The sequence below is a fragment of the Hyperolius riggenbachi genome, chromosome 10 (assembly GCF_040937935.1).
Source record: "Hyperolius riggenbachi isolate aHypRig1 chromosome 10, aHypRig1.pri, whole genome shotgun sequence".
In the NCBI taxonomy this organism is placed as follows: domain Eukaryota; kingdom Metazoa; phylum Chordata; class Amphibia; order Anura; family Hyperoliidae; genus Hyperolius; species Hyperolius riggenbachi.
In genome coordinates, this window is record NC_090655.1 from 204,241,805 (window position 1) to 204,313,893 (window position 72,089).

A 72,089-nucleotide genomic window follows, 5' to 3' on the forward strand; every position below is an offset into this window, starting at 1 on the left:
AGGTCGGGACTCGGGACAGGAGGTCGGGAAAGAAGGTCTTCTGGCTGTAGGTGAGTAAATGGGTTTTTCTTTTCTTTTTCAGGTGATGCTGATTGTGCATATTGGGGTCATATCTGCTACGGATTGTGCATATTGGGGTCATATCTGCTACGGATTGTGCATATTGGGGTCATATCTGCTACGGATTGTGCATATTGGGGTCATATCTGCTACGGATTGTGCATATTGGGACCATATCTGCCACCGATTGTGCATATTGGGGTCATTTCTGCTACGGATTGTGCATATTGGGGTCATTTCTGCTACGGATTGTGCATATTGGGGTCATATCTGCTACGGATTGTGCATATTGGGGTCATATCTGCTACGGATTGTGCATATTGGGGTCATATCTGCTACGGATTGTGCATATTGGGGTCATTTCTGCTACGGATTGTGCATATTGGGGTCATTTCTGCTACGGATTGTGCATATTGGGGTCATTTCTGCTACCGATTGTGCATATTGGGGTAATTTCTGCTACCGATTGTGCATATTGGGGTAATTTCTGCTACCGATTGTGCATATTGGGGTAATTTCTGCTACCGATTGTGCATATTGGGGTCATTTCTGCTACCGATTGTGCATATTGGGGTCATTTCTGCTACCGATTGTGCATATTGGGGTCATTTCTGCTACCGATTGTGCATATTGGGGTCATTTCTGCTACCGATTGTGCATATTGGGGTCATATCTGCTACGGATTGTGCATATTGGAGTCATATCTGCTACCGATTGTGCATATTGGGGTCATATCTGCTACCGATTGTGCATATTGGGGTCATATCTGCTACCGATTGTGCATATTGGGGTCATATCTGCTACCGATTGTGCATATTGGGGTCATATCTGCTACCGATTGTGCATATTGGGGTCATATCTGCTACCTATTGTGCATATTGGGGCCATATCTGATAACGATTGTGCATATTGGGGCCATATCTGATAACGATTGTGCATATTGGGGCCATATCTGATAACGATTGTGCATATTGGGGCCATATCTGCCACCGATTGTGCATATTGGGGCCATATCTGCCACCGATTGTGCATATTGGGGCCATATCTGCCACCGATTGTGCATATTGGGGCCATATCTGCCACCGATTGTGCATATTGGGGCCATATCTGCCACCGATTGTGCATATTGGGGCCATATCTGCCACCGATTGTGCATATTGGGGCCATATCTGCCACCGATTGTGCATATTGGGGCCATATCTGCCACCGATTGTGCATATTGGGGCCATATCTGCCACCGATTGTGCATATTGGGGCCATATCTGCCACCGATTGTGCATATTGGGGCCATATCTGCCACCGATTGTGCATATTGGGGCCATATCTGCCACCGATTGTGCATATTGGGGCCATATCTGCCACCGATTGTGCATATTGGGGCCATATCTGCCACCGATTGTGCATATTGGGGTCATTGGACGTGTTTTTTGTTAAAATCTGCTCATATTACGTGTATTTTCTTGAGAAAACCTGCACAATTATGTGAATTTTCTGGGAAAAGGGTCACCAAAACTTGGGCCCTCTGTCTTTGCGTTGCACTTTAAGGGCCCGTTCACACTGCACGCGTTTCCAGCCGCGTTTTGGAAACGCGTGCAGGTGGCCGATACGCACGACATCAGACATTGCATAGAGTGCAATGTATGATGTTCACACTGAATGCGTTCCGGACCTGTGCGGTCCGGGAACGCATGCTGCACGCAGATTTTGCTAAAACGCGTGGCTGTCCCATTCACTTTTCAGTGATGGGATCAGCCACGCAACGCACACAATCGCGGATGGCCATGCGTTCGTACGCATTGCGTTCTGCACGCATGGCCATCCGCATTTGTGATCTGAACGGGCCCTTAAAGGGAACCCGAGGTGAGAATAATATTGAGGCTGCCATATTTATCTCCCTTTAAGCAATACCAGTTGCCTGGCTGCCGTGCTGGTCCTCTGCCTCTTATTCTTTCAACCATAGACCCTGAACAAGCATGCAGCAGGTCAGGGGTTTCTGACAATATTGTCAGAACTGACAAGATTAGCTGCATGGCTTGTTTCAGGTGTAATTCAGTTCACTACTACAGCCAAATAGATCAGCAGGGCTGCCAGGCAACTAGTATTGTTTAAAAGGAAATAAATATGGCAGCCACCATATCACTCTCACCCTGGGTTCACTTTAAATTACAGTTAGCCCCGCCCTCATCCGGTCATGACCACGCCCATTTTTTCGCCGCGGCGCGCTTCGCGCGCCGCAGGTTGTAACCGCACCCATTTTTGCCGTCAGCTCCCCCGGAAATTGGTCCAGCACCTGCATAGCACCCCCTAAAAAAATTTCCTGGAGCCGCCACTGATGTGTGGGTATACTGAGGAACTCTTATTGCTATTGTAGGCGCTGCTATTGGCCTGATGAAGCGGGCTGAGACCCGTGAAAAGCGTTGCCGGTGCTAATTAATAAAAAATCTTTTGTATTAATTACAGAGATTTCGTCATTGAGGTAAGCAACCTCATATTAGCTATCGTTTTTAAGCTGATTTTAGATGCTTTAATTACACTAGGGCGCCTCTTTCCTTCGTTGTGCTAAATACAAATATGAACACCATGAATAAGTAAAATATAATCAGATTTAATATCAGTACAATTTTGAATCACACCACCAGCTGTGCAGCTTTTGGTGGAGCCATATTGTGCCACGTGGATCCCAGCCGTGTCAGTGTGGCAGATTTTCTCATTACTTCTTCTCATGTACATTCATTTGGGTTGTGACTTGATGGCAATAACAGGGAAGGCTGTGGAGGATATACTGATGAAATTCTCTCACTCTCAAGCACGATTACCTATAAAAGGAAACACAAGACAAGAATGTATTACCGTAGTGCAATATTTAAAAAAAAAAAGCTGTTTCCATTTAATCAATTGAGGGAAAAAAATATTTATTTTATTTTAGGCACACTGGCCCTTATTCAATTCACTTTTTCTCTTAAGTTTTCTCCTAGGAGATCATTTTTCATTTTCTGTTCAAAATAACATTTCAGCATTCTGCAATTAAAAAAGTACCAAAAAGTAGGTAAGAAAAGGTACTGTAAAAATTAGTATTGGACATTTTCAGCTGGTGGCTTAAAAGGCCTTTTATTGATTAGGTGTGAAAATAACAATAACAAGAACGGCGGCGGGGGGAGGGGGAGGGGGGGTTGGAGGGGGATGGTGTTAATGGCTTAGGCGTGCACCACCTCTGCCATGCTAAGTATGCATGCCCTGCTTCCAAACACTGCTACATTTAGTATACTAGGGAGGAACTTTAGCTTCCACTATAGTTTGTATGCAAAGTATAATTTACTGGACTCTTGCACCACAATCAGGTAAAAATGTAAGTTACACATTTTTGCCTAGCTGTTCCCAGGGTTATAGATATGTTGTTTGAACTTAGGTTAGGCCTCTTGCCCAAAGGTTAACCTCATCGTGGTGCAAGAGTCCAGTAAATTATACTTTGCATGCATGCTATAAGCTAAAGTTCGTCCATGGTATAATAAATGTAGCATGTGTTTGGACGCAGGGCATGCATTTTCAGCCTAGTAGAGCTGGTGCATGCCTGAGCAATTAAACCAGTCAATTTCAGCATGTTTTTAGGGATGCACAACCCACCCTCCCTTCTTTCTTGTTATTGCTATAGTATGTAAATAGCAGGTTAGCTGCTCGCAGCCTGTATTCCTAAATTTCCTGTTTGCATGGTAAGTAATGGTTCATTAGTAGTTATGGATATGATTTGCATCTGATTTGAATGTGACGTGTACAGATAGCTTATTAGAGGTGCTGCACATGTGAGCTGTTGGTCATTTCAGATACAGCCTGTTGTGGTATGCACTGGTCCTCTCCTCCCTGTGAAAATATTACTTTGGAAAAAAACTTAGGCTATGTTCATGGTGGGTGTTTGCGTTCCCTGTAAAAGCAGGAATGCAATGGAAGGGAACGTATAAGTAGTACCACGTGTTGCTTCGCATGCAGTGAAGCATGCAGTCAATTAAAAATATGCGTCACTGTCACCGTTAACAAGCAAGTTTTGCGGTAATGCACTGCCGTTAGATACTAGATACCATTAGATTGCACCAGCTGCAGTGTGAACATTGCATAGGTGGTGCATTGTGGAGCTACGTCTTGCATTACAATGCGTCCATTACATCGCACTGCAATGTCCCAGTGTGAAAGTAGTCTTAGGAGAAAAAGTGAATTTAATAAAGGCCACTGTGTCTTTGTATCTGATTATTTTTCTAAATAATCACTTTCTTTATTTAAGCAATTATCACATACCAGGTGTTCTATTTGTTATAGTAGCATCACACTCCATACCTGAGTCAGAAGCATTAGGGATGGGGAGCTTCATGTTAATGCTACTGAATACACAGTTACCAACATTCTGCAGTCACAAGTGGTACAGGGAGAGAAGAGATTAACCTGACAGATGCACGTTAAATTACACCAAAAGTATACCTTGTCTGGCAGATAAAGCAATTGGCTGTTACTTTCTGGATGACCCTTGTATAATCTCTATATAAACAAATTATAAAATAATGTGTTTGCACAGCTGCACTGGATGTGACGTGCAAATTTTCATCAGTAATTTTCACATCGAAAATGCTATTTTCGATTTTGAAAATATATTTACAAAAATACGTTGAATCTTCGCAATGTGAATTTTCACCAAATCTGCAAATTGTCATTCATGAATTAAAAGCAATTTACACCTTCCAAAGCAAAAAATCACAAAATCGTTAAAAATTACACATTTTAAGGTAAAAAAAAAATCACCCAAAAATGTGAAAGAGGCACACATTTTAAAGCAAAAAAATCACACAAAAAAAGCATTAAAAAACCCCCACAAAATGGATTTAGAAGGCATTTTTGCTCGAAAGTCGAATTTTACATTATATTCGTTAAGAGTAAAGTGAAAAAAATGTAGACATTTTTGCTCGTCACTAGATGTCAAGCAACAGCATTGCTATGAGGGGGGGGGGGGGGGCAGTGATGTCCTGGGACACCCGTGCACTCTTTAAGTTTTTGACAATTTTATAAGTGAATCTTGAGAAATTAGAATATTGTGCAAAAGTTTCGCTAACTCAACATAACAACTTATGTATGAAGTCATTACAATCAAGGCAAGATGTTTCAAGCCTTTGTTATAATTTTGATGATTATGGATTACAACCTATGAAAACCCCAAAATCGTAATCTCAGACCATTAGAATATTGTGAAAATGTTAAATATTCTAGGCTCAACGTGTCAGCCTCTAATCAGTTTATTAATCTAAAACAACTAAGGGTTCCTATATCATATATTAATTTTACCTTTTAAAGATGAATTACCCGTATTTTTCGGACTATAAGACGCTCCGGACTATAAGACGCACCCAGGTTTATGGGGTAAAAACCAGGGAAAAAAAACAAAAACTAATCCTAGGTGAGTCCATGGTCCAGGAGTGTCTTATGGACCTTTCCTCCCCCCCAAAGATGTCTCTGTCTAAATTACACTTACAAGCTACACCCCTGCTGCCCCCATAGCTACACTGCACTACACAACAGCCCCCATCCTCCCCATCTACATTAATCAATCACTACAATTACATTTCAGGTTCTCACCAGCCCCATGGTGGCAGTAGCTGGGTCCGGTCTGGGTGTCCAGGATGCAAATCATTCAATTGTGGTGAGCAGAGGGGAGGCAGCAGTGTGATCCATAGTAGCAGCTGTAATTACCTGCAGTACTTCACCTTTGATCTTAATCTTTAATTATGCCCCGCAGCAGCCTGATCCCTGAAGTAGCCGCTGTTATTACCCGCAGTGCTTTACCATAATCTTAATCTTTAATTGTGCCCCGCTGCGCTTTACCATTGATCTTTAATTGTGCCCCGCTGCGCTTTACCTTTGATCATTAATTGTGCCCCGCTGCGCTACCTTTGATATTTAATTGTGCCCCGCAGTGCTTTACCTTTGATCTTTCATTGTGCCCCGCAGCAGCGCGATCCGTCGTCCCCGCAGCAGTGAGATCCACAGCGCTTCCAAGCGGCATTGGAGCAGCCGCTGTAATGATTTGCAGGGACTGTCACGTTGTACGGCTGCCTCTATCTTCATGCCCAGCATCAGCGCAATCCCAGCTGACAGGCACATCTTCGGCCGCTTTAGTGGCAGAGTCCTCAGAGGCTTCCGTACTGCCCTGTGTACTGGCGCCCTCTCATGACCACGTGCGCCGCAGGTCATGAGAGGGCGCCCCAGTACGGAAGCCTCTGAGGACTCTGCCACTAAAGCGGCTGAAGATGTGCCTGTCAGCTGGGATTGTGCTGATGCTGGGCATGAAGATAGATCCCTCTGTGCATATGTATATCTATAAAAAAAACAACCTTTTAGCCCATTGCAATGTTAGTGGGTGTGGTTATATATAATGGGAGTTGGTGGTGTCAGTTTTTTTCATGTCTGCCAGTAGTAAAGATGATTACATGTAGCTGTTCAAACCATACGAACAAATTACATGGCAAATATCAACCATTTCTTGATCTCTTTTCTATTTGTTAACTTCTCACTTTGCAATGAATTGATTTATCCCCCCCCACCTCCCTCGCTAAAGATCATCCATTAGTTGGCTGATGGTGTAATGGTTAAGGGCTCTGCCTCTGACACAGGAGACCAGGGTTCGAATCTCGGCTCTGCCTGTTCAGTAAGCCAGCACTAATTCAGTAGGAGACCTTTGGCAAGTCTCCCTTACACTGCTACTGCCAATAGAGCGCGCCCTAGTGGCTGCTGCTCTGCTCTGGCGCTTTGAGTCCGCAAGGAGAAAAGCGCAATATAAATGTTATTTGTCTTGTCTTTGTCTATCTTTAATCAGCAATCATTCTGATGGCTGGGAGCCACAGGAGCTGTTTCAGCCATGCTTTAGATAGACACTGGCGATTCCAAAAGCGCTGGATTACTGAAAGCCAATGGAGGTGATTACACAGAGGGATTGTGATTTTCCAAAATCGCAGTTGTGGGTCCTGTCACAATTTTAGAGCTATTTTGCATCGATTCAAAGTATAGGATCAATGCAAGTTTGCTTTTCAATCACTGCACAAAGCGTTGTTGCAGTGATTTTACTACTCAGAACCTCAAAAAAAAGAAGAAGAAGAAATCGCAATTGCTGCACAAATCGCTAGCATTAAATTCAAGATCACTTTACAATCACTTCAGAAAATGCTGCTAAATCAATAAAAATGGGCTGTGCGATTGTGTTTTGTGATTCCTTGTGGGCCCCGGCCCTGAATGCACACTTACAATAATCTAATTTAACATTTTGTAAAACACTTTATTTTGCAATGGAAATGTACATACCTGTGGCACACTTAATCCAGCTTCCTGAAAGCGCAACATCCAAAGCAGAGAGAAATAAGGGAGAGAAATAGAATAAACCCGTTTGTACTCACAAGGCCCCAATAATAAGGCATTGCATTAAACTGTAAATAAAACAAAACAAAAACAAATAAGTACATACATACTATAAACAAGCAATCAATTTGCAAGAAATCGCTTAAATGCAGCTATAGACCACGGAAAACTGCACATTATGACACTGGTTAAACATTGCCTAGGAATAGACATTTTTAATTCAACTGTTTATTTTATCTATGCATCTAAATATTTATATATTGTCATTCAAAAGTTATCAGCAGAAAATATGATAAACACCCTCTGTAGCCAATTAGAGGAATCTGCTATTTGTAGGAGAAGCAGATAATTTTGCATTGCAGATGCAAGAAAAAAAAAAAGGACTAGCTTTGGACACAAAATAATGCCTGAGAGAAACAGCTTATCAGTCAAGTGTACCCAAGGTGACATGAGACACGATGAGATAAATATGTAGGGTACAAAACATATTCATAACAAAGCTATTATATTTTGCTGCCTGAAAGAGTTAATTTCTAGGCATGGAAGTGACAGCTCCTGGCTTGTCTGTAATACACTAAACATCACTGGTAAACAAATTACAGCCATAAAAGTTTTCCTGGAAGAATACAACATCTGGGGGCAGGGAGAGATAAAATACATTAAAGAGACTCTGTATTGAAAGAAAAAAGCCCCCGGGGTACTCACCTCTGGAGGAGGAAGCATCTGGATCCTATCGAGGCTTCCCCCATCCTCCTCCATCCCACGGCGGTCTCGCTGCAGCCCACGGAATGCACAGCCGACAGTTTGTCAGGCTGTGCAAATTTACTTTTCCCTGTTGCAGCGGGGGCGCTGTTACAGCTCTCTGCTCGTAAATAGGCGAGCCGAGTGCTGCTACTGCGCCTGCGCTGGAGCTGGGAAGGTAAATATTTACATCCCTGCCATTCGGTGAGCTAGATCGATGCTGCAATGGGACGGAGGAGGACGGGGGAAACCTCGATAGGATACGGAGGCTTCCCCCTCCCGAGGTGAGCACCCCCCAGGGGCATTTTTTTTAAATACAGATCTTCTTTAACTTTTTTTTCCTTTTTCTAACTCTGGGATGCTTAATAGGCTGCCATTGATTAGAGACAGTAAAATATTCAACCTACTTTGCAAATATTTAAATGTAAAAGAAAACTATGGGATACTTAACCACTTAAGGACCAGGGTAGTTTCTTCTGATCGGTGCTGCGTGGACTCTCCAGCCCGCAGCACCAATCAGGAAATAGCCAGGGCGATCAGACTTCCCCCCTTTTTTCCCCACTAGGGGGATGTCCTGCTGGGGGGGTCTGATCGCCGCCGGCTACCCGCACTTTCCGGGGGGGGGCTCTTCAAAGCCCCCCTCCGGAGCGCTTTCCGCCCTCCCCAGCTTTCCCTCCCTCTCCCTTACCCTGTGAGTGGCGCAGGACGGAGTTCCATCCTGCGCCTGATAGGATAGGCTTCTGCCTATCAGATGCCGGCGATCCCCGGCCAATCAGAGGCCGGGCATCGCCGATCTACGTCACGGCGCTGCTGCGCAGCAGCGCCGTGTGATGTAAACAGCGGGGATTTCTTCCCCGGATGTTTACATTATGCGTGCGAGCCGCGATCGGCGGCTCGCACACTGTTCACGGAGACAGTCTCCGTGAACTGGCATGGAATGCTATACCACTAACGACCCGCCGACGCCTATCGGCATTAGGCGGTCGTTAAGTGGTTAAAAAAGTCATTTTTAGAAGTAGGAGGAGCAATATAATTGTCTATCTCATCAGTTTATTTTCACCTCAGGTTCAGTGTAACACAAATTAAGTTGTGGAAAAAAAAAAGGTCCATTTATATCGCTTCAGAATTATACAGTGTCTTCAAGAGCAAAAAGAGTAGTAGAGGTGTCTCAGCACACGAGAGAAAAAAAGGCATATATATACAGTATAATATATACTATAATACTATATAAATATAGTAAATATTGTAAATTGCTGTTTTAAAGCACTCTTATTGGCCTGAGGAAAGGGGCTTAGACCCGTGAAATGTGTTGCCTGTGCTAAATAAATATTTGTCTATACAAAGATCTCGTCATTGAGGTAAGCCACGTCATTTTTTTCAAGTTTATCTTGTTTTTATACAAACACTGCGCAAAACTGTGTGCTCAGCACACCTGAACTATACAAAAGAAACTGATGAAAAACCTGTTTGCTGCAAAAATCATGTTCATTTACTAAAGGGGCACTACAGCGAAAAACTGTAGAATTTAAAATATGTGCAAACATGTACAGATAAGAAGTACATTTTTTCCAGAGTAAAATGAGCCATAAATTACTTTTCTCCTATGTTGCTGTCACTTACAGTAGGTAGTAGAAATCTGACAGAAGTGACAGGTTTTGGACTAGTCCATCTCTTTATAGGGGATTCTTAGGGATATATTTGTTTTCAAAAGCACTTAGTGAATGGCAGTTGCTCTGTCCAACTGCCAAAAAAAACTGTGTAGGAAGCAGGGAAGCTGGCCAGCATCATTGTTTAAATACTTTTTAGGGAATATCTTTATAAAGAATACAAGCCTTGCTGAGAATCCCCTATGAAGAGATGGGCTAGTCAAAAACCTGTCACTTCTCTCAGATTTCTACTGCCTACTGTAAGTGACAGCAACATAGGAGAAAAGTAATTTACTGCTCATTTTACTCTGAAAAAATGTACTTCTTATTTGTATATGTTTGCACATACCGTATTTTCCGCCGTATAAGACGCGCTTTTTCTCCCCCCAAAATGGGGAGAAAAAGTCCCTGCGTCTTATACGACAAATGCAGGGAATCCCCGACTTATGAACGCCCGCCGATACGAACCGCGATCCGCTGCCACGTCTAGGATTCCCTGCACTAGCTCCCTGTGTGGTCTGCCCCCCCTTCCCTGTGCTGGCCCGCCATTAGGGGGGGATATCCGTGACTCCCGTCACGGGCCCGGGGCCTGCAGGGGGGCCCCATCCCCGCCACGGCCCTGGCGGGTGCTGCGGGTGCCGCCTGGCCGCCGCTCAACCCCTCTGGCCGCTGCTCCCTCCCTCTATTCCTCTAGCCGCTGCCTCCGTCGCGTCAGACCCCGATCAGGCGGCGACAATAGTGCGGGCGCTAGGACCCAGCGCCCGCACTGATATGCGGAAGTGACATCACTTCCGCATATAGAGCGGGTGCGTCCGGCGCCCTCTCTTACTGGTCGGGTCGCCGCTGATCTTGAGGTCTGACGCTGGGCTGCTGGCAAGGTAGGGGAAGCAGCGGCGGCGGCTGGGGGGGGGGGGGGCTCCCTGTCACTCACTAGCTAAAGGGCCTCCCTGTCACTCACTCACTAGCTAAAGGGGCTCCCTGTCACTCACTCACTCCCTAAAGGGCCTCCCTGTCACTCACTCACTACCTAAAGGGCCTCCCTGGCACTCACTCACTCCCTAAAGAGGCTCCCTGTCACTCACCCACTCCCTAAAGGGGCTCCCTGGCACTCACTCACTGCCTAAAGGGCCTCCCTGTCACTCACTCACTACCTAAAGGGCCTCACTGTCACTCACTCACTCCCTAAAGGGGCTCCCTGGCACTCACTCACTAGCTAAAGGGGCTCCCTGTCACTCACTCCCTAAAGGGCCTCCCTGTCACTCACTCACTACCTAAAGGGCCTCACTGTCACTCACTCACTCCCTAAAGGGGCTCCCTGTCACTCACTCCCTAAAGGGGCTCCCTGTCACTCACTCACTAGCTAAAGGGGCTCACTGTCACACACTCACTACCTAAAGGGGCTCCCTGGCACTCACTCACTACCTAAAGGGGCTCCCTGGCACTCACTCACTACCTAAAGGGTCTCCCTGTCACTCACTCACTACCTAAAGGGGCTCCCTGTCACTCACTCACTACCTAAAGGGACTCCCTGTCACTCACTCACTACCTAAAAGGGCTCCCTGCCACTCACTGCCTAAAGGGCTCCATGTCACTCACTACCTAACCTTGGGGTCCCTGTCAGAATCCAGGTGAGAGGTGTCTACCATAATAAGGGGGCATTCTGCCTATTTATGTGAAATGTTGTCTATTTATGTGCCTCATGACTGCTGAATTTGTCTTGTTGGGGGCCTAATGATTGAATTTTTACTTGTTGGGGGCCTTATGATTTGTTGGGAGCCTCAAGATTGCTGAATTTGTCTTGTTGGGGCCCTCATGATTTGTTGGGGGCCTCATGATTTGTTGGGGACCTCATGATTGCTGAATTTGTCTTGTTGGGGGTCTCACGATTGCTGAATTTGTCTTGTTGGGGGCCTCATGATTGCTGAATTTGTCTTGTTGGGGGCCTCATGGTTTGTTGGGGGCCTCATGATTGCTGAATTTGTCTTGTTGGGGGTCACATGATTGCTAACTGCGAGACTATGGGAAAAGCTGAATCATTACCATATGAGACAATAGCATTAAACCTACTTTTTTAGCTTTTTTAAACAGAAAATAAAACTGGGAGGTTCTAAAAAAATGATGGAGCACTTCCTCCTTCCGGCTTGAAGGAGAAAGTGCTCGATATCGAGGCTTACAACGTGTTCATTCAGACACTTGCACCTCGTTGAAACGCTGGGCGGAGAGCGGCGTTCTGGGTAATTAACCCCGCCGCATCTAGCCGCTCAGCTGTGGCAATTAGAGCTAACTTGAATCACGAGTATCCACCGCGGTTATTCGTGATTAATTTGTGGACAGCAAGCCTCCAACTAGCTCTGCCAACATGTAATGGCAACGCACATTTCTCAGTTTGGGGGGGCCCGGACTGATGATTTGTGAGGGGCCCCAAAATTTCTGATGGCGGCCCTGTCCCTGTGTGGCGGGCGGCATGTATGTATCAGAGTTGCGGCCAAAATCACTGCCTGGCTCCCCGCGAGCTTGCCCAATCTCCCCTCCCTGCATATGTGCGCTCACCCCCCGCTGATGTCCACGCTCACCCCCGCTGATGTGTCCGCTCCCCCCGCTGATGTCCGCGCTCACTGCCGCTGATGTGTCTGCTCCCCCCCCCAGGTGTCAGGCTTAGCATAGCGGCAGTCTTACTTACTCCAGCCGCTCTTCGGGAATGCAGACCTGGTCTCCTCTCTCATCGCTCCTCTAGTGATGGCATCTGTAATATGCGTCATTGATGAAGCCATCACTAGAGGAGACCAGGTCTGCATTCCCGGAGAGCGGCTGGAGTAAGTAAGACTGCCGCTATGCTAAGTCTGACCCCCGGAGAGGGGGGGAGTGGACACATCAGCAGGGTGAGCGCGGACATCAGTGGGGGTGAGCACGGAAATCAGAGGGGGGGGGGGGAGCGGACACATCAGCGGGGGGAGCACACATATGCGGGGAGGGGAGATTGGGCAAGCCGACCGCGCGGGGAGCCAGGCAGTGATCTCGGCCGCAACTCTGATACATACATGCCGCCCTCCACACTATTTACACAGGGAAGGGGGAGCGGACCACACAGGGAGCTGTGGTTATCTAAAGGCACATGGGGGACACCTAGGGTCAACACTGGGAACACCTAAGGGCACATGGGGGACACTGGGGGCCACACTGGGAACACCTAAGGGCACATGGAGGACACTGGGGGGCCACACTGGGAACACCTAAGGGCTCATGGGTGACACCTGGGGGCCCACTGGGAACACCCAAGGGCACATGGAGGACACCTGAGGGGATATGTAGGACACTGAGGGCACGTGTGGGACACCTGGGGGCAACACTGGGAACACCTAAGGGCACATGGAGGAAACTGTGGGCACATGTAAGACAGCTGGGGGTCACACTGGGAACACCTAAGGGCTCATGGGGGCCACAGTGGGAACACCCAAGGGCACACGGGGACACCTGAGGACTACACTGAGGACACCTAAGGGCACATGGGAGACACTGAGAACACATGTGGGACACCTAAGGGGTGGACACTGAGGGCACATGGGGGACACTGAGGGCACATGGGGACTCCTGAGGGCATTAATTAGGGTAGAACACCTACAAGCTGCTCCTGGAATATAGCAGGTTTAGTATATATTCTTTTTTTCCCTGATTTTTGCCCTCAAAACCTGGGTGCATCTTATATTCCGGAGCGTCTTATACGGCGAAAAATATGGGTATTTTAAATTTTACAGTTTTTTGCTGTAGTGCCCCTTTAAACAACTTGCTAAAAATTCCAATGTAGCTTTAAATAGTGCAGCGCACGTCCCACTCTGTGCTATCTCCCTTAAACCCTCAAACACGGTACCACATCACACCCTATTGACATAAACCTCTAGCAAGGAAAATAGACCACCTCAGATCCATCTCCCCACTAATCACCTGAAGTGCACTTATTATGCAGGCCTGCAATGTAAATTGTATAAGTTGGAATTTTTAGCAAGTTGTTTAACCACTTCCGGATTCTCGGTGCGTATATGTACGCCCCTGAATCCTGAAGTGTATGCCATGGAAACCGTTCCATGTCAGTTCACGGAGGGCGTCTCCGTGAACACCCTGCGAGCCGATCGGCGGCTCGCAGGGTAAATGTAAACACACGGGGAAGACCAGCAGCGCCGTAGAGGAGATCGGTGATCCCCGGCCTCTGATTGGCCGGGGATCGCTGGCATCTGATAGGCTAAAGCCTATCCCATCAGGCGCAGGACGAATTCAGGCGCAGGACGGAAATCCGTCCTGCGCCGCTCACGGGGGGAGGGAGAGGGAGGGATGGGGAAGGAGGCCAGGAAGCGCTGCGGAGGGGGGCTTTGAAGAGCCCCCCCCCACAAGCGCAAGCAGCCGGCGGCGATCAGACCCCCCCAGCAGGACATCCCCCTAGTGGGGGAAAAAAGGGGGGAAGTCTGATCGGCCTGGCTGCAACCTGATCTGTGCTGTGGGCTGGAGAGCCCACGCAGCACAGATCAGCACAAAATAGCATGGTATAGAAGTGGTTAATAAATGTACATGATTTTTGAAACAAACAGGTTTTTCATCGGTTTCTTTTATCTTGTTTTTCATGCAATTTTATTCACACTGGGGCGCCTCTTTACCCAAATTGTGTCAAGAAGAGCAAAAAAGCAGTTTTCTGTTCACAAGTAAATGAAGACACAGCTTTTAAATACTAATTGTGGAAATAATTATAAGGGCTATTTTTTTTTCTTTTACATCCTTGAGAAGTTTTGTCTGTAAAGGGAATGTGCAGTGACAAAAAATAATGAGACTGCTATCTTCTTGGTTGCTATACTAAATGGGAGCAGCCCAGCAGGTTTGTGCGTGTGAGAAAATACTTAAAGTGAACCCAAGGTGAGAGTAACATGGAGGTTGCCATATTTATTTCCTTTTAAGCAATACCAGTTGCCTGGCTGTCCTGCTGCTCCTCTGCCTCTAATACTTTTAGCAATAGACCCTGAACAAGCATGCAGCATATCAGGTGTTAATGACATAATAAATAATTACATGCCATTTTTCCACAAACAGCACTCTCCACCCCCCTGAATGTGTACCAAGATCCTGGTGAGCGAATTAATCGCTTTACATTTTTCCATCTGAACAGGTAAAAACTCTCACACCTTGGTCATGCTCCCTCCGGAAAAGTGGCTACAGACGATCCTCTGTACCAAAGAAGTACATGTTAAAGTGAAACTAAACTTACTCTCTGATCTAAAAAATAGCCACGGCACAATAACCTTTAGGGGAAAAAAAAATCTTCAGTGCAATGTATAGAGATCCTAAAAAAACCTGAAGTTTTAACTTAGCCACACATTCCTGGGAGCAAAGAAAGAGTTAAGTCTCAGTGTTTACTTATTAGTAGACAGCCTGGACAGAGCTTGTAGTTCTGATTCACAGCTGCTGATCTTATTGGACACTGTAAACTGGCTAACAAACACAGAACACACACCAGTGATTTTTTTTCAGCAACTTTATGTGGAATAAAGACATTTCATTGTGTGCTGTACAAGAGTTTGGGTCTGCTTTAAGAGTCAGGGCTTGATTAAAACTCAGGAATCAAAGTCTTTGGAGAACCCCATCAGTGACAGGCACTGTGCTGCACTCCTGATGTTGCAAAATTGCAAACTATGAAGTTTGAGTTTACAGTGATCCAGTCTAGGATGAATTTAAAAAACTATCACAACTTACACAATCTTTGCTTGGTCCCCAATGGCCGGATCCGAACCAGCAGTCATGTGCATTGTTGAAATCCTTTACATTGATTACTAAATCAATAGCAGAAACAATCAAGGTCCCAACAGTCAGGATAATGGCACAGATAACCTGTAGAAATAAATAACAAATTGGAAGAATGAAAATATTCTGGTGATAGTATTGCCAGGAAAAAAAAAAGCTTACAGTGTCAATAGCAAAACAAGAAGATTGTGTGCCGCAACCATTTGGTTGTGCAAGTTTTCCTTAAAGGGACACTATCGATTAACATGTTTTTTTCAATTGAGATAGGAAATGTTTGGGAAGAGCTGCTAAGTACTTGTGACTACATTTCACTGCTTATCTTTTTGTTTACTGTTATCTAATTCCTTTCACATTTTTCTGACGGCAGTCTGCTAAAATTCTGACGGCAGACTCAGCCATGAGGGCAGGGGGGAAATTCCCTCACAGTGTATCTGTTAACTGTGTGTGTAGGGAGCTCAGTCAGAGACAGGCAGAGCTTTCCCTCACAGAGAGCAGAGGAAATGTGTCTTATGTGCAACATAAACATTTGTAATACTGTAGTGTGTGAAACCTGATACTTGTTTTCATATAATCTGCTTCAATATCACACTGTTCTTAGCATGTCAGATTGCAGAGATTCATACAGATTCATGCCTCTGCAAATGAGGCATTCCAAACGTAGCTAAAATCTACACACAATGAGTTACAGCTTTTGCCTCTGATATTTAAAGAGACTCTGTAACAAAATTTTCAGCCTTAGTTCTTCTATCCTATAAGTTTATTTGCCTGTTCTAATGTGCTCTGGCTTACTGCAGCCTTTCCCAATTGCACAGTGGCTGTGTTATCTCTGTTATATGATCTAATCTGTTTTCTTCTGTTGGCTCTGTCGGGTTAAGGCTGGAATGTGTGGAATGTGCAGGGCTGCTTGTGATTGGATAGAAGCGATACACACCCTCTGTAGGCCCCATGCAGGCTCTTTATGACTCACACACTTTGCTTATGTGAGCCTATAACAAGCTGGTTAGTTTGTTTTGCAATTACAAGCCAGGATTGCAGCAGAGAGTGGCAGAAACAGCACAGTCCCAAACTGTTAGCTGAGGAGCTAAGTCACGATTCCTGCAGGCAATAGTACAGGTGCATGCAAACACGTCTTTAACCTGCTCTGTATATCTATACACATAGGCCCATATGCAACTTTTTACCTGAGTTTTCTCCTTTGTGTTATTTTCAGGTCTTGTCAATAAAATGCCCTTTGAACCATCAGCAATCAAAAAAATACATAGACTAATTATGACAGTACTTTACACTAGTGTTGGGCGAACAGTGTTCGCCACTGTTCGGGTTCTGCAGAACATCACCCTGTTCGGGTGATGTTCGAGTTCGGCCGAACACCTGACGGTGCTCGGCCAAACCGTTCGGCCATATGGCCGAACTAAGAGCGCATGGCCGAACGTTCCCCGAACGTTCGGCTAGCGCTGTGATTGGCCGAACGGGTCACGTGGTTCGGACCCGAACGCGCTCTGATTGGCCGAACTGTCACGTGGTTCGGGTAAATAAATACCCGAACCACGTCATATCTCCGCCATTTGTCTGTGGGTTTAGCTTTGGGTAGGCAGGCAGGGTAGTTCGCGCTCCAGCCACGCTAGCCAGGGTCCCCCCCAGTCATTGTGTGTCGCTGCTGGGAATAGTAGTACACCGCTCGCTCAGCATTCTGTTTACTGCCACTCTGTGTACCTCGCTCAGCCACACTATATAGCATTCTGTTTACTGCCACTCTGTGTCTGCTGGGAATAGTAGTACACCGCTTGCACAGCCACACTATATAGCATTCTGTTTACTGCCACTCTGTGTACCTCGCTCAGCCACACTATATAGCATTCTGTTTACTGCCACTCTGTGTCTGCTGGGAATAGTGGTACACCGCTCGCTCAGCCACACTATATAGCATTCTGTTCACTGTTCTGTGTCTGCTTGGAATAGTGGTACACCGCTCGTTCAGCCACACTATATAGCATTCTGTGTACTGTTCTGTGTCTGCTGGGAACAGTAGTACACCGCTCGTTCAGCCACACTATATAGCATTCTGTGTACTGTTCTGTGTCTGCTGGGAACAGTAGTACACCGCTCGCTCAGCCACACTATATAGCATTCTGTTCACTGTTCTGTGTCTGCTGGGAATAGTGGTACACCGCTCGCTCAGCCACACTATATAGCATTCTGTTCACTGTTCTGTGTCTGCTGGGAATAGTGGTACACCGCTCGCTCAGCCACACTATATAGCATTCTGTTTACTGTTCTGTGTCTGCTGGGAATAGTGGTACACCGCTCGCTCATCCACACTATATAGCATTCTGTTCACTGTTCTGTGTCTGCTGGGAATAGTGGTACACCGCTCGCTCAGCCACACTATATAGCATTCTGTTCACTGTTCTGTGTCTGCTGGGAATAGTGGTACACCGCTCGCTCAGCCACACTATATAGCATTCTGTTTACTGCCACTCTGTGTACCTCGCTCAGCCACACTATATAGCATTCTGTTTACTGCCACTCTGTGTCTGCTGGGAATAGTGGTACACCGCTCGCTCAGCCACACTATATAGCATTCTGTTCACTGTTCTGTGTCTGCTTGGAATAGTGGTACACCGCTCGCTCAGCCACACTATATAGCATTCTGTTTACTGTTCTGTGTCTGCTGGGAATAGTGGTACACCGCTCGCTCAGCCACACTATATAGCATTCTGTTCACTGTTCTGTGTCTGCTGGGAATAGTGGTACACCGCTCGCTCAGCCACACTATATAGCATTCTGTTTACTGTTCTGTGTCTGCTGGGAACAGTAGTACACCGCTCGCTCAGCCAGAGTATATAGCATTGTGTTTACTGCCACTCTGTGTACACCGCTCAGCCAGACTATATACCATTGTTTACTGACACTCTGTGTACACCACTCAGCCACACTATATACCATTGTTTACTGACACTCTGTGTACACCGCTCAGCCAGACTATATACCATTGTTTACTGCCACTCTGATTCTGCTGGGAACAGTAGTACACCGCTCGCTCAGCCAGACTATATACCATTGTTTACTGACACTCTGTGTACACCGCTCAGCCAGACTATATACCATTGTTTACTGACACTCTGTGTACACCACTCAGCCACACTATATACCATTGTTTACTGACACTCTGTGTACACCGCTCAGCCAGACTATATACCATTGTTTACTGCCACTCTGATTCTGCTGGGAACAGTAGTACACCGCTCGCTCAGCCAGACTATATACCATTGTTTACTGACACTATATAGCAGACTATATAGCATTGTGTGTACACCGCTCAGCCAGACTATATACCATTGTTTACTGACACTCTGTGTACACCGCTCAGCCAGACTATATACCATTGTTTACTGCCACTCTGATTCTGCTGGGAACAGTAGTACACCGCTCGCTCAGCCAGACTATATACCATTGTTTACTGACACTCTGTGTACACCGCTCAGCCAGACTATATACCATTGTTTACTGACACTATATAGCAGACTATATAGCATTGTGTGTACACCGCTCAGCCAGACTATATACCATTGTTTACTGACACTCTGTGTACACCGCTCAGCCAGACTATATACCATTGTTTACTGCCACTCTGATTCTGCTGGGAACAGTAGTACACCGCTCGCTCAGCCAGACTATATACCATTGTTTACTGACACTCTATGTACACCGCTCAGCCAGACTATATACCATTGTTTACTGCCACTCTGATTCTGCTGGGAACAGTAGTACACCGCTCGCTCAGCCAGACTATATACCATTGTTTACTGACACTCTATGTACACCGCTCAGCCAGACTATATACCATTGTTTACTGCCACTCTGATTCTGCTGGGAACAGTAGTACACCGCTCGCTCAGCCAGACTATATAGCATTGTGTTTACTGCCACTCTGTGTACACCGCTCAGCCACACTATATAGCATTGCGTACTCTGCCAGTCAGTGTGTATATTGCTGGGATCAGTAATACTCCACTCACCGTCAACCACTATATGAGCTCAACATGAGTTCCCCAGAGACCTCCGCTGTGAGCAGCACTCCCAACAACAGCAACAGCCAACGCCCCACGCAAGCTATAACATCCACCCCAGCAGCCAGTGGTCAGCAGCAGCCCTCCCCGGAGGAGAACGTTGTGTCCATCAGTCCGTCGCCAGAGCGATTAATGAGGGCTGCCATTGAGGAGATGATGGGGCCTGATGTGGAGGAGGAGGTCTGGCTCAGGCCAGCATCCCAAGTTAATGTTGAGGACGATGAGGGGTCTGTGTCTGGGGATGTTGGGGTGGCAGAGGTGGTGGGTGGGTCAGACTCAGGAGAAGAGTTGTATGATGAGGATGATGATCGGGACCATCTGTATGTGCCTCAGAGTCCGACCCCGGAAAACATGTTGTATCGTGTGTTTAGGTACTAAAATCTGCGTTCCCTCCCAGTAGTGTTGGGCGAACAGTGTTTGCCACTGTTCGGGTTCTGCAGAACATCACCCTGTTCGGGGTGACTATATAGCAGACTATATAGCATTGTGTTTAATGCCACTCTGTGTACACGGCTCAGCCACACTATATAGCATTGTGTTTACTTCCACTCTGTGTCTGCTGGGAACAGTAGTACACCGCTCACCCGCCACTGTATAGCATTGTGCTCTGTGTCACTGCTGACAATAGTGGTACACCGCTCACCCACCACTGTATAGCATTTCTGTACTGCCACTGTACTGCTGCCAGTCAGCGTGTACTTTAAGGATAAGTGAAATGAGGAAGAAATCCGGTGAAAGAGGGAGGGGCAAGGGAAGAGGTGTTTCCCCTGACGGTTCACGTACAGGCCACAGGGGAGCACCCAAGAAAACCCACTCAATACTGCCCATGTTGTCCAGGACAACAACCCTCACAGATCCAAAAGAACAGGACCAGATAATTACTTGGATGACCTCTCAAGCGTCCAGCAGTGGGTTAAGCAGCACCAGCACATCACGCACGAGGTCCGAGTCCTCAGCCAGTTAAAGTCTGGGCTTTCTTTGAAGACTGCACTGAGGATGTTACCATGGCGATTTGCAAGGTGTGCAAGACCCGCCTGAGCAGGGGGAAAAGTATTAACAACCTCTCCACCACCAGCATGAGCCGCCACATTCTATCCAAACATCCCACTCTGTGGGCAAACGCGGCAGGACAGGGTACCACCAGCAACACTGCCTCCCTTGGGTTCACCAGACTCACCACCAGACCCGCCTCAGCAGCAGCAGTAGCCCAGCCATTGCGTGGTTCACAACATTCACAAACATCAGACGATGCTGACACTGTCACTTTCCGGACTAGTGCTCTTGAGGTCTCCCAGTGTTCATCAAACACAACAACCAACAGCCCTTCGGTGTGCAGCGCTACGGTTGAGTTGTCTGTTTCTGAGATGTTTGAGCACAAGAGGAAATTGCCAGCAAATGACCCCCGGGCCGTGGCAGTAACAGCCAGCCAGCATAGCCAAGCTTCTGGCCTGCGAAATGCTGCCATATCGAGTGGTGGAGACAAACAGCTTCAAGGGCATGATGTCAGTGGCCATCCCACGTTACGTGGTTCCCAGCCGCTACCACTTTGCGCGCTCTGCAGTGCCTGAGTTGCATGAGCACGTGGTCAGCTAAATAACCCGAAGCTTGAAGAATGCCGTTGCCTGCAAGGTTCACCTCACCACTGACACCTGGACGAGTGCGTTCGGCCAGGGTCGATACATCTCCCTTACCGCGCACTGGGTGAACCTTGTGGAGCCTGGCAGCGATTCCTCACCTGCTACGGCGCGGGTGTTGCCCACGCCGCAAACAGCTGGATAACAACAGCAGCACCTACCTCTCTGACTCCTTCTCCTCCAACGCATCTCAAAGCTGTACCTCATCCGGAAATGCTAACCCAGCACCAGCAGCAGTAGGATCGTGGAAGCAGTGCAGCACAGCTGTTGGCATGCGTCAGCAAGCGTTGCTGAAGCTGATCTGCCTTGGGGATAAGCAGCACACAGGGGAGGAAATTTGGAGGGGAATAAAGGAACAGACGGATTTGTGGCTGGCACCGCTGGACCTGAAACCGGGCATGAAGCTAGACACCTGGCACGAACTGGCAATGTACGCAATAGAGGTGCTGGCTTGCCCGGCAGCCAGCGTTATGTCGGAACGCTGTTTCAGTGCTGCCGGAGGCATCATCACAGATCGGCGTATCCGCCTCTCCACAGAAAATGCAGACCGTCTGACTCAAATTAAAATGAATCAATCCTGGATTGGAAACGACTACGCAACACTCCTGGACCCCAACCAAGTAACATGACCGATGAACATCTGGGATGGTTTAGCGTTTCCGGTCCCTGTTTATTGAACCTCTCATCTGTATTACATTTATGACTGCATGGCGGCAAAAAGCATTGCTGCTATATCCGCACGCTTTTTGTCCTCATGCAAGGCCTGGGTTGTTGTGTCTCACAAAGCGTGGCCTTCTCCTCCTGCGCCTCCTCCTGTTCCATCACGTGTGCTGCTGCTGCTGCTGGGTTACCGTTGCCGCGTGGTCCCTGTTTATTGAACCTCTTATCTTTATTACATTTATGACTACATGGCGGTACAAAGCATGCTATCCGCACGCTTTTTGTCCTCATGCAAGGCCTGGGTTGTTGTGTCTCACAAAGCGTGGCCTTCTCCTCCTGCGCCTCCTCCTGTTCCATCACGTGTGCTGCTGCTGCTGCTGCTGCTGGGTTAGCGTTGCCGCGTGGTCCCTGTTTACTGAACCTCTTATCTTTATTACATTTATGACTACATGGCGGTACAAAGCATGCTATCCGCACGCTTTTTGTCCTCATGCAAGGCCTGGGTTGTTGTGTCTCACAAAGCGTGGCCTTCTCCTCCTGCGCCTCCTCCTGTTCCATCACGTGTGCTGCTGCTGCTGCTGCTGCTGCTGGGTTACCGTTGCCGCGTGGTCCCTGTTTATTGAACCTCTTATCTTTATTACATTTATGACTACATGGCGGTACAAAGCATGCTATCCGCACGCTTTTTGTCCTCATGCAAGGCCTGGGTTGTTGTGTCTCACAAAGCGTGGCCTTCTCCTCCTGCGCCTCCTCCTGTTCCATCACGTGTGCTGCTGCTGCTGCTGGGTTACCGTTGCCGCGTGGTCACTGTTTATTGAACCTCTTATCTTTATTACATTTATGACTACATGGCGGTACAAAGCATGCTATCCGCACGCTTTTTGTCCTCATGCAAGGCCTGGGTTGTTGTGTCTCACAAAGCGTGGCCTTCTCCTCCTGCGCCTCCTCCTGTTCCATCACGTGTGCTGCTGCTGCTGCTGCTGCTGGGTTAGCGTTGCCGCGTGGTCCCTGTTTATTGAACCTCTTATCTTTATTACATTTATGACTACATGGCGGTACAAAGCATGCTATCCGCACGCTTTTTGTCCTCATGCAAGGCCTGGGTTGTTGTGTCTCACAAAGCGTGGCCTTCTCCTCCTGCGCCTCCTCCTGTTCCATCACGTGTGCTGCTGCTGGGTTAGCGTTGCCGCGTGGTCCCTGTTTATTGAACCACTTATCTTTATTACATTTATGACTGCATGGTGGTACAAAGCATGCTATCCGCACGCTTCTTGTCCTCATGCAAGGCCTGGGTTGTTGTGTCTCAAAGCGTGGCCTTCTCCTCCTGCGCCACCCTCCTCCTGTTCCATCACGTGTGCTGCTGCTGGGTTAGCATTACCGGTCCCTTTTCCTGGAACCTCTTATATGTATTACATTTATGACTGCATGCCGACAAAAAGCATGTTACCTGTGCAAAGAAAACAGACATTTCCCGCATTTAAAAGACAGTTTTCCCTTTGAAACTTTAAAATCGATTTTCTCAAAAACTATAAGCTCTTTTTGCTAAATTTTTTTTTCCTCTTGTACCCACTCCCAAGGTGCACATACCCTGTAAATTTGGGGTATGTAGCATATAAGGAGGCTTTACAAAGCACAAAAGTTCGGGTCCCCATTGACTTCCATTATGTTCGGAGTTCGGGTCGAACACCCGAACATCGCGGCCATGTTCGGCCTGTTCGGCCCGAACCCGAACATCTAGATGTTCGCCCAACACTACTTTACACCTACTTTTTGATACTTTTTCATTTGCAAAGTGTTGAAAAGTTATTTTAAAGAGAAGCTGACAAATTATCTCCTAGGAGAAAACTCTGGAGAAAAAGTGAATTGCATATGGGCCCTATTGTCTGCTTTCTCATAAAAGTAGAAAATTATGTGGTTGTAAATATCTTGCTTGGGAATCATTTTATATTCCTAAAGATTTAGGGCGCTTGTACAAATATCTGTGCACAACTCTAGATTATCTGAGGAGGGGGGTAGTACTAGTTGGACTAGTTGCTTGTACTGAGTTGGACCCCCTTTTGCCTTCAGAACTGCCTTTATTTTTTGTGGCATACCTTAAAAAAGATGTTGGAAATTCCTCAGAGATTCTGGTACATATTGACATGATAGCATCACATATGGTAGTTCCTCCAGATTCGTCAGCTACACATCTATGATGCAAATCACCACATCCCAAAGGTGCTCTATTGGATTGTGATCTGGTGACTGTGGAGACAATTGGAGTACAGAGAACTCTTTGTCATGTTCAAGAAACTACTTTAAGACAATGTGAGCTGTGTGACATGGTTTATTGTCTTGGTGGAAGTAGCCATCAGAAGATGGGTACACTCTGGTCATAAAAGGATGGTCATAGTCAGCAACAATACTCATGCCAGTTGCCAGTGTACATATTGCTCAGTAAGTACTAAGGGGCCCAAAATTCCAATAAAACATCCTCCACACCTTTACTATACCACCACCAGACTGACATGATGACACAAGGCAGGGTGGATCCATTTCGTGTTCTGTCTGTATGACAAATTTTAACCATCTGAATGTCACACCTGAAATTGAGACTCTTCCGACCACATTTTTCCAATTTTGTATTGTACAATTTTGGTGAACCTGTGCAAATTGTAGCCTCCGTTTCCTGTTCTTATCTGACAGGAGTGGCACTCAGTGTGGTCTTGTGCTGCTGTAGCCCATCTTCAATGATGTAATCAGAAATGGTATTCTGCATACATTGGTTGTAATGAGGGGTTATTTGGTTTACTGCTGCTTTGTGATCTTCTTGAACAAGTATGCTCATCTTCCTATAACGTCTGACATCATTCATCCATTTTTTCACACAACTGCTTCTCACTGGATTTTTTCTCTTTTTATGGACCATTTTCTGTGAACCCTAGAGAAGGTTGTGCTTGAAACTCCTAGTAGATCAGAGAGTTTCTAAAATACTCAGCGCATCCCTTCTTGTACCAACAAGCATACTGCAATTAAAGTCACTTAAATCTCCTTTTTTAATCATTCTGATAATCTGTGTGAACTTCCCCAACTTCCCCAACTTGTCTTCACCACGTGTAGATGCCCAGATGCACTGGGCACTGACATGTGATATGGCAGAAGCAGTGCATTTACAAACAATGGGGCAGGACTACCTAATAAAGTGGCCAGTCAGTGTATAGTTTCCTTCATGTAAATAATATTTTCCTGGGCTTTCTTTTTTTCTTTTTTTTTAAATGCTTATGTAACATTTTTCCTCATGTAAATCACTGATCAGATATGTACAAGTCTACAATATTTTTATCTGTTGTATATTTTGATTTTATATAGTTTGTGTCCCCTTCCTCGCCTTATCCCATTCCTGACCCCATTCCGTCTTCTTGACTCAGCAGGGGTCCTATTCTGAAATATGAGAATCCCTGATGGAATGGTTCACAGACAAGGGATATAAAAAAAAAAAAAAAAATTTGTAGGGTAGCACATCAGTTATAATACATCTTAAAGGGATCCTGATCTCTCCGTAAAAACACAATTTGGTCTTACCTGGGGCTTCCTCCAGCCCCCCCTTAGCTTTTGAGGTCCCTGGCATCCTCCTGGTTCCTTTCCCGGTCCCGCTGGTGGGTCTGTTAATTGGGGACTTCAGCCGGAAGTTCCCAGTGCACACCAACGCCGCACACGTCATGCGTCATCACGCCGTTGTGAGAGTCCTGCGCATAAGCGGTTCAGTCTTTACAGAACCATGCATGCGCAGTACTCTCATGCCGTCCAGCGTGATGACGCATAGCACTCAGAGCTCATGGTCCCTTTAACCCCCAAATAAACATAATAGCTACATCCTATCAAGTATAATTTTTCCCAGTTGGACCAGTTTTGAGGTTATCTTACCTTGCAGCGGGTAAGTGAAGCATGAGCTGCAATATTGACGGATCCTGTGATGATGTGCTTTAAAAAAAATAAAACTTAATTAGAATTAGATTCAAATTTTAAATTGGATTGCACAATACTGTATAAGCTGTAAAGTTATTGACTTAATGACCACATACTAGTTACTTTTCTTCTGAGTTTCCTTCAAGGAGATATTTTCGAATTTTAACAGTAAAATACCTTGAAAGTTCCCACAGTACAAGAAAATTCTCAAAAATAATTATATTACTTTATACCCACTGTTCAGTACTTTTTGTACTTTTTTCAATTGTTAACTGCTGAAGTTATTTTTAGACAAGAAGATGACAAATTCTCATCTTGGGAGAAAATTCAAGAGAAAAAGTTAATTGGAGAGGGGTCAATGGCTGAAGAAAAATCCAGGTGAGAGCAATCGGTGAGAGCAAAAATATTGAGGCTGCCATATTTATTTCCTTTTAAACAATATCGATTGCCTGGCTGACCTTTTGATCTTCTGGCATCAGCAGTGCCTGAGTCACAACAATCCTGAAATAAACATACAGCTAATCCAGTCAGGCAGGAGTATAACGATACTGGACAGAGTATAACTATACTGGCAGAGATCTGACAGCAATCTCCTCAACCCCCATTACAGGGGGAAGGCTAGGATCTGTGTGTGTGTGTGTGTGTGTGTGTAGGGGGGGGGGGGGGGGGGTCAGGTCCAATGCATTATTAGGCAGAACAGAAGCAGTATTATACATTACCTGCCCCAGCACATGCATCTCCTCCACTTCCTGGTCCATTTGCAAGTGGCATGCAGCCAGCCAATCACCATGTGAGGACTTAAGCCGCATGGTGATTGGCTGGCTGTATAGAAATTGTGATCTGACCAGGAAGTGAAAGAGACATGATCACAGGGATCAGGTAATGTATAATAATAATGCCCCTCTGCTCTGCATAATAATGTACAAGACTGGCACCCCCCCCCCCCTTCCCCCAGCTTCCGCCCCCTGCAGGGATGGCAGGGGCTATAATAATTCCAGTGCATTTAGGCTGCAGTGCATTTAGGCTGCAGGCTTCCAGTGCATTTAGGCTGCAGTGCATTTAGGCTGCAGGCTTCCAGTGCATTTAGGCTGCAGTGCATTTAGGCTGCAGGCTTCCAGTGCATTTAGGCTGCAGGCTTCCAGTGCATTTAGGCTGCAGTGCATTTAGGCTGCAGGCTTCCAGTGCATTTAGGCTGCAGTGCATTTAGGCTGCAGGCTTCCAGTGCATTTAGGCTGCAGGCTTCCAGTGCATTTAGGCTGCAGTGCATTTAGGCTGCAGGCTTCCAGTGCATTTAGGCTGCAGTGCATTTAGGCTGCAGGCTTCCAGTGCATTTGAGTCAGAGCACCTGATCTGCATGCTTTTTTAGGATCCACGGCTAATAGTATTAGAGACACAAGATCAAGGGCAATGTGCATTGTTTAAAATAAAATAGATATGGCAGCCTCAATTTATTCTTCACTCTGGTTCCTTTTAAAGGGGACCTGAACTCAGAACGACACCTCTGCTCTAAAAGATATGCAACAGCATAATAACCTTTAAACAAAAAACATTTCTTTATTACAGCTGATACAAATCCTGCAATAAATCTGCACAGTTTCTACTTCCTGATTCATGGAAGCAGACATACTGTATTGTTAAAACTCTGTGCTTTCAAATGAGCTTATCTGCCTTATCTGCCATGGCAGTCATGTGACACAGGGGAAAGATCAAATTACAACTTGTTATTAGAAACAAATGAGGGGGAATTAAATAGGCTAAACTCTCTAAATACATACAGGGTGCATTTCTCTATGTTTTTCTTCTGTCCAGTGCAGAAGGAAACCATAGTTGCCTAAAAATTATTCACTTTTATTTAATATATTCAATTCAGTTCTTCTCATGACATTTTATTTGTATGTGACGTATAGACCATACTACAGGTAGTCCCTGGTTAATGAACGAGATATGGACTGTAGGCTCGTTCTTAACCTGAATCCGTCCTTAAGTCGGGACGCTGTGCTATCTATGTCCCCTGTGCTTCCATTTTCCCCCTCTGTGTCTCTCGTGCCCCCCTTCTGTGTCTCTCGTGCCCCCCCTCTGTGTCTCTGTGCCCCCTAATGCAGAGTATGCGCAGCGGAAGGCGCAACAAGTCTCACCTGCTTCCAGGGTGGCTCCGGGCCAATCAGTGATGTCCTCTCACCCCTCAATGTTCCTCCCGGTGGCTTCACTAGCATTGCGTAATGACGCAGTCAGAAGGAGCCGCAGGGTCTCCTTCTGATTGCGTCATTGCGCGACACTTGTGAAGCCGCCGGGAGGAACATTGAGGGGTGAGAGGACACTGCTGATTGGCCCGGAGCCACCCTGGAAGCAGGTGAGACTTGTTGTGCCTTCCGCTGCGCATACTCTGCATTAGGAAAGTTGGTACAAGAGGTAGTCCCTGGGCTGCGTGACGACATCGCGGCAGGGGGGGGGGGGGCATTCGGCGGGCGTTCGTATCAGCGGGTCATTCATCATCTCAATCATAGTGAGAATTAATGCAGAATTGGTTTCCATTTATATCGAGATGATTCTATCATAAATCCTGTGCTGATTACAATAACTGCAATATTCATTCTGAACATACACATGCCATAAGCTATGCTACATAATATTTTTTGTTCATTTTTGTATTTTCATACTATATTTATTTATTTAATGTATATATGTATAGAAGTACTTTTTACTGAGGAGTCCACATTGCTGTTGTAGGCACTCTTTTTGGCCTGAGGAAGCGGGCTTAGACCCGCGAAACGCATTGCCTGTGCTTAATAAAAATCTTTTGTATGTTACAAAGATTTCGTCATTGAGGTAAGATACCTTTTATCCTTTTCATTTTAAACTGTTTTTAAAAGTTTTTAAACAATCCAGGGCACTTCTTTCCCCCTATGTGTGTCCAGTGCAAGAGTTCAGGTCCACTTTAAACCTGCTTCAGTTATTTACCAAAACTGCACCTTGGCCTCGTGACAGAAGTGCTTTACATATAAATAAATGCCTAGACATTTTAATTGAGAGAATTATATGATAAGTTATGTGTTTTATACTAACCAATGCAGCTCCCCAGAAGGGAATACCACTAGAAATAGTTGAAGATTTGCCACCATGGTAATTCGTTGTCAATCCAATGCCGATTCCAATGTGTGCAATGGCCAATATAATCATAAGAATCTGTAGGACAAGAGAAATAATTAATACTTTTACCTATTGTAGCATTACATTTAATATATACATAATGCACATACATATACAACTTCTGTTATTAATATGAATATTGTTACTCTTTTAAAATGGACTAAAAAAAAAAAAAGGCAGAATTAACTTGTTTTTGTGCCAAAAAGAAGACAAGCTAAAATACTGGTCTACAGATATTTGGACGCTGCTTCCTAATACTGAGATCAGAAGTGGATGCATTGTATGTGGTACATATTGTAATTGATATAGTCATGCCCATGTACAGGGGGTATCACACAACACCGTTATTAGCCAATAGTAGAGCAAATATCAGCTGTAACAAAGCCAATCAGCTGGAACAATAGCCTATCTGTGCCCAGCACCCACTGCTACCACACCACCTCAGACAATGGTATGTTCATGCATGTTTACGTTAAATGAATATTTTTGATGCCACAATTTGAAGATACACTGTATTGGATTATTTGCATGTTCCACCGCACTCTGGATTAAATAGCAATAGAAGCAGGGCCGATTGTCTCCCTCTCCTCTCCTTTATTGTATTGCAACTTCTAATCAACCAGAGCACGCTATCAATACCAGAAGTGTGGATGAAGAGGTGTGTGTTATATGCTATATCCTTTCAAATTCAGCGCAAATACTGTAGTGCCCACGCTTTTCTTCTTCTGTCACAGTTATTAAGATTTGTGTGTAACTGGTTAAGGTTCTTGGATGTAGAAATTATTTCTAAGATTGAAAACAACTGTATGTTGCGCATTCTTGAGTGTGCTCCTGCACATTTACACCCCTAATGCACAGAGGTGCTGCACCTATCGGCACGACCTCGGAGTTACTCCTGCTCTTGTATTTGCTTTAAGAGGCGGGCTTGGGACCCGCAAAATGCATTGCATAATTTTATGTGGAGTACTGATTAAATATATATTTTTCTGGATATCATATATGGTGGTTGTGTCATGTATATTGGGGAGACGGATCCACCCCGTCCCCCAATTTTTTATTTGGTTTTAATAGACTACTAATTTTTATTCTGCTGGCGCCTCTGTAACTACTACAAATATGCGCACAAATGCTTGTGTGCTATATAGAGATGGCTCGAACCTCCGATTTCGTGAACTGTGAACGCGAACTTCCGCAAAAGTTTGCAAACATGCGAATTTCCGCGAACCACAATAGACTTCAATGGGGAGGTGAACTTTGAAAACTAGAAGCATTTATGCTGGCCACAAAAGTGGTGGAAAAGATGTTTCAAGGGGTCTAACACCTGGAGGGGGGCATGGCAAAGTGGGATACACCCCAAAACTCCCCGGGAAAAATCAGGATTTGACGCACAGCAGCGTTTTAAGGGCAGAAATCACATTGAATGCTAAATTAGAGGCCTAAAGTGCTTTAAAACATCTTGCATGTGTATACATCAATCAGGTAGTGTAATTAGTGTACTGCCTCACACTGACACACCAAACTCACTGTGTAACGCACCGCAAATGGCTGTTTGTCTAGTGACAGACGTGCTGGACTGGTGCGCACCATGGCCAGAGTGCAGGTGATGGCGGTTTTCAAGCCCATATGGTCAGGCTGAGGTAGCTGAATGACAGAACAACAGTGACTGAGTGTCCAGCTGATCGAATTTGGTCTGTCCACAATGAAGCAATGACTTTATTATCTATCTTCTTGGGTTAGGTGTGCCCCCCAACCCCAACACACTCATATAGCCAGCGGTCATTGCTTCATTGTGATACGCAAGCCCCTTCACTGCAGCAAGGTAATGATCACGAAGGGGAATTGACACATGTACATGCCTTTTGTTTTGTTGTTGCAGCTGCAGCGCAGCCAGAAAAATTAGGCAGGCATGTACACGCACCAGAAACATTATTATGGCGGCCGCTGCTAGCAGCAGCCTTAAAAATTCAGGAATCCGCCTGGAGTCCTGGACCCTGTTGGTGGTGGCGGAGAAGGCAGTCAAGCGGCCTGCAGGCAGAGATGCTGTGTGGGGACCAACTTAGTCTTGGTGCAGGCAGTCACATGGCGTGCAGGCAGAAATGCTGTGTGTGGGGACTGACTTAGTCTTCGGGTGGGCAGTAGCCCTCCGGGATCCATACCTCATTCATTTTGATAAAGGTAAGGTACTGAACACTTTTGTGACTTAGGCGAGTTCTCTTCTCCGTGACATGCCTCCAGCTGCGCTGAAGGTCCTTTCTGACAGGACGCTTGTGGCAGGGCAAGACAGAAGTTGGCTGGCAAATTGTGACAGCTCTGGCCACAGGTCAAGTCTGCGCACCCAGTAGTCCAAGGGTTCAAAGCTGCTCACAGTGTCTACATCCACACTTAAGGCCAGGTAGTCGGCTACCTGCCGGTCGAGGCGTTGGTGGAGGGTGGATCCAGAAGTGCTAAGGTGAGGCATTGGACTAAAAAATGTCCGCATGTCCAACATCATCATGAGATCGCTACAGCATCCTGTCCTTGCCTGCGTGGACATGGAAGAAGGTTTACTGGGAGTGGTACCTTATTCCGTTGTGCTGTGACATCACCCTTAAATGCACTGTAAAGCATAGTTGCCAGCTTGTGCTGCATGTGCAGCATCCTTTCTGCCTTCAGGTGAGTTGGTAGCATGTCCACCTCTTTGTGCCTTTAACGAGGGTCTAGTAGAGTGGCCACTAGAGTTGGGCCGAACGGTTCGCATGCGAACGGTTCCAGGCAAACTTTGGGTGGTTCACCTTCGCAAGCGAAGGCAAACTTTTCCGGAAGTTCGGTTCGCCCCCATAATGCTCCATTAGGGTCAACTTTGACCCTCTACATCACAGTCAGCAGGCACATTGTAGCCAATCAGGCTACACTCAGTCCTGGAGCCACTCCCCCTGTATATAAAACAGGGAGCGCCGGCCATTACACTCACTCGTGTGCCTGCTATAGTGAGAGTAGGGCGAGCTGCTGCACACTGTTTCTCCTAGGGAAAGATTAATTAGGCTCTTGGCTTGTTAGCTTGCTCCTGGCTGATTCTTATTGCTATAATAGCACCCACAACAGCTCTTTTGAGAGCTAATCCTGTAATCCTTGTGATTTTTTTTTCTGTGTGTCACTGACACTTGTGTTGCATTATAGACAGCCTTGATAATTCATACTGTGTTTGTGCCAGTCCAGGCCCAGCACAATCAGACAGTGAGTCAGTGACTAGTGATACTGACTACCTTTGTCAGTCAGCTGCACATTGTGTAATACCCATTATTACTGGACTTGTGTTCCAGCAACAGCTTTTGTAATTCATACTGTATGCAGTGTCACTGCCAGCCATGCCCACCACATTCAGTGACTAACTGTATCAGCTGTACATTGTGTAATACCCATTATTACTGCACTTGTGTTGCAGCGACAGCTTTTGTAATTCATACTGTGTGCAGTGCCACTGCCAGGCAGCCAGGCCCACCACATTCAGTGACTAACTGTATCAGCTGCACATTGTGTAATACCCATTATTACTGGACTTGTGTTGCGGCTACAGCTTTTGTAATTTATAATGTGTGCAGTGCCACTGCCAGCCAGGCCCAGCACATTCAGTGACTAACTGTATCAGCTGCACATTGTGTAATACCCATTATTACTGGACTTGTGTTGCGGCGACAGCTTTTGTAATTCATACTGTGTGCAGTGTCACTGCCAGCCAGGCCCACCACATTCAGTGACTAACTGTATCAGCTGCACATTGTGTAATACCCATTATTACTGCACTTGTGTTGCGGCGACAGCTTTTGTAATTCATACTGTGTGCAGTGCCACTGTCAGCCAGGCCCAGCACATTCAGTGGCTAACTGTATCAGCTGCACATTGTGTAATACCTATTATTAGTGGACTTGTGTTGCGGCGACAGCTTTTGTAAGAAAGTGTTGAACCCTTGGACTACTGGGTGCGCAGGCTTGACCTGTGGCCAGAGCTGTCCCAATTTGCCATTCAACTTCTGTCTTGCCCTGCCGCAAGCGTCCTGTCAGAAAGGACCTTTAGTGCAGCTGGAGGCATTGTCACTGAGAAGAGAAGTCGCCTAAGTCACAAAAGTGTTCAGTACCTCACCTTTATCAAAATAAATGAGGCATGGATCCCGGATGGCTACTGCCCGCCCAAAGACTAAGTTAGTCCCCACACACAGCATCTCTGCCTGCATGCCGTGTGACTGGCTGCCTGCCCCAAGACTAAGTCGCTCGCCACACAGCACCTCTGCCTGCCGGCTGCTTCACTGCCTTCTCCGCCACCATCAACAGGGTCCAGGACTCCAGACGGATTCCTAAATTTTTTAGGCCGCTGCTAGCAGCGGCTGCTATAATAATTTTTCTGGAGCATCTACATGCCTGCCTAATTTTTCTGGCTGCACTGCAGACGGCTGCAGCAACAAAACAAAAGGCATGTACATGTGCCCATCCCCCTTCTTGATCATTACCTTGCCACAGTGAAGGGGCTTGCGTATCACAATGAAGCAATGACCGCCGGCTATATGAGTGTCTCGGGGGTTGGCACACCAAAGATAATAAGGTCGTTGCTTCATTGTGGTCAGACCAAATATGATCAGCTGGACAGTCCCTGTTCTGTCATTCAGCTACATCAGCAAGGCGACCATATGGGTTGTAAAGCCATCATCACCTGCACTCTCGTCATGGTGCCCACCAGACCAGCATGGCCGTCACTACACAATCAGCAGTTTGCGGTGCGTTACACTTGTATTTCTTTGTGATCCAGGTTTGCAAAAAAACTGTAGGCCAGCATCCATTTTTTTTTGCCAGTTGTCCCGCCCCCTCCCCTTTTTTTCTTACACTTGGTATTTAGATATTTGATATTTTGAGGGTTGCACATGTATGTGGATCGGACTGATAACTTTTTTGCAAACCTGGATCACAAAGGAATACAAGTTTTTCTGCACTTTTTTGCACAATATTGGACTTTTTAGCCTGCTGTGTAGCTTATATATGATTGACATGTATATGATATAACATTTCTATATTTATTATGTAGGGCTGGAATACCAATAACCATTGGTTTGAATTGGGAGATTTTAACCCGTTTTAATTGTTTTATTGGATTGATTGAATAAAGTTTTTTTTTTTTTTGTTGCATCATATGTGCGTGAAGTCATGATTATTTGTTGGATATGAATTTTGACGCAGATTGGCCCCTTTTCTAGAGTACACCAGACGTACTATCCAACTCCTCTTGCTCTACCTCAGTGATGTCAGGTAAGTTTTCCTCCTCTCCCCAGCCACGAACAATACCTCAGGAGCGTTGAGCAGCGCAAGCCCCCTGCGACGCCTGCTGCGATTGTTCTTCTGCTGCCTCCTCCCCCCAAAAATACCTTCCTTATCATCTGACTCCTCTCCCTCAAGCGACTCTTCCTCCTTCTCCCTCTCTGTGCTGCCGCAGGTGTTAAGGAAATATCTAATTCTGATGAGAATTGATCCCGCAACTCTTCCTTCTGTAACTGTTCCTGTTCACGCTCATCCACAGCTTGATCCACCACTCTACACACGGCACTCTCCAAGAAGAAGGCATATGGGATCAAGTTGCTGCCTTCACTGCAACCAGGGCCGGATTTATACTTTTTACCGCCCAAGACCAATTATACCATCTGTATGGTTGTTATCTCCGTGTGCCCCAATGAGAAATGTACTTACATCATTGGATGTCACAGACAATAACTATTTCAGTAATACGTGTATAAGTTATGTTATATTTTCCGTAAGAACTTTTACGTTATGTTTGCCATCTCATTAATGATGGACCCATTGTGCCACCATGTGAGTTAGGCTGAAGTGTACCTGCAGGATAGAGCTTACAGGTCTTGCAGGGACGACACAAGTACACAGGACAGAGAGTTTAAAGGTTAAAGCTGACCTTGTAGATAAGGATGGCTGCATGGAACAGCTTTACTGTCCCTCACTGAGCCGCCCCTAAATTTCTGGTGCCCTAGGCCATGGCCTATGTGGCCTTGCCAGAAATCCGGCCCTGATTGCAACTCACCAGGTTTGTCACCTCCTAAAACGGCCGCATGAGCCTGCAGTGTCCAGTTCTTTGGCCAGAACATCCCCGTCTCCCCAGAGCTTGTCCTTCTACTGTAGTTGTAGAGATACTGGGTGACGGCTTTGTCCTGTTGTAGCAGGCGGTAAAACATCAGGAGGGTCGAATTCCAGCGAGTCGGGCTATTGCAAATCAAGCGCCTCACCGGCAAGTTGTTTCTCCGCTGAATATCGGCCAAGCGTGCCATGGCCGTGTAAGACCACCTAAAATGCCCACACAACTTCCTGGCCTGCTTCAGGACCTCCTGTAAGCCTGGGTACTTACACACAAATCTCTGGATTACGAGATTGAGCACATGTGCCATGCAGGGTACATGTGTCAAATTTCCCAAATTCAAATCCGAAATGGGATTGCTGCCATTGTCACACACCATGTTGCCGATCTCCAGTTGGTGCGGGGTCAGCCACTGATCCACCAGTTTGTTAAGAGCAACCAGGAGAGCTGCTCCAATGTGACTCTCCGCTTTGAGGCAAAACATGTCCAAGATGGTGTGACACCGTCGTACCTGGCATGCAGCATAGGCCCTGGGGAGAAGGGGCTGTGTAGCTGGAGAGGAGATTGCAGCACCAGTACAGTTGAGCTGCCACTCAGCCAAGGAGGAGGAGGAGGATGACAGTGAAGAGGATGTAGCAGGAGGAGTAGGAGGAGAAGGATAGGAGGTGGCAGCAGGCCTGCCTGCAAACCGTGGAGGTTTCACAACTAGTTCCGCTGCACAGCCACGTACTCTCTGCTTGCCATCGGTCACAGGGTTGATCCAATGGACTGTGTAAGTAATGTACCTTCCCTGACCGTGCTTGGTAGACCAGGCATCCGTGTTCAGATGGACCCTTGACCCAACGCTGTGTGTCAGAGATGACACCACTTGCCTTTCTACTTCACGGTACAGTTTTGGTATCGCATTTTCAGAGAAATAATTGCAGCCTGGTATCTTCCACTGTGGTGTCCCAATGGCCACAAGTTTTCTGAAGGCCTCAGAGTCCACCAGCTGGTATGATAACAGCTGGCGGGATAACAATTCCACCAAGCCAGCTGTCAGATGCCGGGCAAGGGGTTGCCTGGCAGACATTGGCTTCTTCCGCTCAAAGATTTTCCTCACGGACACCTGGCTGCTGCTGTGGGCAGAGGAGCTGGAACCGCTCAAGGTGAGAGGCGGAGTGGAGGAGGGTGGCTGTGATTGTGAAGGTGCAAGGGGGAAAGCAGCTGAAGATGATGCACCTGAAGGAGGAAGAGGAGAAGGAGGGTGGCTTTGCTTTTGTGTGCTGCTTTTGTTCAGGTGGTCTTCCCATTTCAGTTTGTGCCTTTTCTGCATGTCCCTTCGTAAGGCAGTTGTCCCTACGTGGATGTTGGCTTTTCCATGGCTCAATTTTTGGTGGTAGAGAGTACAGATGGCATTGCTCTGATCTTTGGCATTCACACAAAAAAATGTCCACACCGCTGAGCCACTCTGGGGTGTGGGCACTATGGTGACGTCAGCAGCTGACATTGAAGAGCATGTTGGCTGGCTGGCTGTCCATAGGTGGTGATACATGGCGCTGGACACTGCCACCAGCTGTTTTTCATGATGAGCTCCCTCTGCTTCTTTCAGGAACTTGTCTCCTCCTACTACTCTCTGACTCCCCCTCTGAACTGTTCCCCTGTTCATCTCCTCTATTAGGAACCCGTGTGGCATCCGTATCATCATAATCATCATAATTATCCTCCCCAGCTTCGCTTGTATCAAACACCTCAGAACTGCACCAACAGCAGGTACTTCATTGTCCTCCTCCTCACACCTTACGTCCATAGTGTCGCCTAACTCAGAAATATGAGGTGGTGTAACTTGCTTAGCACCTCCATCTTGTTGTAACAATAATGGCTGTGAATCAGTTAATTCCCCACCAAATAACTCCTGCGAAGTGTCATATGTAGCAGATGTGGTACTTGGAGTAGCGATAGTGGCTGCGGAAGATGAGGTGTTCTGTGTTAAATAGTCAACCACATCCTGACAATCTTGGGAGTTGATGGGACGTGCCTTCTTCTGAGCCCTGTACTTTGGTCTAGGGCCGCACAAAATCACGTCAGCATGACCTCGAACAGACCTGCCGGGTGGCCTGCCTCTGGGTCTGCCTCTGCCTGTTGTTTTGTTCATATCGGGGAGGATGAAGTGAAAGGTATGCACTGACTTGACTAATACAATGTGCAGTCACACAGGTGCAGTGAAAGGTATATAGTGACTGGTATTACAATACAATGCGCAGCTGTCGCACAGGTGCAGTTAACAGGTATGCACGGACTGGTATACTAAAAAGCGTGCAGTCACAGGTGCAGTGAACAGGTATGCAGGGATTGGTATTACCAATGTGCACCTGTCACACACAGGTACCAGGAACAGGTGCAGTGACTGCTTGTGGTCACGTAAGTGCACTGAACAGGTTACAGGTATGCACTGCAGTGATTGGTATTACAAATATGCACCTGTCACACACAGGTACCGTGAACAGGTGCAGTAGAGTGTGGTATATTACACTGCTTGCGGTCACAAAGGTTCACTGAACAGGTTACAGGTATGCACTGCAGTGATTGGTATTACAAATGTGCACCTGTCACACACAGGTACCATGAACAGGTGGTCTATTACACTGCTTGCGGTCACATAGGTACACTGAACAGGTTACAGGTATGCACTGCAGTGATTGGTATTACAAATATGCACCTGTCACACACAGGTACTGTGAACAGGTGCAGTAGAGTGTGGTATATTACACTGCTTGCAGTCACGTAGGTGCACTGAACAGGTTACAGGTATGCACTACAGTGATTGGTATTACAAATGTGCTCCTGTCACACACAGGTACCATGAACAGGTGTAATGACACTGCCTGCGGTCACGTAGGTAGGTAGGTGCACTGAACAACAACAGGTGGGTATGCAGTGATTGGTACTACAAATGTGCACCTGTCACACACACAGGTACCGTGAACAGGTGCAGTGACTGGTGGTATTAATGATGCGTACGCTCACGTAGGTAGGTAGGTAGGTGCACTGAACAGTGAACAGGTGATGTGATTGGGATTACAAATGTGCAGCTGCCTGTCACACACACAGGTAGTCACTGAATGTGCTGGGCCTGGCAGTGGCACAGTAGGAACTACCACCAAGGGGCCAAAGGCCAGCTGCGACTGACTGACAGGGCTGTATATAATGCAAGTGGGTCACACACACAAAAAAAATAGATCACAAGAACAAGATTAGCTCTCAAAAGAGCTGTTGAGGGGTGCTTTTTTAGCAATAAGAATCAGCAAGGAGCAAGCTAACAAGCCTACAAGAGCCTAACTAAGCTTTCCCTATCTCTCTCTCTCTCTGCAGCAGCTCTCCCTTCTCTAATTACTGCAGGCACATGAGTGAGTAAAATGCCTGATGCTGCCTGCCTTTTATAAGGGGGGGAGGGGCTCCAGAAGGGAGTGTAGCCTGATTGGCTACAATGTGCCTGCTGACTGTGATGTAGAGGGTCAAAGCTGACCCTAATGATGTAGTATAGGGGCGAATCAAACTACCGAAAAAGTTTGCAGTTCTCCGCGACCACGAACCACGGAAGTTCGCCGGCAAACCGTTCAGGCCATCTCTAGTAGAGTTGGGCCGAACGGTTCGCCGGCGAACGTGGTTCGCGCGAACTTAGGTGGTTCGCGTGCGGGTGTCGCACGCGAACGTTTTGCGGCAAAAGTTCGCAAAAAAACGGTTCGCCCCATAATGCACCTGAGGGTCAACTTTGACCCTCTACATCACAGTCAGCAGGCCCAGTGTAGCCAATTAGGCTACACTAGCCCCTGGAGCCCCACCCCCCCTTATATAAGGCAGGCAGCGGCGGCCGTTATGGCCACTCGTGTGCCTGCATTAGTGAGAGTAGGGCGAGCTGCTGCAGTCTCTCATAGGGAAAGATTAGTTAGGCTTAACTTCTTCCTGGCTGCATACCTGTTCTGTTCAGTGAGCCCTCAGCCCACTGCATACCTGTACTGTGATCCTGCCACTGCATACCTGTTCAGTGATCCTGCCACTGCATACCTGTTCATTGATCCTGCCACTGCATACCTGTTCATTGATCCTGCCACTGCATACCTGTTCAGTGATCCTGCCAGTGCATACCTGTTCATTGATCCTGCCACTGCATACCTGTTCATTGATCCTGCCTCTGCATACCTGTTCAGTGATCCTGCCAGTGCATACCTGTTCATTGATCCTGCCACTGCATACCTGTTCATTGATCCTGCCACTGCATACCTGTTCTGTTCAGTGAACAGTTTGGTGTGTCAGTGTGAAGCAGTACCTTAATTACACTACCTGATTGATGTATACACATGCAAGATGTTTTAAAGCACTTTAGGCCTGTCATTAAGCATTCAATGTGATTTCTGCCCTTAAAACGCTGCTTTGCGTCAAATCCAGATTTTTCCCGGGGACTTTTGGCATCTATCCCACTCCGCCATGCCCCCCTCCAGGTGTTAGACCCCTTGAAACATCTTTTCCATCACTTTTGTGGCCAGCATATTTTTTTTTTTTTCAAAGTTCGCATCCCCATTGAAGTCTATTGCGGTTCGCGAACTTTAACGCGAACCGAACCTTCCGCGAAAGTTCGCGAACCCGGTTCGCGAACCTAAAATCGGAGGTTCGGCCCAACTCTAATCTCTAGTGCTATACCGAATGGCAGAAATCATTCACTAAAAAATAAGGATGGGGGGTGGTGTAAACACTGTAAAGTTTTAAAAGCTAATTAAAGTGATATGAGTTTCTTCCATGAAGTTTTAACTCCTACCTAGCCTATTAACCCCTTGGTAATCACCTCAATATCTGTATCTGTCCATACACCTTTAATGACTTCTGCCTGCAGCGATCGCATGCAATCGCTATGGTGACAGATCAAGGCCCCAATAATCTACAGAGTCAGTGCTCTGATGTTGCCTAGCAATGCATCTGTACAGCACGGGGGCCCCTGTTCTGTCGCCCTAGTGATTGCATCCGATCACTACAGATGCACAGGTGTGTTTTCCTTCTATTGTTTACAACAATCATTGACATGCACTTCAATTTGAACTGCTGTGTTTATAGTATTCTGTATTGTTTGAAGGAATTAAAAAAAACAACAATGTGTTTTAAAAAAAAAGGTGTTAAGTTATGAAGATTTGTCGTGAGGTTCGGACAAATGAAGACACATTAAACTTTCCAAAGACAACCCAATGATCTATAAGCTGAAAGCACATATGTAGCATTGTCTAAAAGCTCTTTACTCATCACTTACGCCGATACATGGATTTCCCCTTCTTTGATTTCTACTGACTGTCTCCTGTGGCCAGACTGGTACTGAAGTCTGAGTAGTGTTGATCACTGGTGGATTTGTTGTTGGAGCGCTATAAGGGATATTGTTAAAGGTAGCTGATGGTTGTACGTTCCACTGTTGGTTATTAGCTGGAACCTGCACTTGGGAGCCATTGTAAAACCTAGACCATGCATCATTAGGTCCAGCTTGAACACTAGGAGTGACATTCAACTGCAAATCACTAGGATACAATGGGAAATCACTGATTGTTTCATAAGCCGGAGGAAGTTCAGGATCATGATATTGTTGAACAGGATATGGAGCTACAGGGACATTCTGTAATGGTAACGCATGTTGTTGAGGATGTGCTGCATTTCCAGCGTACGGAGGAGGAACATATCGCTCGCTGTTTACGTCATTTCCAGGTGTGGGCATCCCTAATTTAAACTGTGAAAATAAAATCGTAATTTTAATTAATTCAGTAACCTAAGTAGAATAGTCTTAAAAATAACAAAATAAGGACAATAAAAGTAGAAAATGGGCCTGATGCAATTGTCAGACTCGCCAACATTAAATGCTGCTGTTAGAGTTGAGCCAAAATTTTTGTAATTTCGCATTACTATAATTACGCATGCGAAATTTGCTATTACGATGCGAAATTATGGTAGCGTAATTGCCATTAAAATCGTAATTGAAAATACCGTAAGCGTAATTTTCAACGCGTAATTTCGCGTTTCATTCATACCGTAATTTCGCGTTAAACCATACCGTAATTTCGCGTTAAACCATAACGCTCCTATATAATATAAAAAAGCCGCCAAATTTGGAGAATATATTAAGGAGATCAGAAGGAATAAGAGGAAAAAATTTTTTTTTCAAAAACACCTTATAGTTTTTCAGAAAATCGATTTTAAAGTTTCAAAGGAAAAATGTATACATTTAAAAACCCGCCGACTTTAACGGTTAATAGCAAAGCCTGCTTAAAGTTTAGGAACACCAAATTCCCAGGGTATATTAAGGGGATCGGTGGGAATAAGAGGAAATTTTTTTTTTCAAAAAGACCTTATAGTTTTTGAGAAAATCGATTTTTAAGTTTCAAGGGGAAAAATGTCTTTCAAATGCGAAAAATGTCAGTTTTTTTTGCACAGGTAACAATAGTGTATTATTTTCATAGATTCCCCCAAGTGGGAAGAGTTTTACTTACTTCGTTCTGAATGTGGGAAATATTAAAAAAAAACAACGTGGGGTCCCCCCTCCCAGACCTCTTTAACCCCTTGTCCCCCATGCAGGCTGGTATAGCCAGAATGCGGAGCACCGGCCACGTGGGGCTCCGCACCCTGACTATACCAGCCCGCATGGTCCATGGATTGGGGGGTCTCGGAAGGAGAGGGGCAGCCAAGCTTTCCCCTCCCCCTCCGAGCCCTTGTCCAATCCAAGGACAAGGGGCTCTTCTCCACCTCCGATGGGCGGTGGAGGTGGAGGCCGCAATTTCCTGGGGGGGGGGGTCATGGTGGCATCTGGGAGTCCCCTTTAAAAAGGGGTCCCCCAGATGCCCACCCCCCTCCCAGGAGAAATGAGTGTAGAGGTACTTGTACCCCTTACCCATTTCCTTTAAGAGTTAAAAGTAAATAAACACACAAACACTTAGAAAAACTATTTTACTTGAACAAAAAACATAACCACGAAAAAAGTCCTTTAATATTCTTAATTAACCATTAATACTTACCCGTCCCTTTAAATAAATGATCCCTCGCAATAGCCTCGGAAATGTTCTATCAGTTACAATGTAACAAAGTTATTACAATGTAACAACTTTGTTACATTGTAACTATGCTGCACCCGACGTCACTCGCCGCTCAGCCGCCGCATAAGTCCCCGCCGCCTCCCGCTGTCCACCCCGCCCACATCTGTCACCCACATGTCACCCACATGTGGGAGAGGCGGGGAGAACAGCGGGAGCCGGCGGGACTTAGCGTCCTGCAAGGACCCGACAGAGCTCTGAGCTATATAGCTCAGAGCTCTCTAAGCATCTTTGAATTTGGGCTCCAAGGAGCCCCATTGGTCCTTAGCAGACCAATGGAGTTCCTTCTGATTTGAAGGAACCCCATTGGTCTGCTAAGGACCAATGGGGCTGCTTGGAGCCCAAATTCAAAGATGCTTAGAGAGCTCTGAGCTATATAGCTCAGAGCTCTGTCGGGTCCATGCAGGACGCTAAGTCCCGCCGGCTCCCGCTGCCCTCCCCGCCTCTCCCACATGTCACCCACATGTGGGTGACATGTGGGTGACAGATGTGGGCGGGGTGGACAGCGGGAGCCGGCGGGGACTTAGCGTCCTGCACGGACACGTAAGTGTATGCTTGGCTGCCCCTCCCCTTCCGAGACCCCCCAATCCATGGACCATGCGGGCTGGTATAGTCAGGGTGCGGAGCCCCACGCGGCCGGTGCTCCGCATTCTGGCTATCCCAGCCTGCATGGGGGACAAGGGGTTAAAGAGGTCTGGGAGGGGGGACCCCACGTCGTTTTTTTTTTATATTTCCCACACTCAGAACGAAGTAAGTAAAACTCTTCCTACTTGGGGGAATCTATGAAAATAATACACTATTGTTACCTGTGCAAAAAAACCTGACATTTTCCGCATTTGAAACACATTTTTCGCCTTGAAACTTAAAAATCGATTTTCTCAAAAACTATAAGGTCTTTTTGAAAAAAAAAAATTTCCTCTTATTCCCACTGATCCCCTTAATATAACCTGGGAATTTGGTGTTCCTAAACTTTAAGCAGGCTTTGCTATTAACCGTTAAAGTCGGTGGGTTTTTAAATGTATACATTTTTCCTTTGAAACTTTAAAATCAATTTTCTGAAAAACTATAAGGTCTTTTTTGAAAAAAAAGTTTTTCCTCTTATTCCTTCTGATCTCCTTAATATATTCTCCAAATTTGAGGCTCTTAGCATTTAAGGGGGCTTTGCTATTAACCCTTGAAGTCGGCGGCTACCTAACATTGATCCATGCGTCAACTTTTCCGCTTGGGAGCATGGCCTTACGCATTAATTTCGTAATACTCACTGTAATGCGAAAATTACGCGAAAATTACGCTTACGAGAAATTTCGCGAAATCCTTCTTCATTATGATTATGTACTTACCACCATAATCGTAATTACACTAATTACGCGAAATTTCGCGAAATCGTAATTACGTCATTACGCTCATCCCTAGCTGCTGTGTCTGATAATCAGGCGATGATAACATCGTCTGATCCAATTGCATTTAGCCCTAGGCATCTTGTTAAAAAATCTCGCTTGGGCAATATTATCGCCCAGCGAATTCTTTACACCCTATTCCATTACACATTGCATGCCTCTGGGAAGCGATGCTTCATGGCAGACATGAACGGTAGCTCAGACCTGCAAAATGCAGGTCTAAACCAGCTAACGCACATCGTCGCTGCTATATCTGGGGGAGCTCCCCGCCGGGCCACCACACATCTCTGAAGCCCCCACGTAGCAGCACAGGCACCCAAGAGCCTGGTGTAGCCCATATATGCCAACTTCGGCTACAAAGGGCACCTGGTGTAGCCCGTATATGCCAAATTTGGCTACAAAGGGCGCCTGTTGTAGCCCATAAATGCCAACTTTGGCTACAAAGGGCGCCTGGTGTAGCCCATATATGCCAAAATCAGGTATAAAGGGCACCTGGTGTAGCCCATATATGTCAAATTCAGCTACAAACGGCACTCGGTGTAGCCCATATGCCAAATTCAGCTACAAAGGTCACCTAGTGTAGCCCATATATGCCAAATTTGGCTACAAAGGGTGCCTGGTATAGCCGAAAAAGCTAGTTTTAGTTTATAAAAAGGATGCTGTTATAGCAAAATTTGTTGGGCTATAAAAGGGCTCTAGATATAGCTGAGAAAAGTGATTACTAAGACCTAACTTTCCCTACTCTCACACAGAACCCCCCCTAACTCTCCCCCCCCCCCCCCGTGGTGCCTAACCCTAAGAACCCCCATCCCACTTGTGATGTCTAATCCTAACCCCCCTGCACCCCCAAATCAAAAATCTAAAAAAATATATAAAACATATGGTGTACAAAGGGGTGCCCTTTTGTAGCAGAATCAAAAACCTTGTAGCCATAACCTTGTAGCCAAATAAAAAATATGGGCTACAGTAGGGCGCCCTTTTGTAGCTGAAAACCTTGTAATCGAATAAAAAATATGGGCTACAAAGGGACGCCCTACTGTAGTCGAAAGCCTTGTAGCCGAATAAAAAATATGGGCTACAAAGGGGCACCCTTTTGTATACGAAAACCTTGCAGCTGAATAAAAAATATGGGTTACAAAGGGGCGCCCTACTGTAGCCGAAAACCTTGTTGCCGAATAAAAAATATGGGCTACAAAGGGGTGCCCGCTTGTAGCCTATAACAAAACTCGGGCGCCCTTTTCACCACCTTGTAGCCGATATTTGCAGAAATAACATTGATGTCTATGGAGACGCCCTGTTCATACAGGCAGCTCAGGCGCCCTTTTCAACTGATGCTTACCTGAGGAAAATTTATGCGTGCTCTAACACCAAGTTTTAACCCTAGCAAGTCTGGCTCTGCAAATTTGGCTCAATTGGCTACTCATGAGGCAATGCTCATGCAAATATGCATTTTCTTTCGCACGCCAAACTATGCAGGGTCAAAAAATGAATACCGCAAAGCAGTCGCCCTGCGGGAATTAGTTCATGCCACATAAGCACTATCCAGGAGCGCCACGGGGAGGCTTCCCAATGCCCCCATACAACCGGGGGACCGCGGGGTCCCAGGCACTCTCACCGCCTGGGAACCACAGCAGCACTCCGGAGGGGGAAGCTTGGTGGCGCAGGCGACCCCCCCAAGCGTGGCCAGCGCCGGGGGGAGCCGTCCGCTCCAACCTCCCAAAATTAAAAACAGGCACTTACCTTAATGTCCATTGCGTTCTGCTACATGCGCATTAACTTGGGGGCACCACATGAGAAAGGAGTGAAGCATGGGTCACCCCAAGCTTTAGAGCTCAGCGCCTCCATTACTACAGAGCTCCTGTTGTCCCCAATTTTGCCTGATGAAGCGGGCTTGACCTGCGAAACGCGTTGCATTTTTGTTTGGGGTACCGTATAATATAATAAATGTATTGATATATTTATATGAAAACATGATCTCTGGTCTGCTTTTGGGAGGTGAGCCCACCACTCACTCCAAGCAATTTTAAAGGTTTTATGAAGTTTTATCCTGCTGGCACCTCTGTTCTGCATTCAAACACACAGTGTCCACTCCTGGTGGAGGGGAGTGCTACTCCTTTCTTGATTCCTTTCTACAGAGAGCACTTCATAGCCCTGAGTGAGGACAGGCCTAATCTCCTCATCTGTCTTTATAGTGGTTGCCTGAATGGTAACCCATGTTTGTGAGTATAATTTTTCTCACTTAACCATTTATCAATTATCTTAACATACTATACCATATTGGGCTCTCGGTTTTCTCTTTTATATTTAGAGCTCAGGGCTGGCTCACACACAACACTCCAGAGGGGGGGGGGAGGGAGGACAGGTGCAAACAACTCACTCCAAGGCTCAAACCACTAGAGCAAGCTCCTGGATAGTGCTATGTAGCATGAACTAATTCCCGCAGGGCAACCGCTTCGCGGTATTAGTTTTTGACCCTGCAAAGTTTGGCATGCGAAAGCAAATGCAATTTTGCATGAGCAATGCCTCATGATAAGCCATTTTAGCCAGATTTGCACAGCCAGACTTGTAAGGTTTAAGCTGGGTGTTGAGCACGCATAAATCTGCTTGTGGATAGCATTTTGCATTTTCTGTCCTTTGGAGGCAGGTGGTGGATGGCTTGCTCTAGGTGGTGTGAGCCCTGGAGTGGGCTGTCTGTGCCTGTCCCCGCCCCTTCTGGAGTGATATGTGTGAGCCAGCCCTGAGCCCTATATCTCGGGGTGACCCATTGCTCACTCCTTTCCCATGCAGTGCCCCCAAGTTAATGCGCAGTAGCAGAACGCAATGGACGTTAAGGTAAGTGCCTGTTTTTAATTTTGGGAGGTGTGTGCAGATGGCCCTCCCCGGTGCTGGCCACGCTTGGGGGGGTCGTCTGCGCCACCCAGCCTCCCCCTTTGGGGTGTCGCTGTGGTCCCTAGGCAGTGAGAGAGCCTGGGGCCCCGCAGCCCCCACCGGTTGTATGGGGGCATTGGGAAGGCTCCCTGTGGCGCTCCAGGATAGTGCTATGTAGCATGAACTAATTCCCGCAGGGCAACCGCTTTGCGGTATTAGTTTTTGACCCTGCAAAGTTTGGCATGCGAAAGCAAATGCAATTTTGCATGAGCAATGCCTCATGATAAGCCATTTTAGCCAGATTTGCACAGCCAGACTTGTAAGGGTTAAGCTTGGTGTTGAGCACGCATAAATCTTCTTGTGGTTACCCTTTTCAACTGATCCCGGACCATTTACATAGGATCTTGCCATTTGCCATTACAACTGAAATCATGCAGTGAATATTTTATTCTACCCAATAATCTCCGGGGCTTCTGGATGCTAAAGTCAGAAGGTTCATTAAGTATAATTTAAGGTGATTTTTATGTAGCTTTTTTTTTATTTAGGATAAATATTTTTTTTATTGTGCATGGAGCCAAATTCAGACAAGAAGGGCAGCATCTAACTGTGTATATCAATTCACACATTCAAATTATTTGAACATAAGGTAATGTTTTTGTGATTCATAAAACAAAACAAAAAAAACAAAAAAAACATTACAGCCTCATTTCATGTGTGATATGACTGTGAATTTGGTTCAGAAAATGACTGTATATCTGCAATATAATTTGGTTCATACATACAGTAGCTATTAAGTCAGTTTAGCCAGTTTGTAGTATACAGCAAACAGAGCAGAAATAAAGAAATATAATGCTTGCTTCAGACAATGTAGTGTCAGTGTCTCTGCCAGTGTTGTATTACTGGCCCATATGCGAACCAAGCTATGATAGATGAAATTCTCTCAAGTTGCTTTAGGTACTAAAAATCCTAAATAAAATATATATTTGGCTTATTGTTGTTTGCTTTGAAACATCATTAGATAGTCTAACAATAATAAGCTATTACTTCTTGCTACAACTTTAAAATTCTTTGGTCTGTAAGCCAAACATGAACCCACCTTTTCCATCGTTTCTGGAAGGGGTAATGAGAAAATCAGTCAGCCAGTAAGGAGCGGCCAGTAGTTACTGGCAATAGCAATGTGGCTCTATCAAACATCATTAATCAAAAACAGGAAATGTAAATTTACAGAAAGTTATTATAGATATTAAAAAAGCAAAATGACAATGCAGCCAGTATTTCTCCATAATACAATGCATCTTCAACTTGAGCCTTCTTCACATAGTGTAGTCATGCTGAATTCACATCAGTTCTACCTTACTATTATTATTATTTAGTATTTTATATAGCGCCGACATATTACGCAGCGCTGTACAGTGTTTATATATATATATATATATATATATATATATCTTGTCACTAACTGTCCCTCAAAGGAGCTCACAATCTAATCCCTACCATTGCCATATGTCTATATTATGTAGTGTAAGTACTGTAGTCTAGGGCCAATTTTTTTAGAGGGAGCCAATTAACTTATCTGTATGTTTTTGGAATGTGGGAGGAAACCGGAGTGCCCGGAGGAAACCCACGCAGACACGGAGAGAACATACACGGAGAGAACATACAAACTCTTTGCAGATAGTGCCCTGGCTGGGATTCGAACCGGGGACCCAGCGCTGCAAGGCGAGAGAGCTAACCACTACGCCACCGTGCTGCCCATACTACTTCACTATCTATGATTTTGATGATGATTTATAGTAAATACAGAAGTGACTATATACTGTTGAATGTCATATATATAGTGCAGTTTGTGTATCATTGTCTACTGTTCACATTGTTTATGCAGTTGGATATACAGTAGAAGTCTATATATAAGGTTATATATGTAAGTAAAGAGTCTACTCACCCAGAAGAGAGAGCTTGTTACTGCTTGTCTGAGTTCAGTGCGGGACTGAATTTCCTGTATGTATGAATTGCTTTGTCTGCCTGCTGCAGTTTTATAATCTGTTTGGATTCCAATTCATGTGCTCAGGGGGCAAAGTTCAAGGGGGAAGTACAGTTGATGAGTCATGGAAGAAGGAGGACTGCCAGGGCCAGATTTGTACTTTTTACCGCCCTAGGCCACTGTCACCAGCCGCCCCGCTTCAGTATAGGTAGCAAGATGACTCCTCCCCTTTTCCCTCTAGTATAGGTAGCCCGATGACCCTCCAGGTATAGGTAACCAGATGATTCCTCCCCCTTTTCCTCCAGTATAGTTAGCCAGATGACCCCTCTTCTCTTCCTGAGCCCTCCCCCTTCCCTCCAGTATAGTTAGCCAGATGACCGCTCCCCCTTCCCTCTAGTATATGTAGCCAGATGACCCCTCCCCCCTTCCCTCCAGTGTAGGTAGCCAGATGACTCCCTTAATCCCCCCTTTCCTCACCCCCCACCTTTCAGTATAGGTAGCCAACTCGCCTTCACACCGCAGCAGCCATCAGTGTCACTCATTTTTCCACTCTTCTCCAGTGCAGAAGCTTCCTCTTCCTCTCCATCTCCAATGATGCCCAAGTCCGTAGCTGCTCACCACAATGCAAACGTGCACAGAGAGCAAGGTGGTCATTGCACAGGTGGCTGGCAGCAGAGTACCACAGTCAGGTGCTCGCCTGATCTCCCTGCATTGCAGCATTTGCAAGCTTGCAAATGCTGCACCAGTTTAGCCTGCTGCTTTGGTGCCCTTCCTCCTGTGGTGCCCTAGGCCATGGCCTAGGTGGCCTAGGCCTAAATCCGTCCCTGAGGACTGCACAGTCAAGACACGCAACATAGGCAAATGAGGTCCAATGACCATTGTGGATTGCACCACACTAAGGAAAAATTGAATGTTATATCAAGGATGTCATGCTAGGAAAGTTGCACAACCAGCACTTTGGGCTGCCCATTACCTGTTGCTTAAAGAGGAACGCCAGTGAAAATAATGTAATAAAAAAAGTGCTTAATTTTTACAATAATTATGTATAAATGATTTAGTCAGTGTTTGCCCATTGGAAAATCTTTCCTCTCCCCTGATTTAAATTCTGATATTTATCACATGGTGACATTTTTACTGTTGGCAGATGATGTAGCTGCTGCATGTTTTTTTGGCAGTTGGAAACAGCTGTAAACAGCTATTTACCACAATGCAGCAAGGTTCACAGACAGGAAATTGCCAGGAGTACGTACTCAAGAGTTTCTTAATCGAAGGGTTTCACCACAATATCTGTCATACAGCGCTCCCTGATGGTCTGTTTGTGAAAAGGAATAGATTTCTCATGTAAAAGGGGGTATGAGCTACTAATTGGGATAAAGTTCAATTCTTGGTCGGAGTTTCTCTTTAATTCACTTTTTGAAAGCAAGACTTTTCTAACTTGTGTGCATATAAAAACAATAGCTGCGTTCCTTCCTTATATGATTCTTATTATATAGTCATAATATTATATTGATATCACAAAACTCACTTTTTATGACTAGCATACGCTGTAACTTAAGCCGTTCCCTCTTCAACCTCTGGCCAAGTTGTTCTCCTTACTAGATAACCTAAAAATACACTTCTCCAGGCATACATGAATGCTACCCCACCGCTAGCTCCCCCCCCCCCCCCCCCCCAATTCCCTTAGAATGTAAGCTCACGAGGGAAGGGCTCTCTCACCCTTTTGTGTTTTTGAATGAGTTATATATTTTGTGTCTTGGAATTTTTTATGCATTGTATTCATCATGTTACATTTGTCACTTTAATTTCCATATCTACCAATTCTGGATATTTCTACCAGTATATATTTGCTGTGTATCGTTGTCTGTATTATTATGTACCCCATGTTTTGTTTCTAAAGCTCAACATACACCATACAATCTTGGCTGTACAGATTTACCAAATCTATGTAGTATAAGGGCCAACAGTTTGAAAATACCTTGAATGATTGATTGGATAAGCTCTTATAAAACATGAAAGTGGTAAAATTGAATAATCTAGATTGTATGGTGTGTGTTGAGCCTTAAGGCGGCCACACACCATACATTTTTTTAAATATCTGTTCAATTTAAGAATTGCAATCAATTTTTCTGACGGATTATAACTTTTTTAAAAATATGACCAATGTACCACACACCTATGTTCAATGTTTCCACAAATATGATAAAAATGATAGGAAACTCTGAGAAAATTGCTAGGGTGTGTATATTAATAAATTGACAATCTAACACACACCATACAATCTTTAGAGAAATTGAAGAGAAATATCTGGCATTCCGGACAGATAAAAATCGAAAAAAAAATGGAAATCTGATCAGCTTTTTCAGTCGAATGAAAAAAAAGCTTTTGATTTTTTTTTGGGAGATCCGATCATTTTTGTGGCTCCGCCTCTGACACAGAAGGGTTTGAATCTGGGCTCTTTCTGTTTAGTAATCCAGCACCTATTCAGTAAGAGACCTTGGGCAAGGCTCCCTAAGAAAGGTCAAAAAGTATTTTACCCTGCGCTATCTAACTAATGCGATGGTGTACACATATAAATGATAACACTTCGTCGGTTCACTTTTGGAACTGCTTCTTTCTGGGTGGCGCAAAAGGTAGATCAGCGCATCATCAGGCCGCTTCCGAATGGCCTACAATCAGAGATGCGCTGAGCCCCCCAGAAGCTGCAAACGCACCTTGAACCCAAACAGAAGCTCTGCATATACACCAAAAGCAAGGCTGCTAAGTGGGAGCAGCTGACCAAAAATGAATTAAATTAGTACATGACAAAGAAATGAACAGCGCTACTTAAAAACAGATAAGTGCCTACTTGCATGAGAGTGCAAGCCCCACTTGTGGGATAAAATACACACCTAGCATACACATAACCTGTCTACCACTGGAGGATGTTTGTTTCCTGTAACAGCTTTCATGCAACTTGTTAAGTACTCATCCCTCCCACTGCGGAGAAGTCATCCTCATATGGGAGGGGACCTAACACTAACTAAATCCTTTGATATTATATGCATTTCTCTGGGTGGCACCAGGTACTAGAAACAGTGAAATATAAAAAGGAACAGAAGCGCTCCAATAGTGCATTAACTTCTTTTTAATCAATGAGATAAAGTATTGCACTTACAATTCAGTTTCTTTAAAATGAGCGTGTATGTGGCCTGCCATGATCCTTCCTCTTCTCCTTGGGTCTGGCCAGGACCCGGGACCATGCTCTCAGTATCTCTGCAATGATCGGCAGTGTTGCGTGTCGGGAAGGAGGGGGCGTGACCGCACCATGTAACTGCCGCTATGTCACTATCGAATTCCGTGTTTGCCACGCCTTCCTCAGGAGGATGCAACAATTATGCATATGAAAGAGCTGATAGTCGCATACACCACTCTTACAGTACAAAATACATTAAAACATATAAACATTTATTACAATTCATCTGTGAAAAAATATATATATATATATGAATATAAAAACGTTTATGATAAAAACTTTTAAAAACAACGCATATATGTATATGTGGATATAAACATTATCTTATCTTTTGCATTACAGGAATAGGCTTGAAAAATGTTATAGAATCTCTCTGTGGAATTACCAACACCCTTTTGCATACTTGTAATGTACCTAAAGCGCTTATCAATTTTAGAATGATTCATGTAACTAGTGGTCCTGGCATTGACTGTAATGAGGTGGCCCAAAATGCAGTAAAAAAGCTAAAACACCGCTGGATGGGATCATATAAAAACATATAGACACATATAAAAATATATATAAAAATTATGTACAAAAATGATATATAAAAATTACATTCTCGTTTCAACGTATAACTGGGTGTGGAATCTATTGCATGCTTCCGCCAATAAGTGGTGATTGCATGCATGTAATGGCGGGCGTTTGTTTATATTATAATAGTTTAATTAAAAAAGTGTAATATCCTAAAAAAAATCGGAAAAACACAGTGTCCCGAGACACTTTCTACAGTTTCATAAGGCAGATCCCAGTTTCCTGAAAATACCGGTAGTTGGATTGGAAAAAATCATGCTTCCTTACCAAATGGCTTGAGATATAAAAGACTTTGTGAACAAGAAATGCATTGGATATTCAGACTCAACAGCCTGAGCCCGGAAGGACTGAATGAGGAGTTAGAAGTGAAGAGTTTCCTGTAATATTCATTTTCTATTGCCCCATACATTACTTTGGTCCTCTGATTAGTTGTGAACAGCGGAGGATTTGTAGATTTATATTATATACTTTACATCACATTGTGGTTTTGGTCCTATTTTTGGACCACCCCCCTGCCTCCACTTACATCTCCAGCTCACAGGCCACACCTTCTCCCTCTGGGGGTTAGAGGGCACACTATTCCCTGACCAAAAATTTGTATATACTTTTTTTTTATAATTTTTGATATTATTTCTATACATGTCCATATAGGTGACACCACCCCATCACTATTATACCCACTATTCACAAAGGGCAGTTATAAGGTCTGCAGCGTCCGAACACCAGTATATACAAATTGATACAAAGTATTGACTGGCACTGTTTACCATGCCCATATACTGAAGTTTCCTAAACCACACAGTAACACCAATTGCCTCTAGAGCACATTGTCCACTATGAACAGGACATGTGCTATTACCAGCTACAAGAAAATGTTTAATCTAGTAGCAGTTGTTGAGGTTTTTTAATTAAACTATTATAATTTAAACAAACGCCCGTCCTTACATGCATGTAATCACCACTTATAGGAGGAAGCATGCAATAGATTCCACACACAGTTACACATTGAAACAAGAATGTAATTTTTATTTATAATTTTTGTACATAATGTTTATATATATTTTTATATGTGTCTATATGTTTTTATATGATTCCTTTACATTGATTTCCCACAGCGTATTTTTAGCCTTTTTACTGCGTTTTGGGCCACCTCATTACAGTCAATGCTAATTACAACAGAGAGAAATTGTGTGCATCAACCAAGTGAACCTGACAAATCTGGCTTTGCAAATTTGGCCTATTGGCTAATCACGAGACATTGCTCATGCAAATATGCATTTGCTTTTGCATGCCTAAATATGCAGGGTCAAAAACCAAAACCGCAAAGCAATCGCCCTGCGGGAATTAGTTCATGCTACATAGCACTATCCAGGGGCGCCACGAGGAGGCTTCCCATTGCCCCCATACAACCGGGGGGCCGCGGGTGTCCCAGGCTCTCTCACCGTCTGGAACCCACACAGAATGCACACATTTAATTCTCTGTGTAGTCATTACAGTCAATGCCAGGACCATTAGTTACATGAATCATTATAAAATTGAAAAGCGCTTTAGGTACATTACAAGTGTAAAGGATTGTGGAGATGCCGCCGCGCGGTCAGAGGCGTAACTAGGGCTTTAAGCGCCCAGGGACAAAGACTATTAATGCGCCCTGTAAGGAGGGACCCGCCAAAAAAGGGGCGTGACCATGCAACAGAATGTGGGCATGGTAATGGTTGAGACCAAATATACATGACCTTAGCAGTGGTATAAAAGGTCGCGCAGAGAAGACAGATTTGTGCTCCGCTGATCTGTTCTAGCCTGGACCAGATTTGCGGAGCACAGATCTGTCTACTCCGCGCAAATGGAGTAAGTGTTCTGCTGCCCGCCCGACGCTCATATCTGCAGAGGGAGCGAGAGGGTGAGCCCTAAGGTGAGGGAAGGGGGGGGGCTGGGAACTCCCCCCCCCCCCTCTTCCACACTGCTGTGTCCACAGCTCTCCCTCTTCTCTGCACTCCTGCTGGGGAATGAAAAAAAAACACAGGTCACGGCTGGGCGCCCCTAGGGACCCAGTGCCCGGGGGCATGTGTCAAACCCCGCGCACCCCAAGCTACGCCCCTGCGCGCGGTCTGGTGGCGGGGCGGCTGTCTCCACATTCAGACCGGCGGTTTCCGCACAGCAGCATGCGTCTGGTGTGGCTGAGCCTTCTAGTGCACACAGATGGAGAGCTACGCGCTGGGAGGCAGGACCTTTATGCCAAGAGGAGAGGGATCAGCTGATCAGGTTGGTCAGCTGATCCCAGCGCAGATTGTCATTGGCTGAGTAGCGCTGGGTGGCGCTGAGGAGCGCTGCACTATATATAGATCTCGCTGGTCAGTCTCAGGTTGTCTGCCGTTGCAAATACATACGTGTGAGCACTCAGACCATAGTCAGATCCCACAGTGTGTTAGAACCAGGTGGACTTGGGAATTCACACTTAAGGTGGCCACACACGATACAATAAAATGATCCGATTTTACGGCAATTCGATAAAAATGATAGGATCTCCCGAAAAAATCGAAAGCTTTTTTTAATTCGACTGAAAAATCCAATCGGATTTCCCATTTTCTTCGATTTTTATCGATCCGGAATGCCAGATATTTTTCTTCAATCTTTCTAAAGATTGTATGGTGTGTGTTAGATTGTCAACTTATTAATATACACACCCTAGCAATTTTGTCAGAGTTTCCAATCATTTTTATCATAATTGGGGAAAAAATTGAACATACGTGTGTGGTACATTGGTCAGATTTTTGAAATGTTACAATCAGTCAGAAAAATGTATTGCAATTATTAAATTGAACAGATATTGAAAAAATTGTATGGTGTGTGGCCACCTTTAGCCAGATTACGCTTGTGTTATACTTTAGACCAGTTCCAGGGTGTTGTGACCAAGGACCACACAACCAAGCTTAGGAATACTGTGTTATTGCTGTGTTATACTTTAGACCAGTTCCAGGGTGTTGTGACCAAGGACCACACACCCAAGCTTAGGAATACTGTGTTATTGCTGTGTTATACTTTAGACCAGTTCCAGAGTGTTGTGATCAAGGACCTCACACCCAAGCTTAGGGATACTGTGTCAGTGCTGTGTTATTCTTTAGACCAGTTCCTGGGTGTTGAGACCACGGACCTCACACTCTAGACTAGGCCTCTGCTTTATACCTGTTATGACCAATTGCTCTCTTGACCTCTCTCCTGCTTTCTGATTCGGTACCTATGCATATCTGACTACCTGTTGCCAAACCCTGCCTGTACCTTAAGGGTATAAGAGGCGCCCTGGTGTAATAAAAGCATCTAAAAGCAGTTTAAAAACGAGAAATGAATTTGAGGTAGCTTACCTCAGTGATGAAAAAATCTTTGTATTTTACAAAGGTTTTTATTAGTAGCACAGGTAACGCGTTTCGCGGGTCAAAGCCCACTTCCTCAGGCCAATAACAGTGCCTACATCAGTAAAAAAAGGCTCCTTAGCATACTAGAATATTACAATATACATATATATACATATATACAACATAACGTTATTATCACATGAATTGCATATTTACATACTTTCATATCCACTTGTGCACACCTACAATGGTGGTCCATATATATATTATCATTAATTGGGAGTATTGACAACTGATACAGTTATTAGTATTCAGGAGGAGTGCATAAATAAAAATGCAAAAAAAAAAATGCTGCAAACGTATGCATCTATAAACCATTATAAAAAATGAACAAGTAATGAATAAATAATAGAATTGCTGCAAATCAATGTATATAAAAATCTTAAGGGAATGACATTGTCATTGAAAATAAATTTGCTGCAAGTTTATATGTATAAAAATCTAGGGGGATTCATAGGAGTTGTAATAAAATTATTTACATACATGAATCAATTGGTGATAAAAAATGTGGTACTAAGAAGACTTGGCCAGCTCTATATAAAGAGGGGCGTTAGGGAGAAAGGAACACACAGCAGACAGTGCTAGACTCTATGGTCTGCGCTTATCTGCAAATTAAAAACAGCTGGTCACAAAGTAAGTTACAAAAACACATAATGTGCATCATCTGAATGTCCAGCAGCAGGGGGAGCGCTTGTAGGCAGACAGTAATAAAGAGCAGGTTAAGATTCACTTACCAAACTAAATGACAGATTCAGCAAAGGGAGCCTCTAGTGGGAGGCACCTCTCACTGGGCTAAATAGATTATGAATGTAATTGGCAGCTGCAGGATTGCACGCTCGCCGAGGTTGAGGAGGGGTGTGGCTTGTTTGTGATGTCATCACACAAGCCACTCCTACCGGAAGTTTAGGCGGCGCCATTTTGGAAGAGGTCGCCTCATAGGCTTCCAATGTATTTGCCAGTCCTTCTATGTTTTCAATGAACTGAATTTCAAGAAGTGCTAGGTAATGTATTTTTATCACCACTAGATGGCAGCATAGGATTAGAAATAGAATGGATTTAGAGAAATGCTAGGTAATAAAAATACATTACCTAGCATTTTTATAAATCCATTCTATTTCTAATCCTATGCTGCCATCACGGCGAGCGTGCAATCCTGCAGCTGCCAATTACATTCATAATCTATTTAGCCCAGTGAGAGATGCCTCCCACTAGAGGTACAGACTAACCAGCAAGCTCATGGTGACCCAGAACTCATTGGAGTGTGTAAGGGACTACAATGGTCCTAAAAGCCCCCTTACTAAGATGTTAAGAAAAACAAAAATTTGCTTTCCTAAAACAGAAAGAATTTGCGATAATTCAAGTTGGAGTGAGCTCGAGATGTCTCCCAGAGCACCACTGCTGAATATATGCAAATTAACCATTGTACCCTTAGAAGCTAAACACACCTCCAGAACCGCTGGATTGCAATGATGTGTCAGCTTGTTAAATTGTACAGAGCCATAATAATCCAACATGCATACAGACTGCTTCGGATTGTTTGATCCTCATCAGTGCATGGCATGGATTAATTTGGCTCTATGGAGTAGGGCTTGTAAACCGAGAGGTACAGACTAACCAGCAAGCTCATGGTGACCCAGAACTCATTGGAGTGTGTAAGGGACTACAATGGTCCTAAAAGCCCCCTTACTAAGATGTTAAGAAGAACAAAAATTTGCTTTCCTAAAACAGAAAGAATTTGTGATAATTCAGGTTGGAGTGAGCTCGAGATGTCTCCCAGAGCACCACTGCTGAATATATGCAAATTAACCATTGTACCCTTAGGCCCGGTTCACATTAGCGGTTGTTTCCCAAACGGACCGGATGACCTGACCGGATCCGGACCGGATCCGGATCGGAACCGTACGGTTCTGATCCGGATCCGATCCGGATCCGGTCAGGTTGCATCAGGTGGTAATCAGGATGCGATCCGGATCCGTTTGGCAAAGTTAACGTTAAAAAAAAAAAAATGTTGGGGTCTGGGAGGTCAGCAGAAGGGGGACCTGTGGAATCAGGCCCTCTGCTGTTTAGCACTCACCTCCACCTCCGACATGCTGCCAACATCTCCGGATCCGGATCCAGCTGTGCTGCTCCACTCCAAAATGCTTGCCCATGTGTCCCCAGCCAATATCGCCGCAAAAATCCGCATAGGAAGTGGGGTAGAACATCCGGATTTCTCAGCCAGTGTGTTGTGCGGCCTCCGGTTCCCATTTGTTTGTATTGGCCGGATGGTGCAGTCCGGCTCCGCCCCGGATACGGCTGCCGGAGGGGCCGGATGAAAAAATAGCGCATGTTGGAACGGAGGCCGGAGTCCGGATCCGGCCCGGATGCGGTCCGGCTCCGGTTCTGCAGAACGGACCCATGTGAACGGACGCATAGGCTTTAATTGCTATGCCGTGCGTCCGTTCCGTCCGTTCTGCAGGCGGTGCGGCTCCGGCACGGCGATTCCGGAGGGCCACCGCAAGTGTGAACCGGGCCTTAGAAGCAAAACACACCTCCAGAACCGCTGGATTGCAATGATGTGTCAGCTTGTTAAATTGTACAGAGCCATAATAATCCAACATGCATACAGACTGTTTCAGATTGTTTGATCCTCATCAGCGCATGGCATGGATTAATTTGGCTCTATGGAGTAGGGCTTGTAAACCGAGAGGTACAGACTAACCAGCAAGCTCATGGTGACCCAGAACTTATTGGAGTGTGTAAGGGACTACAATGGTCCTAAAAGCCCCCTTACTAAGATGTTAAGAAAAACAAAAATTTGCTTTCCTAAAACAGAAAGAATTTGTGATAATTCAGGTTGGAGTGAGCTCGAGATGTCTCCCAGAGCACCACTGCTGAATATATGCAAATTAACCATTATACCCTTAGAAGCAAAACACACCTCCAGAACCGCTGGATTGCAATGATGTGTCAGCTTGTTAAATTGTACAGAGCCATAATAATCCAACATGCATACAGACTGTTTCGGATTGTTTGATCCTCATCAGTGCATGGCATGGATTAATTTGGCTCTATGGAGTAGGGCTTGTAAACCGAGAGGTACAGACTAGTGTTGGGCGAACAGTGTTCGCCACTGTTCGGGTTCTGCAGAACATCACCCTGTTCGGGTGATGTTCGGGTTCGGCCGAACACCTGATGGTGTTCGGCCAAACTGTTCGGCCATATGGCCGAACTAAGAGCGCATGGCCGAACGTTACCCGAACGTTCGGCTAGCGCTGTGATTGGCCGAACGGGTCACGTGTAGTGTTGGGCGAACATCTAGATGTTCGGGTTCGGGCCGAACATGGCCGAACTCCGAACATAATGGAAGTCAATGGGGACCCGAACTTTCGTGCTTTGTAAAGCCTCCTTACATGCTACATACCCCAAATTTACAGGGTATGTGCACCTTGGGAGTGGGTACAAGAGGAAAAAATTTTTTAGCAAAAAGAGCTTATAGTTTTTGAGAAAATCGATTTTAAAGTTTCAAAGGGAAAACTGTCTTTTAAATGCGGGAAATGTCTGTTTTCTTTGCACAGGTAACATGCTTTTTGTCGGCATGCAGTCATAAATGTAATACATATAAGAGGTTCCAGGAAAAGGGACCGGTAACGCTAACCCAGCAGCAGCACACATGATGGAACAAGAGGAGGGTGGCGCAGGAGGAGAAGGCCACGCTTTGAGACACAACAACCCAGGCCTTGCATGAGGACAAGAAGCGTGCGGATAGCAATTTGCATTTTGTCGCCATGCAGTCATAAATGTAATACAGATGAGAGGTTCAATAAACAGGGACCGGAAACGCTGACCCATCACAGATGTTCATTGTTCATGTTACTTGGTTGGGGTCCGGGAGTGTTGCGTAGTCGTTTCCAATCCAGGATTGATTCATTTTAATTTGAGTCAGACGGTCTGCATTTTCTGTGGAGAGGCGGATACGCCGCCGATCTGTGACGATGCCTCCGGCAGCACTGAAACAGCGTTCCGACATAACGCTGGCTGCCGGGCAAGCCAGCACCTCTATTGCGTACATTGCCAGTTTGTGCCAGGTGTCTAGCTTCGATACCCAATAGTTGAAGGGTGCAGATGGATTGTTCAACACAGCTACGCCATCTGACATGTAGTCCTTGACCATCTTCTCCAGGCGATCGGTGTTGGAGGTGGATCTGCACGCTTGCTGTTCTGTGTGCTGCTGCATGGGTGTCAGAAAATGTTCCCACTCCAAGGACACTGCCGATACCATTCCCTTTTGGGCACTAGCTGCGGCTTGTGTTGTTTGCTGCCCTCCTGGTCGTCCTGGGTTTGCGGAAGTCAGTCTGTCGGCGTACAACTGGCTAGAGGAGGGGGAGGATGTCAATCTCCTCTCTAAAGTCTCCACAAGGGCCTGCTGGTATTCTTCCATTTTGACCTGTCTGGCTCTTTCTTCAAGCAGTTTTGGAACATTGTGTTTGTACCGTGGATCCAGAAGGGTATAAACCCAGTAATTGGTGTTGTCCAGAATGCGCACAATGCGTGGGTCGCGTTCAATGCAGTCCTAGGCCGAAGAGGTCATAGCCTAGGGTCACAAAACCTGTTTATTGGGCAATTTCAATGGTGGCGAGTCTGACGTACATAAATCGCAGCAATGGCCGTTAGCAACGTCTGAATCTCACGAAATGTCTCATGCAGGTAGAAGACATATTGTTAGACTTGGGCTCCAAAGATGGGTTCCCTACATCTCTGCAAACCAGAGTTACAGGGCTCCAAATTTGGTAAAATCCCCCATAGGCTTTCATTGGGCCTCCTATTTACAGTTCCAAAATCTCACATCTTTTCAAAGGGCAATTACTCAGCAGTGGCAAATTTTCTAGCATTGTAGGGACCCTTAGGGGGAACATGACTGGTGAGTTTCGGGCCCCTAGGCCAAAGAGGTCATAGCCTAGGGTCACAAAAACCTGTTTATTGGGGCTATTTCAATGGTAGTGATGGTGACGTACATAAATCGCAGCAATGGCCGTTAGCAAAGTCTGAATCTCACGAAATGTCTCATGCAGGTAGAAGACATATTGTTAGACTTGGATTCCAAAGATGGGGTCCCTACATCTCTGCAAACCAGAGTTACAGGGGTCCAAAATTGGTAAAATCCCCCATAGGATTTCATTGGCTCCCTATTTCACTTTCCAAAATCTCACATCTTTTCAAAGGGCAATGGCTCAGCAGTACCAAATTTTCTAGCATTGTAGGGACCCTTAGGGGGAACATGACTGGTGAGATTCGGGCCCCCAGGCCGAAGAGGTCATAGCCTAGGGTCACAAAAACCTGTTTATTGGGGCTATTTCAATGGTAGTGATGGTGACGTACATAAATCGCAGCAATGGCCGTTAGCAAAGTCTGAATCTCACGAAATGTCTCATGCAGGTAGAAGACATATTGTTAGACTTGGATTCCAAAGATGGGGTCCCTACATCTCTGCAAACCAGAGTTACAGGGGTCCAAAATTGGTAAAATCCCCCATAGGATTTCATTGGCTCCCTATTTCACTTTCCAAAATCTCACATCTTTTCAAAGGGCAATGGCTCAGCAGTACCAAATTTTCTAGCATTGTAGGGACCCTTAGGGGGAACATGACTGGTGAGTTTCGGGCCCCTAGGCCGAAGAGGTCATAGCCTAGGGTCACAAAAACCTGTTTATTGGGGCTATTTCAATGGTAGTGATGGTGACGTACATAAATCGCAGCAATGGCCGTTAGCAAAGTCTGAATCTCACGAAATGTCTCATGCAGGTAGAAGACATATTGTTAGACTTGGATTCCAAAGATGGGGTCCCTACATCTCTGCAAACCAGAGTTACAGGGGTCCAAAATTGGTAAAATCCCCCATAGGATGTCATTGCCTCCCTATTTCACTTTCCAAAATCTCACATCTTTTCAAAGGGCAATGGCTCAGCAGTACCAAATTTTCTAGCATTGTAGGGACCCTTAGGGGGAACATGACTGGTGAGTTTCGGGCCCCTAGGCCGAAGAGGTCATAGCCTAGGGTCACAAAAACCTGTTTATTGGGGCTATTTCAATGGTAGTGATGGTGACGTACATAAATCGCAGCAATGGCCGTTAGCAAAGTCTGAATCTCACGAAATGTCTCATGCAGGTAGAAGACATATTGTTAGACTTGGATTCCAAAGATGGGGTCCCTACATCTCTGCAAACCAGAGTTACAGGGGTCCAAAATTGGTAAAATCCCCCATAGGATGTCATTGGCTCCCTATTTCACTTTCCAAAATCTCACATCTTTTCAAAGGGCAATGGCTCAGCAGTACCAAATTTTCTAGCATTGTAGGGACCCTTAGGGGGATCATGACTGGTGAGTTTTGCCACTGCTGAGCCATTGCCCTTTGAAATGGTGTGAGATTTTGGAACGGTAAATAGGAGGCCCAATGAAAGCCTATGGGGGATTTTACCAATTTTGGACCCCTGTAACTCTGGTTTGCAGAGATGTAGGGACCCCATCTTTGGAATCTAAGTCTAACAATATGTCTTCTACCTGCATGAGACATTTCGTGAGATTCAGACGTTGCTAACGGCCATGGCTGAGATTTATGTACGCCACCATCACTACCATTGAAATAGCCCAAATAAACAGGTTTTTGTGACCCTAGGCTATGACCTCTTCGGCCTAGGGGCCCGAAACTCACCAGTCATGTTCCCCCTAAGGGTCCCTACAATGCTAGAAAATTTGGTACTGCTGAGCCATTGCCCTTTGAAAAGATGTGAGATTTTGGAAAGTGAAATAGGGAGGCAATGACATCCTATGGGGGATTTTACCAATTTTGGACCCCTGTAACTCTGGTTTGCAGAGATGTAGGGACCCCATCTTTGGAATCCAAGTCTAACAATATGTCTTCTACCTGCATGAGACATTTCGTGAGATTCAGACTTTGCTAACGGCCATTGCTGCGATTTATGTACGTCACCATCACTACCATTGAAATAGCCCCAATAAACAGGTTTTTGTGACCCTAGGCTATGACCTCTTCGGCCTAGGGGCCCGAAACTCACCAGTCATGTTCCCCCTAAGGGTCCCTACAATGCTAGAAAATTTGGTACTGCTGAGCCATTGCCCTTTGAAAAGATGTGAGATTTTGGAAAGTGAAATAGGGAGCCAATGAAATCCTATGGGGGATTTTACCAATTTTGGACCCCTGTAACTCTGGTTTGCAGAGATGTAGGGACCCCATCTTTGGAATCCAAGTCTAACAATATGTCTTCTACCTGCATGAGACATTTCGTGAGATTCAGACTTTGCTAACGGCCATTGCTGCGATTTATGTACGTCACCATCACTACCATTGAAATAGCCCCAATAAACAGGTTTTTGTGACCCTAGGCTATGACCTCTTCGGCCTAGGGGCCCGAAACTCACCAGTCATGTTCCCCCTAAGGGTCCCTACAATGCTAGAAAATTTGGTACTGCTGAGCCATTGCCCTTTGAAAAGATGTGAGATTTTGGAAAGTGAAATAGGGAGCCAATGAAATCCTATGGGGGATTTTACCAATTTTGGACCCCTGTAACTCTGGTTTGCAGAGATGTAGGGACCCCATATTTGGAATCCAAGTCTAACAATATGTCTTCTACCTGCATGAGACATTTCGTGAGATTCAGACTTTGCTAACGGCCATTGCTGCGATTTATGTACGTCACCATCACTACCATTGAAATAGCCCCAATAAACAGGTTTTTGTGACCCTAGGCTATGACCTCTTCGGCCCTGGGGCCCCTAAACTCACCAGTCATGTTCCCCCTAAGGGTCCCTACAATGCTAGAAAATTTGGTACTGCTGAGCCATTGCCCTTTGAAAAGATGTGAGATTTTGGAAAGTGAAATAGGGAGCCAATGAAATCCTATGGGGGATTTTACCAATTTTGGACCCCTGTAACTCTGGTTTGCAGAGATGTAGGGACCCCATCTTTGGAATCCAAGTCTAACAATATGTCTTCTACCTGCATGAGACATTTCGTGAGATTCAGACTTTGCTAACGGCCATTGCTGCGATTTATGTACGTCACCATCACTACCATTGAAATAGCCCCAATAAACAGGTTTTTGTGACCCTAGGCTATGACCTCTTCGGCCTAGGGGCCCGAAACTCACCAGTCATGTTCCCCCTAAGGGTCCCTACAATGCTAGAAAATTTGCCACTGCTGAGTAATTGCCCTTTGAAAAGATGTGAGATTTTGGAACTGTAAATAGGAGGCCCAATGAAAGCCTATGGGGGATTTTACCAAATTTGGAGCCCTGTAACTCTGGTTTGCAGAGATGTAGGGAACCCATCTTTGGAGCCCAAGTCTAGCATGTCTTCTACCTGCATGAGACATTTCGTGAGATTCAGACGTTGCTAACGGCCATTGCTGCGATTTATGTACGTCAGACTCGCCACCATTGAAATTGCCCAATAAACAGGTTTTGTGACCCTAGGCTATGACCTCTTCGGCCTAGGACTGCATTGAACGCGACCCACGCATTGTGCGCATTCTGGACAACACCAATTACTGGGTTTATACCCTTCTGGATCCACGGTACAAACACAATGTTCCAAAACTGCTTGAAGAAAGAGCCAGACAGGTCAAAATGGAAGAATACCAGCAGGCCCTTGTGGAGACTTTAGAGAGGAGATTGACATCCTCCCCCTCCTCTAGCCAGTTGTACGCCGACAGACTGACTTCCGCAAACCCAGGACGACCAGGAGGGCAGCAAACAACACAAGCCGCAGCTAGTGCCCAAAAGGGAATGGTATCGGCAGTGTCCTTGGAGTGGGAAAATTTTCTGACACCCATGCAGCAGCACACAGAACAGCAAGCGTGCAGATCCACCTCCAACACCGATCGCCTGGAGAAGATGGTCAAGGACTACATGTCAGATGGCGTAGCTGTGTTGAACAATCCATCTGCACCCTTCAACTATTGGGTATCGAAGCTAGACACCTGGCACAAACTGGCAATGTACGCAATAGAGGTGCTGGCTTGCCCGGCAGCCAGCGTTATGTCGGAACGCTGTTTCAGTGCTGCCGGAGGCATCGTCACAGATCGGCGGCGTATCCGCCTCTCCACAGAAAATGCAGACCGTCTGACTCAAATTAAAATGAATCAATCCTGGATTGGAAACGACTACGCAACACTCCCGGACCCCAACCAAGTAACATGAACAATGAACATCTGTGATGGGTTAGCGTTTCCGGTCCCTGTTTATTGAACCTCTCATCTGTATTACATTTATGACTGCATGGCGACAAAATGCAAATTGCTATCCGCACGCTTCTTGTCCTCATGCAAGGCCTGGGTTGTTGTGTCTCAAAGCGTGGCCTTCTCCTCCTGCGCCACCCTCCTCTTGTTCCATCACGTGTGCTGCTGCTGGGTTAGCGTTACCGGTCCCTTTTCCTGGAACCTCTTATATGTATTACATTTATGACTGCATGCCGACAAAAAGCATGTTACCTGTGCAAAGAAAACAGACATTTCCCGCATTTAAAAGACAGTTTTCCCTTTGAAACTTTAAAATCGATTTTCTCAAAAACTATAAGCTCTTTTTGCTAATTTTTTTTCCTCTTGTACCCACTCCCAAGGTGCACATACCCTGTAAATTTGGGGTATGTAGCATGTGAGGAGGCTTTACAAAGCACAAAAGTTCGGGTCCCCATTGACTTCCATTATGTTCGGAGTTCGGGTCGAACACCCGAACATCGCGGCCATGTTCGGCCTGTTCGGCCCGAACCCGAACATCTAGATGTTCGCCCAACACTAGTACAGACTAACCAGCAATGGTTAATGGACAATGGTTAATTTGCATATATTCAGCAGTGGTGCCTGGGAGACATCTCGAGCTCACTCCAACCTGAATTATCGCAAATTCTTTCTGTTTTAGGAAAGCAAATTTTTGTTTTTCCTCCCACTAGAGGCTCCCTTTGCTGAATCTGTCATTTAGTTTGGTAAGTGAATCTTAACCTGCTCTTTATTACTGTAGAAAAACCGAGAGCCCAAAATAGTGTAATATGTATTGGATAATGAGATAGAGTGAAAGGTAAGTATTATACTTACAAACGTGGGTTACCGCAAAGGCAACCACTGTATAAGCAGGTGGGGAGATTAAACCTGTCCCCACTCAGGATTAAGACGTCACTCTCTGTAGATAGAAGGAGAAAAGGGTATTCACCCTTCCACCAAGGGTGGATGATTTTGTCTTGTAGGAGTGTACAGAGGCGCCAATAGGATAAAAGAGACTAAAATTGGTAAAACGGCTCTTTATTACTGTCTGCCTACAAGCGCTCCCCCTGCTGCTGGACATTCAGATGATGCACATTATGTGTTTTTGTAACTTACTTTGTGACCAGCTGTTTTTAATTTGCAGATAAGCACAGACCATAGAGTCTAGCACTGTCTGCTGTGTGTTCCTTTCTCCCTAACGTCCCTCTTTATATAGAGCTGGCCAAGTCTTCTTAGTACCACATTTTTTTATCACCAATTGATTCATGTATGTAAATAATTTTATTACAACTCCTATGAATCCCCCTAGATTTTTATACATATAGACTTGCAGCAAATTTATTTTCAATGACAATGTCATTCCCTTAAGATTTTTATATACATTGATTTGCAGCAATTCTATTATTTATTCATTACTTGTTTATTTTTTATAATGGTTTCTAGATGCATACATTTGCAGCATTTTTTTTTGCATTTTTATTTATGCACTCCTCCTGAATACTAATAACTGTATCAGTTGTCAATACTCCCAATTAATGATAATATATATATGGACCACCATTGTAGGTGTGCACAAGTGGATGCAATTCATGTGATAATAACGTTATGTTGTATATATGTATATATATGTATATTGTAATATTCTGGTACGCTAAGGAGCCTTTTTTTACTGATGTAGGCACTGTTATTGGCCTGAGGAAGCGGACTCTGACCCGCGAAACGCGTTGCCTGTGCTACTAATAAAAACCTTTGTAAAATACAAAGATTTTTTCGTCACTGAGGTAAGCTACCTCAAATTCATTTCTCGTTTTTAAACTGCTTTTAGATGCTTTTATTACACTAGGGCGCCTCTTATACCCTTATTGTGCAATACCCCCTTACCTCACCCGTCTGAGGGGTGGGTACAGACCACACGTGGCTTCGACCACGGCGGATATCTGTCCCCTTTCTTTTACCAAGTAGAGAGACCGCATCCAGGTCCCTAGGGACCACCCCGAGTGGAGTCGGGTTTGTTGTCTCCACCTGCTTCCTGTGGTCGGTTGCCCCTCTGCAACCCACCTTTGTGAGTAGTGTCTTACTTTTATTACGTTCAATTGTTTTTGGCATACTACACCATTGGGCTCCCACTTTTGTCTCATGTATCTTTTCACTAGAGCGTGTTTTTGACACCCACATCCCACTACGCCTGCCTGTACCTGGTTACCGAATCAGCCTTCTGTCTCTGTACCTTATCTGCAGTCCAGTCAGGGTCTCTATCCCTTAGGAGTCCTTTGGCTGCAGTATAGTCAGATTCCCAGCATTACAGGGAATCACTGGCTCTCAGGTTATCTCCATCCCCTTTGCTAGGAGATAGTCCTCGTACAGCCAAGGGCAACCTGCTCCTCAGGTGGTCCATGCTCATTGTTATCTGCGTTTCTGTTACGATTCTTGTGGTATCATCTCTTGCCTGCTGGTGGTGGTATTGAGTTGGACTGCCCTGGACTTCCACTATCCACCAGCAGGTGGCTTATCATTGCATCTAAGGACTTTCAGTTCTTTGTATGGCCTGCAGAGGCCTCTAATGTGTCTCTGATCAACTACCACCAGCTGCTTCCTATTACATGGACTATATAAGTCTGCCTCTTCCTGCAAGTCATGGCCAGAACTTCCTATGTTACAGGTCTGAGTCTCTGGTCACCTCTGTTCCTGATACCTGGTTTCCTGTACCTGCTCTGTGATCTGATTACCTGCTGCTGAACCTCTGCTAGTCCTGACTCTGCTTCTGTCTATTCCTTTGTACCTTGCCTGATGATCCTGTCCAGCCTTCTGCTCAGCCTGATGATCCTGTCCAGCCTTCTGCTCAGCCTGATGATCCTGTCCAGCCTTCTGCTCAGCCTGATGATCCTGTCCAGCCTTCTGCTCAGCCTGATGATCCTCTCCAGTCTCCTGCTCAGTCTGAAGATCCTGTCCAGTTTCCTGTCAAGCCTGATGATGCCTGTCAGTCTCCTGCTCAGCCTAATGATCCTGTCCAGTCCCCTGCCAAGCCTTATGCCTGCCAGTCTCCTGTCCAGCCTGATACATTGCCTGATATCCTCCAGTTTCCTGAGATCCTGATTTCTACATTGCTCTCTGTCCAAAAAATGCTGGTCTGGATTTGGTTGGCATTATTTCCCTCCCTGCCCACCCAGGTTTGCCTTCTACTGCCTCCTGTATTTGTTGCTGCTTTCTGGGTCCTGCCTGATGTTGTACAGTCTTTTCTCCAACTTGCCATCCTGCCTGGACGTCTACAGCTTATGTTACAAGATCCAAAGATCAAGTTTTCAAAGTGTTTTCCCTCCCTGCCCACCCGAGCTTGGCCTCTGCGAACCACCTGGCCAATGTGTGGATTGTCTGCCTTCTTGTGGGACCCGGGCGGACATTTTCTAAAGACACTGTGGAGCGTCCTGAGGCCGCTCCTTCAGGGGGGGGTACTGTTACGATTCTTGTGGTATCATCTCTTGCCTGCTGGTGGTGGTATTGAGTTGGACTGCCCTGGACTTCCACTATCCACCAGCAGGTGGCTTATCATTGCATCTAAGGACTTTCAGTTCTTTGTATGGCCTGCAGAGGCCTCTAATGTGTCTCTGATCAACTACCACCAGCTGCTTCCTATTACATGGACTATATAAGTCTGCCTCTTCCTGCAAGTCATGGCCAGAACTTCCTATGTTACAGGTCTGAGTCTCTGGTCACCTCTGTTCCTGATACCTGGTTTCCTGTACCTGCTCTGTGATCTGATTACCTGCTGCTGAACCTCTGCTAGTCCTGACTCTGCTTCTGTCTATTCCTTTGTACCTTGCTTGTATCTGATTACCCGTTGCTGACTCTGTTATTCCGTTTTGACCTGTCTTTGCCTGCCCCGTTTGATACCGCGTTATTGTATATATATATATTTGCTTGTACATATATATCTCCTGCATGCCGTTTGTAGATAGATAGATAGTCAGGGTTTTGGTTATATGTGTGCACACTGTTTTGTTTGGTTTGCGGGAGATTCACTGTATATATTGTTTGCATATGGTTGTATGTTGTTTGCATGATTTGGTCCTTAATAAAACACCTTTTTGCACATTCCTGTCTCAGTATCAGTGTTTCTGCAAACTGTGGTCATTCATTGCAATACCTGTTTATTGTTCCGTAACAGTAAGTTCTGGCCATTATACTGACCACTGCAGACATACTGTGCACTGATACCTGTTGTGTCCAAAAATGGATCCGCAACAAATGTACTATTATGTTTTGCTGGCTGATGAAGAAGAGATCGAATGTCGTGCTGAATTTGCTGGTTTTTCTAAGGCTGAAATACAGCAGTTAATTTTCCAAGCCCACAGTTATGTTAAATTGGGAATCTTTAGCACCCAAGATATTGAAAATTTAGCCAGGATCTGGAATGACCTTGTACACCACAAAATAACAAATGTTTGTTTGCAACCTGATTATGACAGAAGTATAGTCAGCGATTATGAACCACCTTTTGACAACTATGCCATAGAAGCTCTAATTAATTTGTTTGAGGATGACAGGGAATGTTTTCTTGATTACTACTCAGGCAAAGATAAACAGAGCGTGCAGGCTTGCATTGATTCCCTCCAGTCCCTGATTACTAAGGGAATATGCAAGTATGGGAAAGCCTCTCTTTTGCTAAATGCATGGCAGAAAATTTTCTCTGCAGGTTCCACAGCTCCTGCCTTACCTGTTATAAATCCTGTCCAGGTTGACTTTACTTCCGAACAAGTTAACATGTACCATAGTTATTTGAAAACAGACAGAAAAGCATTTTTTGACTTTTACATTAAGCAAAGCTTTGCATTTGTTTCTGGATGTAAATGTGCGGTTGAGAGTCTATTGTCTGAAAGAAGATGTAAGCCTGAGTCAGCTCATGCCCTGATTGATGCATATTCTGAAATCCTGTCATTATGCAAATCCCCTGTTAACCCTCTGGCTACCTCTCATCTAGTTCAGAACCCTGAGTCCTCTGCAGCTAAAGTACCTAAATGTCAGTCTTCCAGAAAAGAACGTTTGGATTTTTTGTTTAACTCTGATCAGATTGACCATTTGTTTGATTTTTTTGAAAAGAGATAAAGAGATATGAAGGGATTTTGTGAATGGTATTCTGAAAAAAGTGAAGCGTTTGTATCCGCCAGTATACGTGCAACTGAGTCTTTGTTGAAACATAAGCTTTGTAAGCACGGATCAGCTGTTGCTCTGATTGCTGCTTGGAATGAAATCCTTTCTTTCCGTTCCCACTCTCTGTCTCCTGCTCATTTTTCATTTACCTCCTCCTGTGTCCAGAACTCAGAACCTACCATAGTTAAAAAACATATCAAATCAGCACCTTTGCAAACCGCTATCAGGTCCACTCCTTGGTCCTGGCAGTATCCAGCCTCATCAAGAGAACCTGCTGTTGCTCCAGTTTCCAGAGTGGTCTCCAAGTCCAGACGCAAATATTCTCCAACGGCTTCTATTACTCCAGTCATCTCACCTCCTGTGCAGCCTCCAGTCATCTCACCTCCTGTGCAGCCTCCAGTCATCTCACCTCCTGTGCAGCCTCCAGTCATCTCACCTCCTGTGCAGCCTCCAGTCATCTCACCTCCTGTGCAGCCTCCAGTCATCTCACCTCCTGTGCAGCCTCCAGTCATCTCACCTCCTGTGCAGGCTCCAGTCATCTCACCTCCTGTGCAGCCTCCAGTCATCTCACCTCCTGTGCAGCCTCCAGTCATCTCACCTCCTGTGCAGCCTCCAGTCATCTCACCTCCTGTGCAGCCTCCAGTCATCTTACCTCCTGTGCAGCCTCCAGTCATCTTACCTCCTGTGCAGCCTCCAGTCATCTTACCTCCTGTGCAGCCTCCATCCAACTCCTGTCTGGTGCAGCCTCCGGTTAATGTTTCGGTGACACCTGTTATACAAACTCTTGCCTTCCTCTCACAGCTCTTGCAGACTTGGTATGCTCCAGGATCCAGTCCAGCCGTGTGTTTGTCTGCAGAGCCTTGCCTTCAGCCTGCAGAGACTTTGCCTCCATCTGCAGAGCCTTGTGCTCAGCCTGCAGAATCCTGCTCACAGTCTGCAGAACTTTGCATCCAGTCTGCAGAACTATGTTCCCAGTCTGCAGAATATTGCCTCCAGTCTGCAGAGACTTCTAGTCAACCTGCAGAATCCTGCTCACAGTCTGGAGAGTTTTGCATCCAGTCTGCAGAAAACGGCATACAGCCTACAGAATTTCAATCTAGTATCCTGCCCACTCAGTTTCAGTTCCAGCTCGCACAGGCCCAGTCCGCACAGTCTCAGTGCCAACTCGCACAAACTGTATCAGGGTCTCAGCCAAAGGTCCAGTCAAGCGCTCAGCCAACGGTTCAGCCATGCGCTCAGCCAACGGCCCAGCCAAGTACTAAGCCAAAGGTCCAGATCCATGAAGTTATGCAATCTGCTGCCCAGTCTCCACAGACTTTTGCTGCTGCCCAGTCCCCACAGACTTTTGCTGCTGCCCAGTCCCCACAGACTTTTGCTGCTGCCCAGTCTCCACAGACTTTTGCTGCTGCCCAGTCTCCACAGACTTTTGCTGCTGCCCAGTCTCCACAGACTTTTGCTGCTGCCCAGTCTCCACAGACTTTTGCTGCTGCCCAGTCTCCACAGACTTTTGCTGCTGCCCAGTCTCCACAGACTTTTGCTGCTGCCCAGTCTCCACAGACTTTTGCTGCTGCCCAGTCTCCACAGACTTTTGCTGCTGCCCAGTCTCCACAGACTTTTGCTGCTGCCCAGTCTCCACAGACTTTTGCTGCTGCCCAGTCTCCACAGACTTTTGCTGCTGCCCAGTCTCCACAGACTTTTGCTGCTGCCCAGTCTCCACAGACTTTTGCTGCTGCCCAGTCTCCACAGACTTTTGCTGCTGCCCAGTCTCCACAGACTTTTGCTGCTGCCCAGTCTCCACAGACTTCTGCTTCTGCCTAGTCTCCACAGACTTCTGCTGCTGCCCAGTCTCCACAGACTTCTGCTGCTTCCCAGCCTCCACAGATTTCTGCTGCTGCCCAGCCTTCACAGACTTTTGCTGTTGCCCAGCCACTAGAGACTCCTGTAATCAACGCTCCTGATGCTTCCAAGACTGCGTT

General features: G+C 45.7%; 1 protein-coding gene across 1 annotated transcript; it reads right to left on the minus strand.

The window, feature by feature from the left end:
* Nucleotides 1–2,608: 2,608 nt before the first annotated feature.
* On the minus strand, nucleotides 2,609–48,542 carry LOC137536217 (membrane-spanning 4-domains subfamily A member 8-like). The gene is made up of 7 exons (XM_068258327.1): nucleotides 48,468–48,542; nucleotides 40,442–40,906; nucleotides 28,981–29,100; nucleotides 25,876–25,932; nucleotides 15,561–15,695; nucleotides 7,390–7,511; nucleotides 2,609–2,876 (listed from the first exon to the last, which is right to left on the minus strand). Exons 2-6 carry the CDS (start codon nucleotides 40,892–40,894, stop codon nucleotides 7,401–7,403), a joined length of 876 nt encoding a protein of 291 aa, XP_068114428.1. The 5' UTR covers nucleotides 40,895–40,906; nucleotides 48,468–48,542; the 3' UTR covers nucleotides 2,609–2,876; nucleotides 7,390–7,400.
* Nucleotides 48,543–72,089: the final 23,547 nt, after the last annotated feature.

Coding starts and splice junctions, on each gene's coding strand:
- LOC137536217 (XM_068258327.1), bottom strand. CDS start 40,894: ATGCCCACACCTGGAAATGACGTAAACAGCGAGCGATATGTTCCTCCT. Junction 15,696..25,875: donor CTTCACTTACCCGCTGCAAG/GTAAGATAACCT, acceptor TTATTTCTACAG/GTTATCTGTGCCATTATCCT. Junction 7,512..15,560: donor GGGGACCAAGCAAAGATTGT/GTAAGTTGTGAT, acceptor TTTTATTTACAG/TTTAATGCAATGCCTTATTA.